The 72089-nt window shown below is 39.8% G+C and overlaps 4 protein-coding genes across 4 annotated transcripts; 1 reads left to right on the top strand and 3 right to left on the bottom strand.

The window, feature by feature from the left end:
• Positions 1-44476: 44476 nt before the first annotated feature.
• On the bottom strand, positions 44477-45378 carry LOC138887486 (uncharacterized). The gene is made up of 2 exons (XM_070169240.1): positions 44979-45378; positions 44477-44604 (listed from the first exon to the last, which is right to left on the bottom strand). The coding sequence occupies exons 1-2, from the start codon at positions 45376-45378 to the stop codon at positions 44477-44479; spliced, it is 528 nt and encodes a 175-aa protein (XP_070025341.1).
• A 184-nt stretch (positions 45379-45562) lies between these two features.
• LOC138887485 (uncharacterized) lies at positions 45563-46695 on the bottom strand. The gene is made up of 2 exons (XM_070169239.1): positions 46499-46695; positions 45563-45782 (listed from the first exon to the last, which is right to left on the bottom strand). Exons 1-2 carry the CDS (start codon positions 46693-46695, stop codon positions 45563-45565), a joined length of 417 nt encoding a protein of 138 aa, XP_070025340.1.
• A 4825-nt stretch (positions 46696-51520) lies between these two features.
• LOC138887484 (uncharacterized) lies at positions 51521-52359 on the top strand. The gene is made up of 2 exons (XM_070169238.1): positions 51521-51826; positions 51979-52359. Exons 1-2 carry the CDS (start codon positions 51521-51523, stop codon positions 52357-52359), a joined length of 687 nt encoding a protein of 228 aa, XP_070025339.1.
• A 15486-nt stretch (positions 52360-67845) lies between these two features.
• Positions 67846-68697, bottom strand: LOC104239391 (uncharacterized). The gene has a single exon (XM_009794019.2). It carries the CDS (start codon positions 68695-68697, stop codon positions 67846-67848), a length of 852 nt encoding a protein of 283 aa, XP_009792321.2.
• Positions 68698-72089: the final 3392 nt, after the last annotated feature.

The following is a 72089-nucleotide window of genomic DNA, read 5'->3' as shown; positions in this document are numbered from 1 at the left end:
TACTTTCCTAAACTCAGGTGCACATTTATGTGACCCAAATCCAAATCTCAACGATGTTCAAATATGTCAAAAACCATGGGTGCATTTATGTGACGTGGTTCGAGACGTGTTTTAATAACGTTGCAATTTTCTTTAAAAAATTAATAAAAGCGGTTATAAAGTTAAAATTGCACATAGGTTTAAAATATTTTAAAATCAGATAATTATGCCAATAGTAATAGTTGAGCGACCTTGCTAGAACCACAGAACTCGGGAATGCCTAACACCTTCTTCCGGGTTAACAGAATTCCTTACCCCGATTTCTATATTCGCGGACTATAGAACAGAGTCAATCTTTTCCTCGATTCGGGATTTGAACCGGTGACTTGGGACACCTTAAATTATCCCAAGTGGTGACTTTGAATCTTTTAATAAATAATCTTATTTCGATTGTCACTTTAAGTTGGAATAAACTCCTTTATATACTCCCTTTACGGGGTGTAGGAAAAAAGGAGGTGTGACAAAGATGATCCGGGAGACATTCTAAAGCAGTTAATCCCAGCGTTTGGGCCTTGGCGGTCTTATCGTCGATATCAATAATACCCGTTTTGGCCTCTTCCAAGGGTTTTCTCCTCATATGGTACATAGAGTGTGTTATTAATGAAGGAATCCCCTTGGTGCTGATGTTTTGTTTTAAGCCTATCAACCTTGGTGAAAAGGCCATCCCGCTCAGATGTTATGGCATTGAGGCTAAGATCAAGATCGTGGATTGTAGTTATGTGAACCTTATTTTGTTACATGACCTTCTTATACCTATCTTCCATCAGGGCCAGATTTTCCTCGGTAGTAGCAACCTCTTCAGCTTTGGAGTTTAAAGCTACCTCCAAATTATTTGCTCGTTCAATCGAGGCAGACTACCGCTCGGTAGCAACAAGAGCAGGACCTTGAGATTTAGCCACCTAGCCTTTGCATCCTGAAGTTGTGCATGTATCTGAATGACTTCTTAACTGTGAGCCATCATCTCTTACTCACTCTATTGCAATCGAGCCACAAGCTCGACCACTTTAGCATCCTTCACCTCTAGCATCAAGAGGCGCACGTCAAGTTGATTCCTCTCGGCCAACAGTTGATCCCGCTCAGACATAAGTCCCTCTTTGTTAAGGATCAATCTCTAAAGACCCTCAGAAGCAAAGAAGTTTCCTGCAAAACAAAGATCAAAGTCAAAAACCCTGTTGTAACAAGACAAATAGAAACAAGTAGTAAAAGAACATGTACGATACCGCTGCTACATTGTGTATGAAGTTATTCAACATATACTCTCCTAAAAGAGAGTGCATTTTCTTCTTATCTTTTTCTGAAGCCAGTGGCTTCAAATAGTTGGCAAGTTTCACCTACTTGGATAGCAGGTGCCACTCTTTTGAGATCGAGAAAGAGACGCTCCTCCTCTCTTGGGGATCTACAAAAGGGGGTGAATAGTTGTGCCCCAAATTCCCATGGTTAGGAGACTAGGGAGGAGGGACATCCTCCTCTTGGTTGTCTGCAACTGGAAGAGCAGATGTAGAAGTTGCTGGTGATGAAGGCACAGCTGGTGTGGAAGGAGATGAAGATGATTGTATTGTAGGTTGAGATGTAGTTGCGGCAGAGGCAATGCTGTTTGTTGGTTTCTCACCAACCAAAGGAAGAAGAGGCCCGATATCTGACCTTATATATAGGACCGGGAGCAAAAACTGGGACCGGAAAGGAAGAATCAACATTCTCCACTAAATCCATTTCTCCCCAAAGCGCTCATACCTCGCCCTCGGTTGGGGTTTTAAGCTCTCCAGATTGAGCATTCTGTTGAGCTGATAAAGATCATTGTCTCCTTTAGAGGGAAGCCTTTTTATCACTAGCTTCCCCATCATCTTCAATAACCACATCGGTTGCGGCTAGCTCGGGTGTGGTTTACTTTACTTTCTTATTTTTACCCCCAGTCGAGAAAGAACGCCACCTTTTTGGTTGCTTGTTCTCTAGCAGCAGACTTCGAGAATAAGCGTCTGCACCGAAAGCAGACCCGATGGCACTAGTCCGAATGAGATCCTCATGCAAAAACCTCACAACCACTGGGGGATCAGCCAAAACATCCTCCTCAGGGTAGGAAAAAAAGCCTTGTGGGAGCCCTAAATCAAACAAAAAGGCAGGGTTAGTAGTTTTTCTTATGTATAAAGGCAGAATGAAGGAAGAGTCAGCTTACCATGGTTTTTGGCCTTCCACCTGTATTTGAGGGCCAATTCCTTCCACCAGTTGGTCTCTGGTAGTGATGTCCAGAATCTTCTGAACCCATCGGTTAAGACCTTCAACCTTGGTGGTGTCCACCGAGTAGCTGAAATAATGAAAGAAGAAGTGTTAGCAATGAGATGAAACAACCTTTTTTTTCAGAGAAAGAGGTAGACTTTGAACTTATGTAAACGATTCCAGGATTTTGTAAAGATGTAGTTGTGGCCAAAATGAAATCCCTGGTAGCAATGACGACAAACGTCTCCATCCATCCACGGTCATTGTCATCATCCATACTAGTAAGCAAAATATGGTGGCCACGCTTGCTGAAGTTTATTACTTCCCCACGGAAGATTTTGGGGGAGTAGAGTTTCGTTATATGTGCTAGGGTGAGGGTCTCCCTTGTTTCCAAGCACAGTCGATGCAGACTAGCCACCGTTCGCCACACAGAGGGGTCTACATGTGCCAAGCAGACTTGATACTGGTGGCAGAATTTCAAGATCACGAGCTCAAGCCTCCCACTCAATGAGAATGGGCCCAAAGTGAAAGGGTACATGTAAACATACGTAAAACGCTTCTTAGTGAAGGTTACCCACTCTACCAGATCAGGAGCAATGATATTTATGGCATAGCAGTCATAGTCCTCCTTCACAGCAAGAATACTAGAAGGGAGAATAAAAGAAGGATATTTATCAATAGCCCAAGTTCGACGGTTTGAAGTGGGGAACTTTTCTTCGAAATCTTTGTTAGTGTTCAGATGTTTAGGTACGATGGTTCTCACCGTGGGAGGATCTGCATCAACATCAACTTCCTTATATTTGCTCCTCTTCGGGCCTCCACCAAAGAGAAACCAGAGTTCTTGGAAGACATAGTAGGGGAATCCACATTAATAAGGAGATGATAGAGCTTTTTGAAGAAGACCAGAGAGAGATGAAAGAAGGAGGAAATTAAGTGCAAAGAGGTTAAGAAAGCTTATGAAGCTGTTAGATGTAAAAGAAGAAGAATGATACGTATAAGTAACGGTAAAGATGGCTAAAATTGTGGTCATGATTACCTCGAGAACCGGCAAAGATATTGCTAAATTATGGGGTAACATGTGTTCGGAGTATTAAATGCGAGGAGACATGCGTCTTATCATGTGTTAGTGTCACGACCGGGATTTCCCCACCTTCGGGAATCGTGATGGTGCATACTCGTGAAAGCTAGGCAAGCATATAGTTACAGTTTACCACCCTTATTATTAATTCAAACAAGAACGGATAATAACAAAAATAAAATAATTATGAAATGCGGAAGTGATATAGAAATCCAACAATTCTAATACATAGCTACCCCAAAGATCTGGTGTCACAATCTACGAACGACTAAGATTTACTACAAATATAAGTGTGAAAGAATTACAACTGCTCTCGAAATAGAAGAGACAAAAGAAACTAAAACGGGAAAGGGGACTTCAGGCTCTGCAAACGCCAGCAGATCTACCTTGGTCTCCCTGGACTGAAGGCAGCAACCTCGAATCTACTCACAAGGTCCGGCACCGAGATCTGCACAAAAGGTGCCGAGTGTAGTATCAGTACAACTGACCCCATGTACTACTAAGTGTCGAGCCTAAACTCAGCGACGTAGTGACGAGGCTAGGACACGTAAACCATATAAACCTGTGCAGTTAAATCATATACAAGCAGAACAATAATAACAAAAAATAACAGATAAAGATGGAAAGGGGAAACATGCTGCGGGGAATATCAAATTCTAACAGTAATTCAACAGAGAAGCATAATGAACACCATATTTGTATCAATAGGGATAATGGAACAGTAACACGTGCACGACATCACCCTTCGTGATTTTACTCTCGTTCTAACCGTAAGAAACAACAGAAACAACACGGCATCACCCTTCATGCATTAAATCTCATAATCATGGCATGGCATCACCCTTCATGCATTAGCTCTCAAATCATGGCATGGCATCACCCTTCGTGCATTAACACTTACAATATCGGCATGGCATCAGCCTTCGTGCATTAACACTCACTCACAATATCATGCACGACATCACCCTTTGTGATTTACACTCTTCCTCACCCAAACATTAGAAACAACACATCCCAGCAAGGGAATCCACAATAGAAATAATAACATCCTGGCAAGGGAATCAACAATATAAACAATAACATCCCTGCAAGGGAATCAGCTATAACAAATCTTGTTTCAACAGTTAACTCCACGAAATAAGTCTCAACTTGAGTCAATACTCAACAATGATCAATTACCAAGAAAATATCATAATTCTTGTTCAACATGGATAATCATCAATTTAAGCATGAATAGTTCATAATAAGAGTCATAACAGTCACAATATAAGACTCACTTGCATGCTCGACACCAATGTATAGATACTCGTCACCACATCTATACATCGTACTCAACACTAACACGTAACAAATAAGACCACAACACCTATTTCCTCAAGCTAAGGTTAGACCAAACACTTACCTCGATTCCACGGCCAAAATCAAGCCTCAAATACCGCTTTACCTCTTGGTCCCACTTCCAATCCGCTTGTATCTAGTCATAATTTACTTAATAACATTAATAAATGCTAAATAAACATATCATATGCATGAATATAGATTCCCCAATGTTTTCCCAAAAAGTCAAAAACTGACCCCGGTCTTGCTTGGTCAAAACTTGAAATTCGAACCAAAACTCGACTACCCATTCACCCACGTACCCAAATATGCAATTGGTTTTGAAATCCGACCTTAATTTGAGGTCCAAATCCCCAAATTTTGAAATTCCTAATTTCTACCTAAGAACACCCAATTTCCCATGAAAACCCTAGATTTTGAGATGAAATCATGTAAAAAGATGAAATAGATTGAAGAAAAAGATTTAAGATTCATTTACCTATGATTTGGGGAGGAACTTGCTCTATAAAAATCACCCTTTGGAGTTTAGGTTTTGAAATTTTGAAGAATGAGGTGAAAATCCCATCCAAATGATGTTTTGTCCAGGTGCAGATGTCGCAATTGCGATCTTTGACCCTCCCTGTTGACTTCGTAATTGCGAAGGGATGTTTGCAAATGTGAAAAAATGCTGGCCTGGGCTTCTTCGCAATTGCGATAAATCCCTTGCAATTGCCAAACCTGTTAGGCTCGCAATTGCCAAGCCTGACCTCGCAATTGCGAGATCAGATCCTACAACAATACCAGATGCATCAACAATTTTTTCTAAGTCCCAAAACACTAGGTGGCCTATCCAAAAACACTAGGTGGCCTATCCAAAAACTCACTCGAGCCTTTGGGGCTCCAAACCAAACATGCACACAAGTCTAAGAACATCATACAGGCTCGCTCGTGAGATAGACTCACCAAAATAACATCTTAAACAACGCATTTGACACCAAAACTCATGAAATTCTCAAAATAGTTCAAAATTTCCATTTTCTCAACCAAGGGTCCGAATTACGTCAAATTACTTCCGTTTCTCACCAAATTTTATAGATAAGGCTTAAATATTATAATGGACCTGTACCGGGCTCCGGAACCAAAATACGGGCTCGATACCATCAAGTCCAAACATTATTAAATTTCTAAAAATCCTTATATTTTCCAGCAAACAATTTTCCTCAAAAATTCATTTCTCGGGTTAGGAACCCCGGAATTCGATTCCGGGCATACGACCAAGTCCATATTTTACTACAGACCCTACGGGACTGTCAAATCACGGGTCTGGGTTTATTTATCAAAAATGTTGACCGAAGTCAACTTTAGTTAATTTTAAAGGCCAAATTCAATAATTTTCTTAAATTTCACATAAAAGCTTTCCGAAAAAGCGCACGGATTGTGCACGCAAATCGACAAGATAGACAATAAGGTTTCCAAGGCCTCGAAACCCGGATATGAGTTTTAAAACAAAAGATGACCATTTGGGTCATCACATTCTCCACCTCTAAAACAATTGTTCGTCATCGAATGGACATAGAAAAGTACTTGAATCGGTGAAAAGATGGGGATATCTTCTCTGCACATCGAAACTCGAACTCCCAGGTCGCTACCTCAATAGGCTGACCTCTCCACTGCACACGAACTGAAGGGAAATTCTTCTGTCTCAATTGACAAACCTGTCGTCTAGAATAGCTACCGGCTCCTCCTCATAGGTCAAGTCCTTGTCCAACTAGACAATGCTGAAGTTTAACACATGGGATGGATCGTCGTGATACTTACGAAGCATGGACACATGAAATACTAGATGCACAACAGATAAACTTGGCGGCAATGCAAGTCTGTAAGCCACCTTTCCCACTCGATCAAGAATCTCAAAAGGTTCGATGAACCTAGGGCTTAGCTTGCCCTTATTCCCAAATCTCATCATGCCCTTCATGGGAGACACCCAAAGCAACACTCGCTCTCCGACCATGAATGCCACATCACGAACCTTATAGTTGGCATAACTTTTTTGCCTAGACTGAGCTGTACGAAGCCAATCCTGAATGATCTTAACCTTATCCAAATCGTCATGTACCAAATATGTACCCAATAACCGAGCCTCCCTCGACTCAAATCACCCAACTGGTGATCGACACCACCTACCATATAATGCCTCATAGGGAGCCATCTGGATGCTCGACTGATAGCTATTGTTGTAGGCAAACTCTGCTAACAGCAAGAACTGATCCCAAGAACCTCCAAAGTCAATAACACAGGCGCGAAGCATGTCCTCCAAATTCTGAATAGTATGCTCGGACTGTCCATCCGTCTGAGGATGAAATGTTGTGCTCAACTCAACCCGTGTACCCAACTCACATTGAACTACCCTCCAAAAATGCGAGGTAAACTGCATACCCCAATCAAAATTGATAGACACGGGCACACCATGAAGATGAACAATCTCTCGGATGTAGATCTTAGCTGACCGCTCGGAAGAATAGGAAACTGCCACAAGAATGAAGTGCACTAACTTGGTCAGCCTATCCACAATAACCCATATTGCGTCAATCTTTCTCTGAGTCTGGAAGTCCAACAATGAATTTTATAGTGATACGCTCCCACTTCCACTCAGGAATCTCAATCTTCTGAAGAAAACCACCAGGTCTCTGATGCTCGTACTTTACCTGCTGACAATTCAAACATTGAGCTACGTACGCAACAAAATCCTTCTTCATCCTCCCCCACCAATAATGTTGCCGCAAGTCCAGATACTTCTTAGCGGCGTCCGGATGAATAGAATACTGGGAACTATGGGCCTCCTCTAGAATCAACTCACGAAGTCCATCCACATTAGGCACACAAACTCGACCCTACATCCTCAAAACTCCATCATCTCCAACTGTAACCTGCTTGGCACCGCCGTGCTGCACTGTGTACCTAAGGATAAGCAAATGAGGGTCATTATACTGCCGATCCCTGATATTCTCAAATAATGAAGATCGATCGACTGTGCAAGCCAGAACACGGTTGGGCTCAGAAACATCCAACCTCATGAACTGATTGGCTAAAGCCTGAACATCCAAAGCAAGCGGTCTCTCACCGACTGGAATATATGCAAGGCTGCCCATACTGGCTGACTTCCTACTCAAAGTATTGGCCACTACATTGGCCTTCCCCGGATGATACAAAATGGTCATATCATAGTCTTTCAATAGCTCTAACCACCTCCTCTGCCTCAAATTTAGTTCCATCTGCTTGAACAAGTATTGTAGACTCTTGTGATCCGTGAACACCTCACATGACACGCCATATAAATAGTGACTCCAAATCTTCAGCGCGTGAACAATGGTTGTTAGCTCCAAATCATGAACTGGATTCTTCTTCTCGTGAATCTTCAACTATTGCAAAGCATAAGCAATAACCTTGCCATCTTTCATTAACACCACACCAAGCCCTATATGAGATGCATCACAATATACTGTATATGGCCTTGAACCTTTAGGCAAAACCAACACTAGCACCGTAGTCAAAGTTGTCTTGAGCTTCTGAAAGCTCGCCTCACACTCGTCCGACCACCTGAACTAGGCACCCTTCTGGGTTAACCTAATCATCGGGGCTGCTAGAGATGAAAACCCCTCCACAAACCGACGGTAATAACCCGCCATACCCAAGAAATTTTGGATCTCTGTAGCTGATGTAGGTCTAGGCCAGTCCTTGACTGCCTCTATCTTCTTCGAATCCACCTGAATACCCTCTGCAGATACAACATGACCTAAGAAGGAAACTGAACTCAACAAAAACTCACACTTCAAAAACTTAGCATACAAATTACTATCTCGCAGGGTCTGAAGAATGACTCGAAGATGTTGCTCATGCTCCTCTCGGCTACGAGAGTAGATCAAAATATCATCAATGAAGACAATCATGAAGGAATCTAGATACGGCCTGAACACTCGGTTCATCAAATCCATTAATGTTGCTGGGGAATTTGTCAACCCAAATGACATCACCAGAAACTCGTAATGCCTGTATCGAGTGCGAAAAGTTGTCTTAGGGACATCGAATACCCTAATCCTCAACTGGTGGTAGCCTGAACTCAAATCAATCTTTGAAAACACTTTGTCACCCTGAAGCTGATCAAACAAATCATCAATCCTTGGCAATGGATAGTTGTTCTTGATGGTGACCTTGTTCAGCTGCCGATAATCTATACACATCCTTATCGACCTATCCTTCTTCTTAACAAACAATACCGGCGCACCCCAAAGAGAGACCCTAGGTCTGATAAAGCCCTTATCAAGCAAGTCTTGCAACTACACCTTCAATTCTTTCAACTCTGGCGGGGCCATATGGTATGGCGGAATAGAAATGGGCTGAGTGCCCGAAGCCAAATCAATGCAAAAGTCGATATCCCTATCGGGTGGCATCCCTGGCAGATTTACAGGAAATACTTCTGGAAACTCCCGAACAACTGGCACAGAATTCATAGAAGGAACCTCAGCACTAGAATCACGAACATATGCCAAGTAATCCAAGCACCCCTTCTCGACCATACGCCGAGCCTTCATATAAGAAATAACCCTACTGACAGAATGACCAGAAGTCCCTCTCCACTCCAATCGAGGCAAACCCGGCAAGGCTAAGGTCACGGTCTTGGCATGACAGTCCAATATAGCGTGGTAAGGTGACAACCAATCCATCCCTAAAATAACATCAAAATCAACCATATCGAGGAGTAGGTGGTCTACACTAGCCTCAAGACTCCCAATAACAACCATGCACGAATGATAGACACGGTCTACAACAATAGAATCATCCACCAGCGTAGATACATATATGGGAGCACTCAAAGAATCACGAGGCCCAACCAAATATGAAGCAAAATAAGAAGACACATAGGAGTATGTAGATCCGGGATCAAACAGAACTTAAACATCTCTACTACAAACCGAAACAGTACCTGTGATAACAACATCTGAGGACTTACCTTTAGGCCTTGCTAGAAAAGCATAACATCGGGGCTAGGCCCCAACACTCTGAACTACATCTATGGGACAGCCTCATGCTGGCTAGCCTCCACCTCTAGCGGCCTGACCTACACCTCTAACACCTCTACCTCCACCTCTAGCTGCCTGACCCCAGCCCCTAGCTGGCTGAGTCGGCGGTGGAACACTCGGTGCCTGAACCATAACACGATAACCCTGATGTTGAGAACTGCTCAAGGCTTGGTGGAAAAATCTAGCAATGTGCCTCGGATTGCCACAAGTATAACAAGTCCTCAACTATTAGGACTGCTGACCCTGGAACTGACCATGGTGGTCCGAATGGCCACCTTGAAAACTCTAGAGCAAAGGTGCATTTGATAGGAGTTGGTGATGTAGGGTAGCTGATCTTAATACTGCATGTGAGGACCACGACCACCTGGAGCACCGATAGAAGCATGTAGTGCTGAATGAAACGGCCTGGGAGGATGGCCCCTACTAAAAGAATCCCTGAATCAAGACAAGGAACTACTGAACCTACCAGAACGACGGGGCCTCTTGTCAGACCCCTGACCACTCCCCTGAGCTAGAACCATCTCAACCCGCCTGGCCACATTGGCTGCATCCTGGAAGGACATCTCGCTCCCTGTCTCCTTAGCCATCTGCAATCGAAAAGGCTGAGCAATGAACCTCTCTCTCTCTCTCTCTCTCTCTCTCTCTCTCTCTCTCTCTCTCTATCTCTCTCTCTCTCTCTCTCTCTCTCTCTCTTGGTGGGGAGTATAAGAAGAGCATGATGAGCCAAATCAGCAAACCTAGTTTTATACTGGGTAAAAGTCATAGAACTCTGTTGGAGGCACTAAAACTGCCTCCGATAATCCTCTCTCTAAGTGATAGGGAGAAACTTCTCCAGAAATAGCTGAGAGAACTGTTCCCAAGTCAAAGCTGGTGATCCAGTTGGTCTAGCCAAACAATAATCCCTTCACCACTTCTTAGCGGAACCTGACAGACGAAAACCAGCAAAGTCGACCCCATTGGTCTCCACTACCCCCATGTTCCGTAGAACCTTGTAACAACTGTCCAAATAATCCTGGGGATCCTCTGAAGATGTACCGCCATAAGTGGTAGTAAAAAGCTTGGTTAACCTGTCCAGCATCCACAAGGTATCAGCAGACATAGCTGACCCATCACCGCTCTGTGCCACAACACCCGATGGAACTATCCCAACTGGCTGAGCTGCTAGAGTCCGAAACTGGGGAGCCATCTTCTCCGGAGTGTGAGTAGCAGGAGTCTAGGCTCCTCCTCCAGCCTGAGAGACGGCTGGTGCTACAGAAAGTATGCCTGCCTAAGTGACACTCTCCATAAGGCCCACTAGACGGACCAGAGCATCCTAGAGTACCGGGGTGGCGATGAACCCCTCTGGGACCTGAGCTAACCCTGTTGGAACTGTCTAGGCCAAAACCGCATCCTCAAACTCTCCCTAAGGCTCCGCCGCTAGTGCTGCTGCTCGAGCTCTAGGCTGAGCCCTGCCTCAGCCTCAGCCTCATGCACTGAGCCCGGCCTCTGCCCCTCGTAGGAGCTGCCACTGGGGGCTCGGGATTATGGTCAACTAATGAAGTGGTACGTGTTCTCACCATCTGCGAAAGAACAGAGTGGAAGTTCAATTAGCATTGAGAAATCAAGTAGCACGACAGAAAGGAATAGATGTGAAATTTTCCTAAACACTGTAGCCTCTGGGGGATAAGCACATACGTCTTTGTACCGATCCCTCAGACTCTACTTATCTTGTTTGTGAATTGTGAGACCTAGGCAAACTAGAGCTCTGATACCAACATGTTACGACCCGGATTTCCCCACCTTCGGAAATCGTGATGGCGCTGATTCGTGAAAGCTAGGCAAGCCGACATTTACAGTTTTACCACCCTTATTATTAATTCAAACAGGAATATATAATAACTAAAATAAAATAATTATGAAATGTGGAAGTGATATTGCAATCCAACAATTCTAATACATAGATACCCCAAAGATCTGGTGTCTCAATCCAGAATGATTAAGATTTACTACAAATATAAGTCTGAAAGAAGTACAACTGTTCTCGAAATAGAGAAGATAAAAGAAACTAAAACGGGAAAGGGGACTTAAGGCTCTGCGAACGCCAGCATATCTACCTTGTTCTCCCTAGATTGAAGGCAGCAACCTCGAATCTACTCACAAGGCCCGGCACCGAGATCTACACAAAAAATGCAGAGTGCATTATCAATACAACCGACCCCATGTACTGGTAAGTGTCGAGTCTAACCTCGGCAAAGTAGTGACGAGGCTAGGACACGACAACCATATAAACCCGTGTAGTTAAATCATATAGGAGCATAACAATAATAACAGAAAATACCAGATAAAGATGGGAAGGGGAAACATGTTGCGGGGAATATCAAATTCTAACACTAATTAAATAGAGAAGCATAATAAATACCATATTTGCATCAACAGGGATAATGGAATAGTAACACGTGCATGACATCACCTTTCGTGCTTTTACTCTTGTTCTCACCATAAGAAACAACAGAAACGAAACGGCATAACCCTTCGTGCATTAACTCTCATAATCGTGGCACGGCATCACCCTTCGTGCATTAATACTCACTCACAATATCATGCATGACATCACCCTTCGTGCTTTACACTTTTCCTCACCCATACATTAGAAACAACACATCCCGGCAAGGGAATAAACAATTGAAATAAAACATCCCGGCAAGGGAATCGACAATAGAAACAATAACATTCCTGCAAGGGAATCAGCTATAACCAATCTCTTTTCTACAGTTAACTCCACGAAATAAGTCTTAACTTAAGTCAGTACTCAAGAATGATCAATTACCAAGAAAATATCATAAGATTTGTTCAACATGGATAATCATTAATTTAAGCATGAATAGTATATAATAAGAGTCATAACAGTCACAATAAAAGACTCACTTGCATGCTCGACACCAACGTATAGATAATTGTCACCATATCTATACGTCGTACTCAACACTAACACGTAGCAAATAAGACCACAACACCTATTCCCTCAATCTAAGGTTAGACCAAACACTTACCTCGATTCCACGGCAAAAATCAAGCCTCAAATACCGCTTTACCTCTTGGTCCCACTTTCAATCCGCTTGTATCTAGTCATAATTTACTTAATAACATCAATAAATGCTAAATAAACATATCCTATGAATGAATATAGATTTTCCAATATTTTTCCCAAAAAGTCAAAAACTGATCCCGGGCCTGCTTGGCCAAAACTCAAAATTCGAACCAAAACTCGACTACCCATTCACCCACGTACCCAAATATGCAATTGGTTTTGAAATCCGACCTCAATTTGAGGTTCAAATCCCCAAATTTTGAAATTCCTAATTTCTACCCAAGAACACCCAATTTCCCATGAAAACCCTAGATTTTGAGATGAAATCATGTAAAAAGATAAAATAGATTGAAGAAAAAGAGTTAAAATTTATTTACCTATGATTTGGGGAGAAAGTTCCTCTAGGAAAATTGCTCTTGGAGTTTAGGTTTTGAAATTTTGAAGATTGAGATGAAAATCCCGTCCAAATGATGTTTTGTCCATGTGCAGATGTCGCAATTGCGACAAGAGCTTCGCAATTGCAAAGCTTGCAAAAGCGAGACAGGCTTCGCAATTGCAAACCTGTTACATGTCTGCTCCTCTCACAATTGCGAGCAATTTATCGCAATTGAAATCTTTGACCCTCCCTGTTGCCTTTGCAATTGCGAAGGGATATTCGCAAATGCGAACAAATGCTGGCTTAGGCTTCTTCGCAATTGCGATAAAGCCCTCGCAATTGCGAAGCCTGACCTTGCAATTGCGAGATCAGATTTTGCAACAATACCATATGCAACAACAATTTTTTCTGAGTCCCAAAACACTATGTGGCCTATCCAAAACTCACCCGAATCCTCGGGGCTCCAAATCAAACAAGCACACAAGTCCAAAAGTATCATACGGACTCGCTCGTGCGATCATCTCGCCAAAATAACATCTTAAACAACGAATTTGACATCAAAACTCATGAAGTTCTCAAAATAGTTCAAAATTTCCATTTTATCCACCAAGGGTCCGAATTACGTCAAATTACTTTCGTTTCTCACCAAATTTTACAGATAAGGCTTAAATATTATAACAGACTTGTACCGGGCTCCAGAGCCAAAATACGGGTTTGATACCATCAAGTCCAAACATTATTAAATTTCTAAAAATTCTTATATTTTCCAGCAAATAATTTTCTTCAAAAATTCATGTCTCGGGCTAGGGACCCCGGAATTCGATTTCGAGTATACGCCCAAGTCCCATATTTTACTACGGACCCTACTGGACCGTCAAATCACGAGTCTTGGTCTGTTTACCAAAAATATTGACCGAAGTCAACTTCAATCAATTTTAAAGGCCAAATTCAATATTTTCTTAAATTTCACATAAAAGCTTTTCGAAAACACGTCCCGACTGCGCACGCAAATCGAGGAAAAAGAAAATGAGGTTTTTAAGGCCTCGAAACCCAGATTCGAGTTTGAAAATAAAAGTGAGCCTTTGGGTCATCACAGTCAGAAACTGTTTGGAAGGGTTCAGAAAATTTTCTGCCAAGAAAGTAATCTTTACCAACTTTCCAATGACACATAGACGTGCCACCGGAAAGCATTAGGACTATCTGTGTAGAGAAAAATTAATTTATATTAAATGCTCGAATAATAGCGTGACACGTGGAACCGGAGGCAGATGGAAGATAAATCGAGTGGAGACCAAGACCAAGGACAACAACTTCGATTGGTACCGGATAGATCCCAAAGGGAACACAGTCAACAGGAGCAAACGAATGTTTGTCACCAGATGACATTTAGTGAAAAATATTCTGCAGTACTCCCTCCGGTCCACAATAAGTGACCATTTTACCATTTTATTGTGGTCCAAAATAAGTGTCCATTTACATAACCACGAAGAAATTAATTTTATTTTTCCAAACTTTGCCCGTATATATATATATTCCAATATGTCAAGGTAATAATTAATTAAGCTTAATTTAATGAATACATTTTTTTCTCTAGGAGTTCGTATTTCCTTAATGGGTGTGCCAAAGGTAAAATAATCATTTATTGTGAACCAGGGGGAGTATTAAATATGCAGCCATTGCAGAGAATTTTTGCATTCATGGCCTACCGTTACATATTCATCAATGCTCCCCCTATTGCCATTTAAGATGGGTTTGATCCTAGTATCTTGTTCCCTAGGTATAACTATAAATAGTGGCTTTAATAACCATTGTAACACACGAAATCTCTGACAAAACTTATGCTACATTTTATTCTCAAGCTACATAATACAACTTTACTTTTTGTCTTGTATTGTTCTTATCGCTGTATTCGGAAGCATTGCTCCAGAACCAGGCTTGCTATTTCTTTCGATATCAATGCTAAGTCTTATTTTTCATTTAATTTATTTATCATTTTGGGATTAAATTAGTTCGTTTGTTTATAAACCACGTAAAAAATCCAGTGTACCATTTTAAGAGTAAACAAGGTTAAATACAAAATTAGCTGGTTGGCTGAAACTTACTGGATTCGCTAGCCCAAAAGTGAATAAAGTTTATATATGTGCGCGCGCACACACTTATGTGTATAAATATTCATTTTATCTGCTATTAACTTTATAGTGACAAAAAATATTATTTCTCTATTATTAGGGTAAATACTCAACATTAATAGGTTGGTGGAAATTAATTGCATACGCTAACACTTTAAGTCGTGCTAGTCATGTTTTAGTTAAATTTGTCATGTCACAGATATGTTTCATTGTTTGTGGAGTGTATTTTTAAAAACTGCAAATCATATATGTTGAGAAAGTTGTATCTGGATTTTATATCAATATACAATATTTGTTTGCATACAATATTATTGCTTAACTATGATTAGTTAGTGTATATTTCTCCTCATTTTATCGCATAATCATGATAAGTTAATATGATAGTACATATACGGAGTGCAAGAAAATATTTTCCTAGTTCCCGACATTAAATATTTTATTTTTTAAGGAAAGAAAGAATAAGCTTGAACATTATATTTCAAAATAGTCACTCTCCCAAAAATATCATGAAATCAAGAGAATTTGTATTAAAATACTGATCATCTTTTCTTGATTAATTAGTTGATGTTAATATATATATCTATATATTAGAAGTTGTTAACATGTTGTCAAACTAGGTTGAGTTTTTCGTTAACCATTTTATGTAATCTAATAAAACCATTCAAATCAACATTGAATATATCAAAGTAAGAGGAAGGCTCTATAGCATTTAAGCCAAGCTTTGGAATTTATATAGCTTATACACTAAAACTTAGCCCAATCTGTCATTAAAACTTGGAAGTTGAGAGTAGTCCTTTGGATATACTCATTTCAAATATTGAATAAGAATCTACAACATGGAAAAGAATACAAGAATCAACAAAAGAAGGAGAAAAAAACCTTCATCTTCTGGCTTCACCCTTTTTGTTTCATTTTTCCTTTTTTCTTGTTTTTAGATTACTAAGTAATTGGTTCCCATGTAATGACCAATTCTGCTTGACCACGTCTACCAGATTTAGTCCAACTAGCAGATAAAGCACGTACGACTTCTCCATTAATTGGCATACTAGCCTCCTAGCACGACATAGAGTACCTCTATTCGTACTATGCTAGGAAAGTGTAAAGCTCAAGATTTTTTTTTTTTGGTAATACGCTATGCAAGTGCCTAGGGCTTGTTTTTTATTAATAAAAAAGAAAAAAAATACAATAATTAGGAAAAGTACAAATAAGGGGGACAATAATACCGGTATTATTGCCCATATTTCTTGGCTATATAATCACTCCTCTGCGCCTCCCACTGCCTTATGATGACAGCCTCATGTAGAGGATTCATGGTGTAGCTGTCGGCAACGTCTCACGAGGGCATATAATCTCATAGCCGTGTGGATATTTTTTCCAAAGGCATAGGTCTAAGGCAACACAAACCGGGCTAAACCTTACCTTACTAATCTCATTGAGGCAAAGAAAAGGCCTCACCTACTAGCAAGCATGTAAAAAGAAAGAACTGGAAAGGACCAAATATTCAATGATCATCATAGAGTTTATAACATACTCTGTGATGATATTACAAATGAGAATACTAACAAAATGGTAGAATAAAATGATAAAGGAATTAAAATGTTGTCCCTTCTTGTATGAACTTGTAATTTCTTCAATTTGTAACTCTTTTTTATCACAAGCCCAGTTCTTCAAGATGTATTCAAAATTCATGATTTCTTTTTTGAAAGATTGGACTTTGTAGATGTAGTTGGGGCGGCCTTCTTTTGTTTGGCAACTCTCATTGGAAGTCGCCTAATATTTAAAAAATCACTAACCTTGTCGTCCCAACTATTTTTCCTTGTATGAGTCTTCTTGCCTTTGCCGCTATGCATAGGTGATAAATCTCTTTTTCTTACGGCCTCTGCTCTGCATTGTTGTATCATTGCATCTTCCTCTCCTTCTTCAAAAATTTCTCTCCCCACATTCACAGATTGTGGAGCATTTTGGACGATGTCTATTGTCACCAATGCAGATTGCCCCTTTGTATTTGTCACCATTGCCTTGCTTTGATGTTGTTCAGTTTTTTGCAGCTTATTCCTGCTCTTACTCACAGGACCAGTGCTATAGCAGTTGGATTTACAGGAGTTAACGAAGTAGAACTCACCATTGCATCCAAAAGCTTTCTCTGCTCCTCTGAAATAACTGGGACAGTTGTAACGATTTGATTCTGTCCAGATTGCACTGCTGTGACTTCTCGATCACCTTTAGTACTAGCTGTTGGACTAACCTTCGTTGTAGGTGTTGTTGCATGTGTACTGGTTATCACATCTTGGAGTTGCCCAGTTTTTTGTGGAACTGTTGTATTTCGATCATCTGTAGGATTATTATTTGAGGAGTTGGGATCACTTTGTTGCTGCTGCACAGTAACTGTAGGTGCTCCTGTTGCTGCATTTTGCATACCAGAATTTGAGTAACTTCTGGGAACAAAAGCAGGAGCGTTGAGGTTCAGATTACTCTTGGCACTTGCTGCTCGTACTTGTCCAAGTTTTTTCATAGCCATTATATCAATCTCTTCCCCTGCACTATCACGATCAACCTCCTTATCAGCCTCTTCTGAAGAATAACCAACGAAACCATCGCCCCAATCCTCTTCATCGTCATCCTCATGCTGCTCTTGCCAAAGCTTGGATTTGATAGCCATCAACCTCAGATTTGACTGTATCACCTCGTTATTATTCCCCGTTGACAACATGAGCTGCCCAGATTCACCTTCAAACTCCCCAGAAGATTCCACTGATTGCGAGGGGATTTCAAAAACTGAGGTGTTTAGAGTGACAAATGGTTGTTTAATAATATTGGGGTTCATCATCATTGCATTTTGTTTAACAATATGATAATAGGCGAAATCTAGGTGATTTAGCTATTGTTTATGCTTCCGCTTGATTATATTCCAATGACATATTATGGTTAATTGATGAAAAATAGCCTTTAATTGTGATATGTATACATTGCAGGACGAGGAGCCTGTATGATGCTTTCAAGAGGATATTGGAATGATTTATGAGCAAGAACAACCTCTCGGAGTTGAGTGCGCGCAAGGACGAGATGAGAAAATGGATGAAATCAAGCTCCTGGTGCGCGAAGAAACGCACAAAGGCGCGCAGGAGTTCGCGCGTAAGAAAGGCCGAGGCGGAATCATGCACGAAGAAACGCGCGAAGTTATACGTGAGTTCGCGCGTGTCCGGTCTGAAAAGACGTTATTTAGGAGTAAAATTGGAAATCTGCAGAGAAACCCACTTAACCTATATAAAGTCAAGCTCGCCCATGGTTAAATCATCAAGGGTTTTCATAGTTTAGTGCGAGAAATAGAGAGGCAAGAGGCAAGGAAGAGTTTTGACCATCAAGTTCTTATTTTCTTCTCTTGTTTTTGCTATTTTGTGATGAAACTGAACTTATTTGGGATGAACACTAGTATGAGTGGCTAAGACCCATTGTTCTGGGGTCATGGGTAAAACATGAATGTTGTTGTTTGGAGTTTAATTTGACAAAGTGGGTTTATCATATTGGGTTGTTTATTTAATTCAGCGTTCAATTATTTTGCTGAGTAGCTAACAGTGAAATACTATCTACGAATCTTTAGTTGAACTCGAAAGTGGGAACTTTAGATTGATTATAGAATTAAATAGAGCAAGTTCTTGAACCCGGGTCTCGGGGAACAGATTCGCAATTGGGATAGACATATACCCAATTGCCTTGCTTGGTTGAAATACAGGAATTGTAAATGCGTTCTTGTTAATCTTAATTCCATAGACATATAGGCATTGAGTTGACTTGAATAGGCGAGTAAGAACTCGATAGAATCTTATGAGTAATATCAACCCTGTCAATCAATAACCCAGATAAATTGATTAGTCATTCTAAGCCAAGAACACAACACGATTGTTAACTATGCCCGTGACCCTGGAATATCCTCTCCTACTGTTTGTTACTCGAAATTGCTATTTGTTTGGTTACTTGCTTTAGTTAGATTAATTCTTTATAGTTTAAGTAGTAAAACAATTACATATCTCTTTTGTGAACAATCTCTTGGGTAGATACAGAAATTGAGTTTGAATAAGTCAACAGTTAATCATAAGTCTTCGTGGGAACGATACTCTACTCACTACTCTATTACTTGACGATCACGTGCACTTGCGTGAGTGTTTTTGGTCGCGACAAAGTACACATGCAAGCAACATAAAATTCTATATTTCTTTACAATTAACTAGTTCTTGAACTCATGTATATAAAATTTTCTATTGTCAATTATAATACAGTACTAGTAGGTAAGAATTGGATAGTTAATTTTCTTCTTTATTTGTATCAACAGTAAGTTGAATGTTTAGGTGTGAAACTTTGAAATTAATTAGAATATACTGCTTGTTCTAGAATCGATTATTTGATGGTTCTAAATTGGACTGGAGCCTATGTATTGACTCGAGGAGTTTTGAGGTGAGTTGATATAACCCTTTACTAAAGTAGTTTAACTCACAAAAGCACACATATAAGGTGTTTGATGAATTACTTAAAAGAGTTAATATGTACTTGATTGGAGCAAGTGAGTACCTATTAAATTAGAATTGTTCTAGCTAAAGTTTAAAAAATTTATTCTGATATATGTGCATAAATTTTCAGATTTTTATGTTATTCTTATATGTCGTTTTCATGAAAAAAATTCTTTAGAAATACTTTTGAATGTTTATATCATTCTTATGTCGTGCTTTGCATTTAAAGATACCAATATGAGTATGTATAAGTTGTTCCAGAAAAGATTTAGACTTGAATGGTCAAGAAAGTTGAGAAGCTGATTTAGACTCTAGCGAGGTCACACAGAAAATTTTACAAAAGTATTTTTGGGAGTATCCTCTATTATGAGAAGGGGTCATCGTCCACACCGAGGGTCCTGACCAAGTCGTTGACTTCCTGAAACAACTTGTGCCAAAGTAGGGAGCACACGAGCCAAGGGTCTCGTCGCTGAGAATTAGCCTAGCCAGGGTAAGGTATGTTACATGAGTATTGAGAACCATGAAGTGAGAGGCACATCGTGGATTGAGCCTATTTGATCAGGTTGGGATCGAACCCGTACTGATTATACGGTGACTAAGATAGAAATAAGCCAGGATAGTTGGAACTCCCGAAGCATAAAGTGAAGTATTTAATAGATAAGAAAGAAAAAGGAAAGAATTGCTTTTAGAATATTCATAAATTGTTGTTATGCAATTATTTTAGAATTGTTCTTAGAAGCTTTATGTTTATCATGCATTTAGAATTTTTGCTTGTAAGTATATTTATTAAAGTTTTGCTCCCTGCTTTAGTTGTGTGGGGGGGGGGTCGTTGAGACGTGCTGAGTATAATAGATGGTACTGACGTTCTCTTTTGGGAACTTGCGTTGGTTTGTGGTACAATGTAGGAACCAGTTTTGAAGGCGAGCAAGCTACATGTTAGGACTTTCCTCACTTCAACTGCTATTGGTGAGCTCCGCTTTATTCGTAGAATATTGCTTTGAGTCATAATTACTTAGCTATTTCTTTATTTACTTGGAGAACTAGCCAGGATTTTATTTCCGGAACAGTGCATCAATTTATCAGTAGAGGCTTCATAGACACAGTCGGTGGGTTAAGTTTCAGATGTTTTTGATAATAACTTTGTAGTATTTCAATCTATGAATAAAATTTTGAAGTTGATTTATTTTAGATATTTAAATTAATTAAAAGTATTTGATTAAAGTATTTCTTTGTTGCATATAAAGTTTGAAGTTATAATAGTTTTGATAAGCGCATACGGTTGGCTCGGTCAAATTTAGCGATCGTCGGTCACGACTTGTTCAGAAAATGGGTCATGACAAACTTGGTATCAGAACATCAGGTTTATGGCGTCCTAAGGGTCGATGAAGCCGTATCAGTAGAGTCTTGTTTATGGGTATGAAGTGTGTCATACTTATAAATAGGAGGCTACAAGCATTTAGAAAAAGTCTCGTTTTTTCATACTTTAGATCGTATAGTAGAGTCTACCTCTAAGAAATTATCTAATGTATTCATCTTTCCAAAAATCACAGAAATGGCTAGTACTCGCAACTCTGACACCGACACTCATGATGCTACTTAAGAAACTATTGCTACTATTGTGGCTCAAAGTAGAACTAAGAGGCTTCAACTCAGAAAAAGAACGGTAAATCCACAAAGGGGGTTGAAGTACCTCGCGTTGAACATGAAGAAGGGGTAGATCATGATGAGCAAGTACCTCTGGATCTAGCGCCATGTCACGCCCCACCCTCGGGGAGTGCGAGCGACGCTCAATCGAGTGGACCCGATTGAGCAAGCCTGTTACACACTTCCTACCCAACTCGCTTATGATCAAGAGAAGGTGTTTTACCATTAGTTAAACAGTGTAAAGATCATATATATAAACATTGCTAATTCATCTCATTTCATTTTGCTACATCATAGTTGAGTTCCGAAAATATATACACCTTATGATTTAGTGAAACAAGAGTCCAAAACACAACAAAATCTGTCTGACCTTTCTAGAACCCATACACAACCCATATAATGTCTACAGAATCTCTAAATATACAAAAGATAGTTATGATAATGCCGGCGACAAGGCCCCGGCTGTACCTCAAAAAGGGGTAACAATATGAACAAAAGATACAACATATGACTTCGGGATGAAATGGGGCTCACCAAGACTGCTGAGAAGAGGATGCACCACTAGCTACAATTAACACTGTCTGCTATGGAACCACCTACACCCATTTGAAGATGTAGCACCCCTGGCAAAAAGGACATTAGTACTGTCGAGTAGTACTAGTATGTAAAGCTACAACACCATCTTAATAGAATGAACAATGAAACAAAGTGGAAACAATCATGATGTACAATAAGAGCTTCAAATAATACTAAAATATCAAGGATCACATATGTTCTCAAATCAATTTCCATCTTATTTGGTGGGTTAATCTTTAGTGACATGTGCCACAATTCACAATACCACGATGTTCTTACACAGAGTTCAATCTCAACCCGATTGGCTAGGTCATCTCATTTGAGACATCTACCACATTCACAAGTTCAATCATAATTTCTAGCACAATTACAACTATGTGTGTGGCATGGCGTCCGATCACGGCCCGATCGACTAGGCCATCTCACTTGAGACACCATCCTTTCAATCAATCATCTCACTTTACATTTCTTTCCCATCTTTCAATACATTGGCACGAGTGGCCTCATTTATTAAGTCGTTCTTGGCACTTGGCCATATTTTAAAATTCAAGTTTTCCTTTTTTTTTACACATTCAATAACATTATCAGTAATAATAAGGCCTATCATGTAAGGCATTTGTACACATAAGGACAAAACTTGGAAAATCCTAAGCACATAGAGGCCTTTCATACAAATTGGCATAACAACCTTTATTCGATTTTCGACATGAAGTTGTAACCTTTCTTAACACATATTCCACATTGTAAACACATCCACGAAGGGTAAGATGACATGATAAGCATTTAGTACAAATATTGAGCATATGTCATTCAACACAACACACTTGGCACAGTCAATTCTAGTATGATCAATTTAGTGACTTACACCAATTACAAGAACACTAGGGGTTTCGATTCTAAGAAGAAGGGGGTTTAGCCATACATACCTCAATTGAGACTCTTAAAACTTTAATATGTTTTAGAATTAGCAACTTCAATCTATTTTAGAAATACCCAAAATTAGGAAAACGATCGTAATTTTATCTCACTTGAGCATTCTATAAACCACTTTGTATGTATTAAGGTTTCATAGCCCCTTTTTATGAAATACTACACCAACCAACACCCCATTCTTTTTCATCTTTTACTCACAACCTTCCTACATACCTTAAGAATACATGCATGCAAGGTAAGCATTCTCATCCCTATGAATTACCTTTATTAATAGTCCATTCTAGTTACATCTTGAAATTAAGAGTTTGAGTAATAGAATCTTACCTCTTAGGAAGAAGACCTAGGTGCCTCTCTTGATAATCTTCAAGGTGTTAAGAAAGAATAGAAGAAGAAATTTGATGAAGATCACCTTATCTCTCTACTACTCTCTTTCTCTCTCTCTAAACATATAAGAAAACTAGCTAAAAATGGCACCTTACCTCTATTTTAGCGAAGTTGGGTCGGGTTTTAAAACCCAAAAATGTAGCTCTGGAACAGGTTCTATGGCCGCATATATGCGATCTGCAAAATGGCCGCGAAAAGTGGCCCTAGGAACTGGGCTGGTCTGTCTCATTCTGCGGCCATTATGTGGCTCACAGACCTGTTCTGCGGTCGCATAATGCGCAGAACCTCCCTCTGCAAAATTCCAAGGACGATTATGCGACCAAAGTGCGGCCCGCGAAATGGATATGCGGTCGCAAAATTGGATGCGAAACTGACCTCAAAATTGACCGAAAAGAGTGTTTCACTCTGCGGCACCCAAAGTGATTATGCAACCACATAATGCAGGAAAATGCCTACTTCTACAAAAATATTTCCTTCAACTCCCCAAAGTGATTACGCTTAAACATTTTAAGCAAAATTTTACGAGGCCTTACACGCCACCCCCAATAATAGTTCCGGCTCAAACAACTATATCTACAGATGTGGGTCAAATGTTTAATGTTGTCAACAGTGCTATGGAGATGTTTAAAGCCTTCACAGCCAACCAGAACAAGAGAAGAGATGAGAATCCACTCAATCAAATAGACAAATCAATTCTGAGTCTTCAAGAGTGAATGAATTTTTAAAGTTAAGTCCTCCATTGTTCTGTGGTCCTATAGTTGATGAAGATCCAATGTTGTGGCTGGAAGGTGTCAAGAAAGCCCTCCGAGCGATAAAGGCATTTGATGATGAAGCTGTAGAGCTGGCTGCCTACCAACTTAGAGATGTGGCTGTCTTTTGGTTTGAGATGTTGGAAAAGGAAAGATGTGAAGATGATAGTCCGACTACTTAGGAAGAATTCGAAGAGGTCTTCATGGGTAATTTTATACCAGAAAAGGATATAGAAGATAAGGCTATAGAAATTGAGCAACTCAAGCAAGGGAATAAAAGTGTGCAAGAGTACTACATGGAATTCATAAGTTTGGCTAAGCATGCTCATCACATGGTTAAGATGGAAAAAGCAAAGATCTGTAGGTTTGTTGCAGTTTGTCTTACCACATTAAGGATACGACATCAGCTATAGCGATAGGAATGACAGCTTTCTCCTCTGTTCTGGGTTTTGCCAAGTACTTAAAAAAGACAGAAAACAAAGGAGATAAGAGAAAAAGCATAACAAGAAAGCTCAAGAAGAGAAAGAGCATAACAAGAAAGCCCGAATATTGGATAAGTTTAGTGGTACATCTAGTAGAGGAGGAAGGGGTTCCTTCAGCAAGGGGTCATTTGCACCAGCTCAGTCCAGTCATCAGTGAGGTGGTGGGTCTTTTATCAAACGTACTGAGAGTTATGGAAACCAGTCTCACCAGAACTAGAATTTGAGGACACCATCCTCAAATAGCTAGAGTCATGTTGATCAACACTCACAACAACAAGGTCTTTATGGTAAATGTAAGCGATAACATTCAAGTCAGTGCAAGCTCGGGTTTCAAGGTTGTTGGCCCAAGAACAGGTGAAGTTTTGAAAATTGACAAAAGAACTCAGACATGGACCAGGTCCATCTTGTGAAGCACAGTCATTATCAACCTGTACATGTGAGATGCACGTGAAGGAGATAAATCTAACTGATCAAGAAGCAATATCTCCTGATCTGATAGAAAAGGTTGCATATTGGATAAGGAGAGAAAGACTCCTTACATGAAGAGAACACAGTTTAGGATGAAGATAGTGTTAGAGTTTGAGATCATCATGAACTCTTCCACGATAGAAGAGTAGCAATTGAATCCCAGTCAAACTCTGATTACTAACCTATTAAATGTCAATGTTGTTCTCTTTTACAGGTAATGCACATAAGCAAAAGTTAAACTTAAATTGAGAGCAAAAGAGCAAGGTGATTTTGCAAGCAATTTATGTGTGATTTGAGTGTGCAATCCTGAAGCTGCTTGAACGAGATAGAAGAATCAGTTCCAAGTGTCTATCTTTTATTCTAGTTCAATTGTAGTAGGAGATTTTACATTATACCTTTCAGTTTTCATAGAAGCAATTGTATTAGGTACCTAGAGTGTTCAAGTTAGAGTTAACTTGAAGTTGTCACAACAGTTGAGGCTGTGTGCTACAACGGGATTAGAGTTAATCCTTAGGTTTACAAAGAGTTTTTGTAAATGCTATTTTGGCTCAGTGATTTTAGTGGAAGTTTGGAAAATCCTACTGAGTAATAGGTCGTGGTTTTTTCACCTTTTGAGCCAGGTATTTTCCACGTAAAAATCTCTGTGTTCTTTATTTTTTGTATTTATTATTCCGCAAACGGTAGTAGTTGGAACACCTAGAAGAACCAGGTTCTTCTATAGTTCAGTTAAGCGAAAATTGGGTACCACACAAATCAACCCTCCTCGTGTATGGTATTGACGCTTAAAACATCAATTAGTGTCAGTGCGGGTTATCCTTGAAGAGGTTAACACCTTAGGAAAAGATCAAGATGAGTGCACAACCTGGAAACTGGGAAGGGCAATCCACTGCTAGGCCTCAACTCTTTAATGGTCAGTACTATTCTTGGTGGAAGAACATGATGAGAGATCACATCATAGGAGAAGACTATGGACTTTGGGACATAGTCACTGATGGTCCCCTGGCGACTACAAAGAAGAATGATGAAGGAGTGGACGTGCCAAAGACAAGAGCTGACTGCACTGCTGAAGACTTGAAGAAACGGGAGAAGAATGCCAAGGCCAAGAAATGGCTTGTGTGTGGACTGGGTCCAGATGAGTACAACAAGATTCAAAGTTGTACCACTTCCAAAGAGATATGGGACACTTTACAAGTGGCTCATGAAGGAACTCCTCAAGTAAAGAGATCAAGAGGAACACTGTTATATTCTCAATATGAGAATTTCACTATAAAGGAAGGAGAAACTATCCAGGAGATGTACACAAGGTTCACAACACTAACAAATAAACTTAAATCTCTTGGGAGAATTATCCTTGAAGAAGACAAGGTTGAGAAAATTTTGACAAGGGTCTTACTAGTGACTTGGGAAAGCAAAATCACTGCTATTCAGGAATTGTCACACCCCCTTTTTACCCCTCCAAGAGATAAGTGTGCAAAATGTAACGTGCTATGGATTGTGGGTTAAAGAGTTTTTTCATTTGAAGCAACAAATTTGAAATAGGGATTATTTCGTTTACAGAGTCACCACTTGGAATTGATTTTTGCCGGTGTTCCAAGTCACCTTTATTTGAATCCCTATTCAAAGGAAGGTGTGACTCTATTATTATTGGTCTACAAAAATAAGTCCGGGTAAGGAATTCTATTGACCGGGGAGAAGGTGTAAGGCATTCCCTGAGTCCCGTGGTTCTAGCACGATCGCTTTATTGACTACATTTGGCTTGAATTAATTTTGGACAAACTATGATTTATATTATTTTTATGTTTTACCTATGCGCCTTTATCTCTTGATTATTAGAAAAATAAGAGAATATTTTTGAATAAGAAGAGATAAAGGCGGATAGGTAAAACATGAAAATAATATAAATCATAGTTTGTCCAAAATTAATTCATTTACTTTCCCAATGTAGCCAGAGATGTCACACCCCTTTTTTTAACCAAACTTCACTAACCCCTCTTAAATAAATAAAAGGAATTTATAAAGCTTGAAAAGGGTTTTCAATTAGAAAGTGATGAAATTTTGTGCAAAAGAAAATTACTCAGAGTCGCCACTTGACATTGATTTCAGTGTGTCAGTTCATCGTTTTTTTTTTAAATAATTTTTACTTTTAAAATACTTGGACTCGAAAATCAAGTCCGCACCAGAGATTCGGGTAAGGGGGTTCATATGACTCGGGGAGAAGCTGTTAGGCATTCCCCAAGTCCTGTAACTAATACGGTTGTGTACATGATCAAGTTAGCTTTTAGAATGTTTGAATTGAGGTAAAACACACAAAGAAAAATAAACATCCAAAAGGTTCGAGGTCGTCCCTTCCTAATAAAAGAAAAATAAAACAAAATAAAGTAAGTCTTCTTAACTTATACTACGCCTTCATTGATGATGCCACGACTCCATTTACATTTACTTCGTGGCATTCCCCGGGTTAAACTATTTACAATGTCTACGGGGCATTCCCCGAATGAATTTATCTAAGGGACCACCTCTCACCTTACGTTCAAACATTATAAGTTAAACTAAACATCTTGAGGCGTGCCTACCCAAATGATGATGGCCTAAGCATGTTACTAGCAGGGAAGTGAAGAGCTAATAATAACTAAATAGAATTACTAAACTTTAAATGCATTTCCGTTTTCTTTCAATTTTCAATTTTTTCAATTATACGGCCTTTTGATTCAAGCTTAACTAATGAAATAATAATATAATATTTTCTTTTTAAACAATACTCTACCCACACCCATTTATGTAAAACTTGAGCAATTGAATACCAATTTAGTGATCACAAAATTAAATCAAATTATAGTTCCATGCATCCAAACCAACAGATTCTAAACTATAAATACTTAAGCATGGAAGTAAGGCAAAACACAAGTAATGGAAGAAGATTAAATCTAACTAAAAGTAAATGATATAGTAGAACAGAAAGGAACCTGTTAAGAAAGTGTTTTTTAGTACCCGAAAATTGAAACAACTTTGCCAAAGTGTAAATCCAAATGAAGGAGACAACAATGAGACGAATCCGAAACCACGAGCGAAACTCAAACCGACAACCTAAAATGAGCAAACTCTACGAGCAGCAACAAAATCGGCCAGAAACTCAGTTAGAATTGATAGACTCGACTGAAAGACGATGAGCTAACCGGTTTCCGGTGAAGCTCGACTTCGAGCACAACTTCAATGTAAGATTTCAGAGCTGAACAAACAGTGACCTTTTCGTGTGAGTGTCAGCTGGTACGTAGGAGAAAAAAATCGAGGGGTCGATGGTTGTGGGTCGACTGATTTTTAGTTCCGTTTTGAGATGAAAAAAGGATAGTTTTCGAGCTGATTTTTGGGGGATTTTCGGGTTAGTTTCCGCCGGTTCCCGGCGAAGCTTGCCGGCAATGGAACCTGAATGTTTGAGATCTTGAAACAGTTGGGATTGGAGTGCTCTTGTGTGTGTTAGCTTCAAGAAAATGAGGCGAGGGGTCGTTCGTGTCAGCCCGAAGAGAGGGGGGTCAGTTTGCCGGTGTTGAAGGGGTCGCTGACGGCTGGAGCTGGAGGAGTTAGCTGGTCATAGATGTGTGTGGAGTGGTCGCCGGCGGGTGAAGGTTGATGCGGCAGCTGACTGTTCTCTTAGGGTTTTTTGTATATTTTTGTCTTGTGTTCAAGATTAAGATCTCATGGGGTTGTTCTCATGGTTTGTCCTGGAGAACAAGATGAAGGTCTGCTCCTTGTTTTGTGTAATCCGTTGAAGACGATGAAGGTCTTCTCCATGTGAAATACGGCTGAACCCCTCCCTCTAGGTCTAGGTTTTTTTATTTTTCTTGTATATTATCTTAAATGGGTGTCTAGGTTTGGGCTTTTGAGTTAATGAGCTAAGGGATTGGTTTAATTGGGCTACAAGCAAGACTAAATTGGTCCGAAAACTAATTCTATTCTCTCCTTCTTTTTGTATATAAAAATAATATAGCAAACAAGATAACTATTAAAAATACTACTTATTCTTACTTGAGAAAAAATTATTAAAATAATACTAACCGTTTAAGACAAACCTATTTTTTGGTATTTTTTTCAAGATTAAAAATGACTACAAAACCTTAATGAAACTATTTTTTGTAATTTTCATCTATGTGATAAAAAATAATGTAGAAGAGTCAAAATTAGTTGAAATAACTATATTAGGCTTAAACTAAGTATTTAAGTGCTAAAATATGTAAAATCTTGGGGAGGGTCAAAAATCGCATGTCTACAGGAATCAAAGAACATTGCTACTCTCAAGCTGGATGAACTGATTGGAAACCTCATTGCCTATGAACTGAGAAGGCAAACCATGAAAATGGATGCACCCAAGAAGGAAAGAAGTCTGGCTCTCAGAATAACTGAAGGTGCAGATCTGGAGGATGATAAAATGGCCATGATCACAAGGAATTTCAAAAAGTACCTAATGAGAGGAAAGGGTTCTTCAAGAGGTACAACCTTCAACAAACCAAGGCTCTTGAGAAATAGACCAATGAGGGTTGCTACTATTGTGGTAAGACTAATCACATGATCAAAAATTGTCCTCAGTGGGAAATTGAATGGAAGAATGAAAGGGCGGAACGAAGGAACAGGAAGAAGGAACAGGTTCAACCCAAAAGGAACAAAGGATCAATAAAGGCTATGGTTGCTGCTTGGGGAGAAATATCAGATGAGGATTCAGAAGATGAAGCTGGAGATGAACAAACACTTATGGCCATCGGAGAATCCGATGATGAACAAGAGGTAAGTGTCCTTCATCTCAAAGACAAGATAAAAATTTTGTCTAAAGATAGGTTGTTTGAACTATTGCTGGACTTCATCGATGAGTCTGAAATAATTAACAATGAGAAGGAAGAGCTGTCTAGGGAGTGTGTGATCTTAAAATCCAAGTGCAAAAATCTAGAATCTAGGGCTAATGAGAGTGACAGTAAAATGCTGAGTTGAAGAACCAGGTTCTTGAACTTGACACCAGTGTCCAAGAACTTAAGTCTGAAAATTTAAAACTAAAATTAGAAACATGTAAGAAGAAAGCTGATCACACACATCTCACCTTAGAAGAAAACTTAGGAAAAATGAAGGATGAGTTGTACAAGAAAGATGAGCAGATAAGAGTCTTAAAAGAAGACCTAGGGAAGGTAAAGCATGAACTAGACAGAACTTGCAAATGGAATAAGGCTTCTAATGCACTTTCCTGGCTACAAGAACATCACAGTAGAAACAAGAGAGGACTTGGCTATGGGGCTCAAGAACCTAAGTGGGACCCTAAAAACAAGTATCTCACTCTTCCTGAAAACAAAATCTGCACACACTGTGGCAAGACTGGTCATTACAAAAATGAATGTAATGCAAAAGAAAAAGCCAGTCAAAAGAACAAAGCCTTTGTTCAAGAGAAAAATAGGTTGCTTGGGTGGGCTAAAAGGAATTTGATTTACCCCTCTCTGCCTATAGAAAGGGACCCAAACTAGTTTGGGTTCCTAAGACTAACCCCTGATTTGTTTTTGCAGGTCCAAGTGAAGGGAAGTAGCCAAATATGGTACATGAATAGTGGCTTCTCAAAACATATGACTGGAAGCAAGAACCAGTTCATTTCACTTAAGTACTTAAAAGGAGGTAATGTCTCCTTTGGAAATGGGAAGAAAGGTGAGATTATTAGGGTTGGAAAGGTAGGTAAGACAGGCTCACACTCTATTAAGAATGTCTACTTGATAGATGGCTTGAAATATAGACTAATCAGTGTATCATAACTGTGTGACAGAGGTAACCTTGTAGCATTTACCTCCACCAAATGCTTTGTGATTAACCTTACCACTAACAAGATTGTTTTGTAGGGAAAAAGAGTTAACAATATTTACATTGTAGATTTGTCTACTCTCTCAGAAAATGAACTCACTTGCTTGAGTGTGTTGGACAATGATTCCCTCCTATGGCACAAAAGACTTGGTCATGCAAGTCTGAATCAACTCAATAAATTAGTCTCCAAGGACTTGGTGATAGGGTTACCTAACATCAAGTTCAAGGAAGACAAAGTCTGTGAGGCCTATGCAAGGGGGAAACATGTAAGATCATCCTTTAAAAGCAAGAAAATGGTAAGCACAACCAGGATGTTGGAACTGGTTCATATGGATCTCTGTGGTCCAATGAGAACATTGAATAGAGGTGGTAAGAAATATGTGATGTACTTGTTGATGATTATTCTAGGTTTACCTGGGTACTATTCTTAACATCTAAAGATGAAGTATTTGACATGTTTACCGCTTTTGTTAGAAAGACTCAGAAACAACTAGGTAATCAACTTGCATCCATTAGGTCTGATCATGGAACTGAATTTGAAAATGCTAAGTTTACTGAATTTTGTGATGAGCATGGTATAGATCATAACCTCTATGCCCCTAGGACTCCTCAACAAAATAGAGTAGTTGAAAGAAAGAACAGGACTCTTGAAGATATGGCCAGGACTATGCTTCTTTCTAGTAAACTGCCCCACAACTTTTGGGCAGAGGCTATAAACATTGCATGTTATATCATAAATAAATGCATGACTAGACCTCTTGTAGAGAAGACTCCCTATGAGTTACTTAAAGGGAGAAAGCCAAATATATCACATCTTAGGGCATTTGGATGCAAGTGCTTCGTGCACAATAATGGAAAGGACTCCCTGAGTAAGTTTGATCCCAGAATTGATGAGGGAGTATTCTTGGGATATTCTTCACATAGCAAAGCATATAAAGTGTTTAATAAAAGAACTTTGTGTGTAGAAGAAAGTGTACATGTAGTGTTTGATAAAACTAACACTCTTTTTGAGAGACAAGAACATGAAGATGAAGCTATTGGGCTGGTAAAAGATTTGACTGAAGTCTCAGCACAAGCTAAAGTCGCATCAAAAGAAGGAACAGGTGATGGAACAGGTTTTTCCATCCAGGGCAACCTAACGGGGGGAACTGATCAAAGAGGAACTAAAACTAATCCCCTAAAAGAACCTGTTCATGACCTTGTTCCTCAGCAACAGAACATGGGAGAAACATCAAGCAGAAACTAGTTGGTTGTGAAACATCACAAGTATCAAAGTTCACATCCTATTGAGAATATAATTGTTGATCCAACCTCTGGAGTCAAAACTAGATCATAATTAAAGAATTTGTGTGCTTTTGATGCTTTCCTATCTCTTATTGAACCTAAAAATGTTGTTGAGGCTTTGCAGGATGCAAATTGGTTAAATGTAATGCAAACTGAATTCAATAAGTTTGAGAGAATTCAAGTATGGCATCTAGTTCCAAGACCCAAGGACAGATCAGTAATTGGCACAAAATGGATCTTCAGAAACAAACATGATGAAGATGGAATAGTTACAAAAAATAAGGAAAGACTGGTGGTCCAAGGTTACAGCCAAGATGAGGGTATAGATTATGATGAGGCTTTTGCTCCAGTTGCAAGACTAGAGGCAATAAGACTCCTCATAGCCTTTGTAGCACACATGGAATTCACTCTTCATCAGATGGATGTCAAAAGTGCCTTCCTGAATGGCTACCTAAAAGAAGAAGTGTTTGTGAAACAACCTCCAGGGTTTGAGAGCAAGGAATGTCCTGAGCATATGTACAAATTAGACAAAGCTCTCTATGGACTCAAGCAGGCTCCTAGAGAATGGTATGAACGACTGCCCAAATTCCTGCTTGAACATGGCTACAAAAGAGGTAAAATTTATAGTACTCTATTCCTGAGGAAAAAAGGTAAGGATCTTCTTGTGGTACAAATATATGTTGATGACATAATTTTTGGGGCCACCACTGACAAACTGAGTAAGGATTTTGCCAAATTAATGGGGAGTGAATTTGAAATGAGTATGATGGGTGAGCTTAACTTTTCTTAAGCTTACAGATCAAACAAAGCCCAAATGGAACCATGATCCATCAGTAGAAATACGCAAAGGAGTTGATCAAAAAGTTTAAAATGGATGAATCAAAGAAAATAGACACCCCCATTGCAACTGCCACTAAATTAGACATAGATGAACCTGGTTCATCTGTTGATCAGAAGTTGTATTGGGGTATGATTGGTTCACTTTTGTATCTTACTTCCAGCAGACCTGACATAATTTTTAGTGTAGGGCTTTGTGCTCGCTTTTAGGCTAATCCAAAAGAATCTCACTTGACTGCTGTCAAGAGGATACTGAGATATTTGAAGGGCACTACTAATCTGTGTCTTTGGTACCCTAAAGGTAGTAATTTCAATCTAGTAGGGTATGTTGATGCTGATTATGTAGGTTTCCTTGTGGATAGGAAAAACACCTCAGGTATGGCTCATTTTCTTTGTTCATGTCTTGTATCATGGGCCACTAAAAAACAAAATTCAGTGGCCTTATCCACTGATGAGGCTGAATATGTTGTTGCTGCCTCTTGTTGTGCTCAACTGTTATGGATCAAACAGTAGCTGGTAGATTTTGGCATTGAAGTTGTTTGTATTCCTATATTCTATGATAACACTAGTGCTATAAGTATGACAAAGAACCTTGTTCATCATTAGAGGACTAAGCACATAGATGTTAGACACCACTTCTTAAGAGATAACTATGAGAAAGGATTGATCTCCATAGAATTCTGTGCTACTAATAAACAAATTGCTGACATCTTCATTAAAGCTCTGAGTAGAGAAAACTTTGACAGGAACAGGTTGGAATTAGGGATGATTAAGATCACCTAATAGGTCCAGCTCCGAATGCACAGGAAAAAAAATTGAAAAAAATGATTTTTTTTTGCTAGGAACTCTGAACTTGTGTAAATATCTAGATTAATTTTTACTCAGCTTCATACTTTATTTAGTATACTCCTGTGACATGTGTTAATATGACTCACTGATCTCTTACAAAATTTTCTCTATTATGGTAAATTGAGGCATGTTCAAGAGAATTCTAATTGAAGAACCTGGTTCATCAGTATGGGTTCATCTGAAAGCTAAGGTATGTTTTCTATACTCTGCACAATTAGAAATATCAATATTTAAATCATGAGAAGAAGTCCTAAAATTATTCAATTCCTTAGAAAATTCTATCCATTAGCTTTGAACCAGTTTCATCTGCCTAGAACTCTAAACCACAAATATTGCCTAAAATCTAGGGAAGTTAAACCAATCACTCAAACCTGCAATTTCAGGTTGATTAGACCTCTAATTGACCACTACTAAAGCTTCCGTTACACATTAAATGTGTATTTCTCTTTAAATACACATCATTCCTTCTACCATCTCCATAATTTCAAACCGTCAAAAATTCCTCTTCACTTTCACTTGCCATCTTCTCCAAAATTCTAACTCACAAATACTCTCAAGAAACCAACGATCATGACCAACCCACAAAATAATCCTGGAACTCCTCCACAACCCACTCCCTCCAATTTATCTACCCCTCCTCCACCTAGTACATCTCTCAAACCCAGGCTGAGAAGGGTGAAAATGCTTGCTCGGAAAACAGTAGCTTCTGGGGCTCTAAGGAAGAAATTAAATGAGAAATTAAGGCAAGCCAGACCCAAGACTCTGACTCCAGCTCTGATTCTGAGTCATACAAATCCGCTAGTGTGGGGGAAGGACCTAGGTCTTCTGACTCTAAAAAGGATCAAGAATCCCCTTCTAAGGTAAGTTCTTCTTTGTCTGAAAATCTAGAAACTAGTTTGTTCTGGTTGGGCCTGTTAAGGGTATAGAATTACCTGAGTTACGAAGGAGTGGAGGTAAAAAGAAATCTAAAAAAGAAAAAGAGAGAGAGGGTGCATGTGGTGAAGAGAGGGAAATGAGAAAAGAGTGGTTGACCATTCACCCGTTATTGATTTGCATGTGCCTGCTATCTGTGGGGTTGAACAAGAAAAGGTAGAAGAGAGTGGCCAGAAGTCAGGGGGAAGTGGTTCTTGTGAAGCTGTTGAAGGGTTAGTTTAGCTAAGCACACAAAGAGATGAACCTAGTTCATCTACTGAAGAAACCCTAGCAGACCAGCTGAAAAAGGTTGGGGCAAGCTATGATCCAAAGAAACGAAGAACTACCACACCAAAAGCCCCAGTATTCCTAAACCCTCCAAAAAAAGAAAGGCTCCATCCCCAACAACTAGTGAAATTTCATTGCCAAAGGGAAGAGTTACCAGAAGCAGGGTGAAGCAGAGTGAGAGTGATCTTCAAAAGTCTCTAGCTGAGAGTAAAAAAGAAAAAGCTGGCTAAAGGAAAAGGAAAGGTTGCAGAGTCCTCAAAAGATGTGGAGGTTGAGGAGATGGAACAGGTCCATCAAGAGGAAGTTCAAACAGTGGAGGTTCAGACCCCCAAGCCCAAAAAGCCTAAGACTTCTTCCAAGAAGTCTTCCTCTATGTCTGAGGATGTTGAACCTTCATTAGCCAAGAGGACAAGGTCTGCAATGAAAAGTAAACAAGTAAAAATTCCTGAAGATGAGGAATGGAGTGGAGAAGAAGTAGAAGATGATTCTGATGGTGAAAAACACAAGTTTGCCATGTTTGACAAAAGGAAGATTTTGAAGGGTAGACTGATGAAAGACCTGGTGGAGCCAGGAATGATGACACTGGTGGATGCCTTAGCTGCTCAGGGGTGGAAGGATATGGTCTTTTAGATGGATGGTAGGCTAACCATGAATGAGATAATTAAGTTTACGGCAAATGCATAGGTTAAAGATGTCAAGGTTAGTAGCTTGGTGAAAGGAGTTCAAGTGTCCTTTGATGCAGAAAAACTGGGAGAGATCCTTGATATACCCTCTGAAGGGTTTGATGATTATACAAGGCAAAGGTGGCCTTGTCTAGACTCCCTTCCTACTGCCCTTGAAATTACTAGGAGATTTTGTGATGCTGAGGATGTGAATGAAGCCAGGGCTGCTCAGAAAAGTGAAATGAGGCCTCAGCACAAGGTCTTGTTTGAATTTGTCAATAAGTGCCTATTGCCCAGACAGGAGAGAAGGCACATTGCCAATTACATGGATCTAGTTCTTATGGAGTGCCTGAAAAGGGGAAGGCAAATTAATTGGCATGCCTTCATCATCAAGCTGCTGGACAGGGTCATAAATGGCTCCAAGGCTCATGCTACCCCCTATGGCTTTATTTTGACCACGATTCTAGATAGGTTCAATGTGCCTCTGAAGAAATGGGAAATGTCCTCAAGCAAGGATCATTTTGGCATTAACAATCTTGTGACTACTTAGTTAGTGTCATCCCAAATGAACCTGGTTCATCCAAGAAGACTCTTATCAATAGCAAAGTCAGGGCCCTAGTTCAGGAATGTGAAGCCAAGGATACTGAGATAGCTAGGATCAAGGCTCATGTGGCAGAGGTGGAATCTGAGAGGGATGCTCTCAGAACTGAGCTTACCAAAGAAAAGGAGAAAAATGATGGAATTCTTCATTATATGATGAATATTCTCCAAGCCCAAAACCAACCCTCTAGCTCCCCCAAGCCTTAGGAATCCTAGCGTTTGTCTCTTGAACCTGTCCAGTACCTTCAGTGACTCAGATTGGGATTTTTCTATCTTTTTGCTCATGTTTTTTACTTTCTGGTTGTGGATTGTGGTAGCAATATATCTCTATCAATAATATCTACAGTCTTTTGCTCTTGTTCAATGTTAATCTTTACTTGATAGTTTAAATATATTTGCTTGATTACTGATGATTAAACCATGATTGCACTTGCAGTTGCCCTAGTGGCCGTGAGTACTTATTAAAATCTGGGACTCACACTTTGTATGCAACTTTTCGATGATGCCAAAAGGGGTAAAAGATATTGTGCTTTACACATTTTGAATAAGTGATATTTATAACCTAATTAACCTGGTCCTTGATGATAAGTGAATTTTCTAAACTTTGTGTTGATGGTTAAGCTGAGTTCTTACAGGATTCAAATAAGTAAAAAGCACAAAGTTTATCATCATCAAAAAAGGGAAATTTGTTGGCCCAAGAACAGGTGAAGTTTTGAAGATTGACAAAAGAACTCATACATGGACCAGGTCCATCTTGTGAAGCACAATCATGATCAACCTGTACATGTGAGATGCACGTGAAGGAGATAAATCTAACTGATCAAGAAGCAATAGCTCCTGATCTGATTGAAAAGGTTGCATATTGGATAAGGAGAGAAAGACTCCTTACATGAAGAGAACACAGTTTAGGATGAAGATAGTGTTAGAGTTTGAGATCATCATGAACTCTTCTACGATAGAAGAGTATAAATTGAATCCCAGTCAAACTCTGATTATTAACCTATTAAATGTCAGTGTTGTTCTCTTTTACAGGTAATGCACATAAGCAGAAGTTAAACTTAATTGAGAGCAAAAGAGCAAGGAAATTTTGCAAGAAATTTATGTGTTTGAGTGTGCAATCCTAAAGCTACTTGAACGAGATAGAAGAACCAGTTCCAAGTGTCTATCTTTTATTCTAGTTCAAGTGTAGTAGGAGATTTTACATTGTACCTTTCAGCTTTCATAGAAGCAATTGTATTAGGTACCTAGAGTGTTCAAGTTAGATTTAACTTGTAGTTGTCGCAACACTTGAGGCTGTGTGCTACAACGGAATTAGAGTTAATCCTTAGGTTTACGAAGAGTTTTTGTAAATTCTATTTTGGCTTAGTGATTTTAGTGGAAGTTTGGGAAAATCCTACTGAGTAGTAGGTCATGGGTTTTTCACCTTTTGAGCCAGGTATTTTTCACGTAAAAATCTTTGTGTTCTTTATTTCTGTATTTATTATTCCGCAAACAGTAGTAGTTGGAACACCTAGAAGAACCAGGTTCTTCTATAGTTCAGTTAAGCAAAAATTGGGTACCACACAAATCAACCCCCTCTTGTGTGGTATTTACGCTTAAAACATCAAAGGTTTCTATCATTGCATAGACAGTGGTCATGTAAAGGCAAACTGCACCAAGTTGTAACATAATTTTAGTCGGGGATCAACTCGTCATTCTTGTTCTTCAACTACTATAGTTGCACCACCTCAAGCTCGTGGTTCTCATAATTAGACTGGGCACGGGGAAGGCATAGGTGCAGATTGAGTTACTCAAAGAGGGGAACAACCCCATTTGTTATGTACACTTGATCGTCAGAGTGCAGAGGCATCTGCAGAAGTTATCACAGGTCTACTTCTAGTTTTCTCACATAATGCTTATGCATAATTGATCCAGATTCAACATTTTTGTACGTGACTCCATACTTTGAAATTATCCTCGGGCTAGAACCTGAATATCTTCGTGAGCCATTCCTAGTATCTACTCTAGTTGACGAGTCAGTAAAAGCCACAAGATTCTACAGAGGTTGTACAGTTTTAGTCCAAGGTCGTAGCACTGAGGTCGATCTCATAGAGTTAGAAATGGCGGATTTCGATGTGATCATGAGTATGGATTGGTTATCTTCCTGATATGCCATATTAGAATGTCGTACCAAGAGAGTCATGTTCCAATTTTCAAATGAAGAAGTCTTAGAGTGGAAGGGTAGTTCATCATTGCTTGTAGGTGAGTTTATTTCTTAACTTAAGGCATAGAGAATGATCGGTAAGGGGTGTCTCGCCTATTTGGCTCATATCCTTATCCAGAATTAAAACCACCAGCTATTCAATCTATGCCAGTTGTAGAGAATTTCCAGAAGTTTTACCAAATGACCTTCTCCTCCTAAAAGAATTATAGGCTTTGGCATCGATCTCATGCCAGGCACTCAGCCCATATCTAATCCTCATTATAGGATGGCTTCAGCAAAACTTAATGAGTTGAGAGAACAGTTGAAAGGCCTTCTTGACAAGGGCTTCATCAGGCCGAGATTTTCACCGTAGGGTGCCCTGGTCCTGTTTGTCAAGAAGAAAGATGGGTCTCTTAGAATGTGCGTCGACTATCGGTATATAAATTCAAAATATCTCCCTTTAAGGCCAAGGACCTTCACCAAAGAAGAAGAGTTCTACCTTGATCGAACGACGATGGGTTAACGTTTTGACAAGTTCGAAATAATACACTTTAAGGCCAAGGCCTTCGCCAAAGAAGAAGTGTTTGACCTTGATCGAACGATGACGGGTTAATATTTCGACAAGTTCGAAATAATACACTTTAAGGCCAAGGGCCTTCGCCAAAGAAGAAGAGTTCGACCTTGATCGAACGACGACGGGTTAATATTTCGACATGTTAGAAATAACACCCTTTAAGGCCAAGGACCTTCGCCAAAGAAGAAGAGTTCTACCTTGATCGAACGACGACGGGTTAACTTTTCGATCCCACTGCCAATAATTGATGATTTATTTGATCAACTCCAGGGTGTAAAGTACTTTTCAAATATAGAATTGAGGTTGGGGTACCACCAACTGAGAATCAGAGAAGAGGATATATCTAAAATAGCCTTTAGAACTCGCTACGGACACTATGAATTTCTAGTAATGTCCTTTGGGTTGACAAATTCTCCAGTTGCATTCACAGACCTCATGAATAGAGTTTTCAAGTCATTCCTTGATACCTTTATTATCGTGTTTATAGGCAATATTTTGGTATACTCTAAGGGAAAGGAAGAGCATGCAAAACACTTCAGGATAACTTTGCAGACCTTGAGGGAGAATGAGCTTTATGCCAAGTTTTTAAAATGTGAATTTTGGTTGAAGCCAATGGAATTCTTAGGCCACGTGGTATCTAGTGAATGCATAAAAATGGACCCTCAGAAGATAGAAGCAGTCAAGAGCTGGCCAAGGCCGACAACGCCAATCAAAATCCGGAGTTTCTTGGGGTTAGCTATCTACTATAGAAGGTTTGTAGATGGATTTTCGTCACTTGCAGCTCCATTAACTAAGTTGACCCAGAAAGAAGTTAAGTTCCAGTGGTCAGACGCTTGTGAGCAGAGTTTTCAAGAGTTAAAGAAAAGGTTGACCACTACACATGTGTTAACCTTGTCGATGGGTTCAGATGGGTTCACAGTATATTTTGATGCCACTGGAGTTGGTCTTAGTTGTGTTCTTATGCAATATGGAAAATCTATTGCTTATGCTTTCATGAAGTTAGAGAATCATGAGAAAAACTACCCCACATATGACTTGGAACTTGTAGCAGAAGTGTTTGCATTAAAGATATTGCAACACCACCTATATGGCGAGCATTCTGAAGTGTTTACAGATCACAAAAGCCTCTAGTACATTTTCAAGCAGAAAGAGTTAAATTTTAGACAGAGAAGGTGACTCGAGTTATTGAAGGATTATGACATCAATATCCTTTATCACTTGAGCAAAGCTAATATGGTAGCAAATGCACTTAGTAGGAACTCAATGGGTGTCTTGTCCTATCTTGTAGTACAAAGGCGACCTTTGGGTCGAGAAATTCAAAAACTAGCAAATGATGGAATTAGATTGTATGAGACCGAAGAAGGAGGCATAACTGCTTATGCCTTAGTGCAATCCTCTCTTGTTGAGCATGTTAAGGATAATAAAAATGAAGATCCGTACTTAGTAAAGTTAAAATAAGGAGTAAGAAACAAAGAAATCACTACTTTCACTCTAGGAAGTAATGGAGTTTTGAAGTTGAATGATCGGTTAAGTGTGCCTGATGTAGATGGTCTTAGAAAGGCCATAATGGAAAAATCTCATAGCTTGAGGTACTCTATCCACCCAGGTGCTACCAAAATGTAACTGGACTTGAAAGAGTTGTATTGGTGGAAAGGCATGAAGACGCATGTAGCAGATCATGTGGCCAAATATTTCAATTGCCAGCAAGTCAAAGTCGAGCATTAGAGACCTGGTGGGCTAGCTTAGGATACAGATATACCACAATGGAAATGAGAGATGATTAATATGGATTTGTAGTAGGTCTGCCTCGCACATACCGTAAGCAGGATTCAGTTTGGATTATCGTAGACTGACTCACAAAGTCCTCCCATTTTCTACCAGTAAAGACGATAGATTTCGCAGAGCAGTATGCGTAGTTGTACATCAAAGAAATAGTCCGATTGCATGGTACTCCACTTTCAATCATATCTGATAGAGGCCCTCATTTCATGGCACATTTTTGGCAGGATTTTCAGAAAAGATTATGTACCACGGTCAATTTGAGAACCACTTTCCATCCACAGACTGATGGTCGGGCACAAAGGGCCATTCAGACTCCCGAAGATATGTTACGAACATGTGTTAAAGATTTTGGAGGTAATTGGTATGATCACTTGTCACTTATAGAATTTGCTGACACTAACAACTATCAGGCTAGTCTTGGTATGGCTCCTTATGAAGCACTGTATCTGCGAAGATGTAGGTCTCCAGTGAGTTGGTTTGAACCAGCAGAGGTGTTGTTGGTCGGTCCAGAATTTGTTTGTGAGGCCTTAGAGAAAGTTCAACTAATTAGAGAAAGACTGAAAGCTACTCAGATTCGTAAAAGTCATATTCTAACAAGAGGCATCATGAATTAGAGTTCATGGTTGGTGATAAGGTATTTTTGAAAGTTTCACCAATTAAAGGAGTTATGAGGTTCGGTAAGAAAGAAAAACTTAGTCCTGGATTTATTGTGCCTTATGAGATTTTAGAAAAAAAGGGAAAAATGGCCTATGAACTAGTGTTACCCATTGAGTTGTTCTCTGTTCATCCTGTCTTTCATGTGTCTATATTTAGAAAGTATATTCATGATGAGTCGCATATAACACCTGTCGACACCATAGAAATTAAATAAGGCTTGACTTATAAGGAGATACCTATAGAAATTCTCGATAGGCTAGTAAGAAAGTTGAGAGGTAAAAGTTTTGTGGGGTAATAATGATTCAAAAGAGGCTACGTGGGAGGTTGAGGAAAATATGAGGAAGATGTATCCTTATTTGTTTGAGGATCAAGGTATGTGAACCTAGGTTTGGCTTGGCATTTATATTTATTTATTAAACACAAGTTAGCATATGTTTATGTCCTTGCTATATTACACTTAGTTTTTGAAGTAATTCAGTTTCCGTCAGAGTATATTTAGTTATTAAATAATTTAATACCATGCCAAAGTACATTTAATTCATTAAGGTGATTTAATTTTTGCTGAAGTGTTGTGCTGTAGATTTTGGTTGGTTATTGTGGCTCCTCCTTGCCGGAGTGTGAGTAATTAGTTTATGAGCTGTGTATGGTGCCTATGAATGACCTGTTATGGTATATCTGGCTGTTGTTGGTGTAGTTGTGGTATTGGTGACATGAATATTTTTTTTAGATAGTCCAATTTACAGAAGAGACTCTGCCGAAATTTTTGAAAATTTAGGGAGTTAGTCAAAGTTTTGAGTCCTTCGGAAAAGTGAGTAATGCTAAGAAAACTTAAGAAGTTCAAGTACTTAAGGAATGACTGTTGGCTTAAAAAAAAGGCCCTAGCAACACTTGAGAACCAATATTGTTAAGGAGGGAAGATTGTATCATTTCTCAAATCTGTAAAAGTTTCAAGACACTTTTTTAAGAGAATATTCAACTAAGATTAGTGCTTAGTGGTGTTTTTTTTTATTAATAATAACAAAATCCATATACAAATTGTATCGATGTCTAACCAAGTACAAAAGAGTAAAACAAGAGTGTACATAAATCTTATTACCATAACTGAGTAATGAACTCAATTGTGATATTACAAAATGTGCTACTAATTGTTCATCCGCGACCCAACCCACATGACCAACATAGCATCGTACTGTGTCCTGCACTAATTGATCCTTGAGTTTGTGATTTCGCTTGCAATATTCTCGTAGTACCCCTTGCATATATGTGAACAATCCAGTTAGTTATAGCTTCTTGATACCTCATGTAATCTGTATGTGATTGAGATTCCTTTCGTTTTGACCTCCCATAGCCCGTATTTTTGCACCAAGAACACATCTCACAATGTATGGAGTTGGGCACTCTATACTTCAGAGACATAATTGAAGTTCTTTTCTGCTTGCGACTGTTGTCATCTCTAATTAGCAAAAGGAATTGGATGCATTGGACATACCATGTTAATATCCACAGCTTCCCAGTTGCCCTCTTTAAGTTGCTCACATAGATCGTGTGCCACCTATAAGCCTTCATTCTTTTTTGTGTGTTATTGAGCTGAACTATATATTGGTTACACCTATAGGGATTGAGTATCAAAGATACTAATACCACCCTAGTAAGTTTGGCCAATACATAAAGAACATCCCCCTTCTTTGTACCTGCAAAACAGAAGTTATCGTTAGTGAAAAAAGACTTCTTACTCTCCTCCTTCCAGATTTGAGTAGGAGGTTTACGATATTCATGGTGTTCAACTCCATGTCATGTAACACCTTGACGCCTGTCCAGTATCCTTTCCATCCAGACTCCCCACCTCACTCTCAAAAACACCTCATCTTCTTCAGTTAACATCATGAATGATTGGGCTTAAATCTCCTTTCTCTAATATATGTGATCTGCATTTTGTCACTATTCAAGATTTTCTTCCCATGATTGTCCAAATCACCAAATGATTCAGCCTGAATATGAGCATTCAACTCTAAGGTTAAGTTTGCCAGGTGATCAGCTAGCTTATTCCCTTCCCTAAGCACATGAGATACTGCCACTACATACCTAGACATAAGATAAGAATTTCTGCCACTTGTCCCACAATATGCCATGGAGGATCCCATACTTCATACAGCACTATCTTCATCACTAGTGAGTCTGTCTCAATGACACAATGAGGTAACTATGATTGTACTATGTACCTTAGAGCTTCCAGGATTGCTTTTACTTCAGCAACATTGTTGCTGGCATTATGGATTTCCTCTGCCTGCACATACAGTAAGTCACCAATTCCATCTCTAATACAGAAAGCATATGAAGCTCTACCATTTCCTCTGCATGCTTCATCTGTGTTACACTTTATCCAGCCTGTAGGAGGCAAATTCCACCAGACTTTAGTGTACTTAAATTTTGGTGTATGAGCCATCAGTTTATCATGTAAGTCCGGCCAGTTAGCAGTAACCCTTGAAAAAGCAGGTCTTCTAATCTTCACCAACATATGTATGGATATGGGCACTTCATAGATCACCTTATTGATGACTCTTCCATGCATTCATGCATTTCTTCTTTTCCACAAATGCCAAATAATCAATGATGGCATAGCTTTGTAGACCATCTTCAGGCCTGTATTAGCTGGCTTACTCCACCACTCATTTATCACCCGAATCAGTAGCTTCCCTTCAATATTAATACCTGCTACTGAACTAAAATATTTCTAGATGAATCTGGCCACTAGAGATCTAAAGAATACATGTGCAAGAGTTTCTTCTGTAGGACTTCTACAACACCAACACCTTAATGTAACCACATATCCACACCTTCTAAATATGCCATCTAATGGTAATTTAGTCTTCCATAATCTCCACATAAAGAAGATTAAATGGAACCCCCTTCACCCAGATGAATTTGTACAACTTGTTTTCCTACTTTTTCTTCCTTACATATTGCTAGGATGATTTCACAGTAAACTTTCCTTTGGGTTATAGTTGCCACCATGGTTTGTATTGTATATTAGAAAGTGTAGGAGGCTGAATATTTTCTATAATATGCTCAGAAAGCTCATCAGGTAATAAGTCTCTCAGCATATCAACCTTCCATTGTCCATTCTCTATAAGTTCATGAACATTTTTAACAGATTTATCACACCAATGATCCGGTCCTGAGGCATGATATAAAGACCCTACACCTACCAAATTGTCATACCAAAAGTAGGCACTGCCACTCTTTAACTGCCACCATATTTGATGCTCGATGATATATCTCACTTGTAGCATTTTCTTCCGCGCTTGTGATCCATACTTTCAAGGCACAAGTACTTCATGAATCTTCCTGTAGTATTTATATGTTGTCCATAATGACTTCTTAGTTCTGAAATTCTACCATAGTTCCCAAACAGTGTTTTTGAAACATCATTCAAGCCAACACCTCCTTTCTCTTTTGGTAAACATAAAGTATCCCATGATGCTCACTGTCTTTCCTTACCATTTCCAGAGTTACTCCAATAAAATCTTGCAAACATCTTATGTAATTCTGTTATAACATGTTTGAGAGGATTGACCATAGATAAGAGATGCATAGGCATACTTTCGAGTACATGTGCAATCAATATTGCCCTTCCACCGTTGGATAGCAGCTTTCCTTTCCAAGAATGAAGCCTTGCCTGCACTTTAAAAATGATGTCCTTAGAAAAATCCTTCTTTCTTCTACTATAAAAGATTGGACAGCCTAGATAAGTAAATGGAAAGGGATGCCTTTGAAACTCTGTGATTAAATGCACAGTATTGGCTTCATGGTACGTTGCCTTTTCATGCATATAGAATGATGATTTCTCCTTGTTCACCTTTTGTCCAGATGCCTTTTCATACTCCTCCGGAACATTCATATCAATTATATTGCCCTATAGTGTAATGAACTAAATATAATAGTATAATCTGCGTAGGATAGGTAATTGATGTTTGACTCCACTTAGGCATTCCATAACAATAAAATTTGGATTATCATACAAGGCATGTAATGCTCTCCCTACCACTTCAACTATCAGAATAAACAAAGTTGGAGATAAGGGATTACCTTGCTTCACCTCCCTTGGACTTGAAGAAACCAGTGGCATGTCCATTCAACAGAACTAAGTAACAATTATTAGAAACCAACATGTATAGCATGTCAATGATCTTCTCATCAAAGCCTATCTGCCTAAGTACTTTTGTCAAGAATAACCATGATAGCCTGTCATAAGCCTTTGCCATGTAAAGTTTGATCACCACATTGGAAGGCTTACCCCTCTTCCTAATGTCAGAAACAATCTCTTAAGTCAGTAGTATACTTTCCACAATACTCCTCCCTTTCACAAACCCTGCCTGATTTGGTGAGATTAGAGTAGGTAGCAGATCTACTAGCCTTTCATGAAGCACCCTTGAGATGATCTTGTTTGAAAGTTTGCTCAAACTAATAGGCATTTTGTCTGAATAAATGGCCACATTCTTCTTCTTTGATAGCAACACTAAGTTGATATGCGTAATGAATTTTAGTAATTCTGCTCTACAAAAGAATGCTCTAACCATGTCAAGAACATCATCACAAATTATATCCCAGCAAGAGTGATAGAATTGGCTAGTAAATCAATCTGGACAACTATCACTATTACAATTCAAACAAAAAATTGCATGTTGTACCTCTTCCATGGTAGGTTCTGCCCACAGTTTCTCGTTTTGCTCTTCAGAAACCAATTTAGGAACATGGTTCACAATATCAAAGTTTATTGGAATGTTATCTTATGTAAACTGAGCTTGAAAGAACTCCATTGCTTCCCTTGCCATCTCCTCTTGTTATTCCAACCAGTTCCCATTGTTGTCCAAAATTCAAGATACTTGCAACCCCTTCCTCTTTCCCTTAACATGAGTATGGAAAAACTTAGTATTTCTATCACCATCTTTAAACCATTGTAGTCCAGCTTTCTGCCTCCAAAACTCCTCTTCTAGATGTAGTTATCTAGTGAGGTCTACTTGACTCTTAGATGCTTAGCTCTATTTTGATAAGTAGGATTGAGCTCAAACTCCACTTCATGTACCTTGATAACATCTTCTAGCGAAGCAATTTGCTTGAAGTTGTCACCAAAAGTTTCCGTACTCCAGGATGTCAAAGCCTTCTTCACTATCTTGAGTTTTTGCCTTAAGATAATGAAAGGTGTTACATTTCGCATTTATGTACGTTAAAAATTTCGTCTTCAGTTAATCGACGTAAACTCGGGGATGAGATTATCTTGAGGTTAACGTATTTACGCTATTTATAACAAGTGATAAATAAGTGTCATGAAGGATAAAGGGTACACGAATTAAAGAAAATGAGTTTCGTTGAAAGTGGCCAATTCGGGATAAAATACGGGTCGAGCGATAATACCTCTTACTGATAAACTACTACCATGCAAGGTACCATATGACCATGGTAGTATAATGTATAAAGTATATTAAAAATAAGTAGAATTTTAAGTAATTTGAGATAATTTTTAAATTATGCGGGTAATTGGTTAATTACCGGGTAATGAGACATTACCCAGTTAACTAATAAGTGGATAAAAATTAATAAATTACCCCTCCCCCAGAAAACGTAGCACAAAGCCACAGGACTAAGAATGACTCTTAGTCATTTATGCTTAGGTGGCTACCTAAGGTTAGATGAGAATTTAACAAAACAAAACTTATTATAAGTCTTGTTACATTTTCCATTTGGACAAAAAAGAATCAGAACGTTCATAATCCAAGTAAGAATCCTACATACCATTTTCCTAGTTTCAAATTGCTTCAAAAAAAAGCAGAAGCTCAATTCGTTAAAGACTTCAAGAACAGAAGCAAAATTCAATCCGATTTTTGGGGTTCTAAGTTCAATCCACGAAGGTTTCCAACGAAAATTGTTAGAATCGTAGCAACGTAAAGTTTTGCAGTTCCAAAAGAGTATGGTGCAATCTTCAAGAATATTATAAGGAGTTTTTCCTACTCCAGGTATGTTAAGGTCATCCCTTCTTTCTTTTTGGCATGGTCCAAGTTATATAGAAGAAACGAGCAAACACACAATTATCATAAATGACTCTATTCATAGAAATAATAGGGGTCTCTTTGTTCTTGATTACCCATGTGACATATTATTATATATTCTGTTCATGCGTCTCAAAATAATACGTTGTTGATAAAGTTTATCCGAAAGGAATATTGAGATTTTTAACATATTTTCATGCATTTTATTCATTTATGCATATACATTGACCTATGACTAGACAGCGTTATATACGTGTATTTATATGTATATTTATGTATATGTTATATGGGAAAAAGGTTACGGCGTTATATACACACCACCACCTGATCAGTTGGTACATGTTGATAATGTTGCCCATAGTGGTCGAGGCGATATGATGGGATGCCCTCGGAGGCTTGATAATATTATGTATATCCATACCTATGCATACACGACATTTATATCCACGTGCATGACATTATAAATGTTTCAGAATTTACAAATTTATTCAGATTTATTGATGGATTTCTTTATTCTATGTTTCATCTATGCCTATTATGTACTGATTTTCATGCCTTACATACTCAGTAAATTTTTCGTATTGATGCCCTATTTCATGGGTCCTGCATTTCATGCCCGCGGATGCAGGTATGCAAGCTGACGGTCCCCCTTCTTAGGATCCTTGATCAGCGAGAGTTGGCGTGCTTTACTTGATCCGGAGCTGCTTTTGATTTTGGTATGATATGCTTGTATATATATAGGTATGACGTGGCTCAGTCCCGTCTTTGTACAGTTATATTTCTATTAGAGGTATGTAGACAATACGTCTAGTTGGATAGTATGTGGCCTTGTCGGCTTCCAGTTTTGAGGTACATAGTTGTCTATAACAGCCTTGTTGACTCGCCCTACGTATGTTGCACGTATATGTATGTATGCCTTTTTGGGCAGGTTTCCTTCATGTATATTATTATTGTAATTCAGCAGATGTTATTCGGGTTTATATCTTAGACGTATGCTTAGGGGTGTTTGACAAGTAGGACTCGGGCACCCATCGTAGCCTATCGGTTTGGGTCGTGACAAAAGTGGTATCAGAGCAGTTCTGTCCTAGGGTTGTCTCAGACCGTGTCTAGTAGAGTCTTGTTTATGAGTGTGTTGTGCACCACACTTATAGACAGGGGCTACAGGACATATAGGATGTTATCCTCTCTTCTTATCTTAGATCGTTCAATATAAGGATTCTTGTTCCTTTCGATATGTTATATTTTCAGCGATGCCTCCTGATAATAGGCTAGATTTATGTAATTTGGCGATTGTTTATGCCCCAGTTTGATTATGTTTTACTGTGATAATATATTTAAATGATGACAAATTGGCACTAATTGTGAATTTCACACGTTGCAGGAGTGAGTAGCACATATGAGGACTTAAAGCTGTGATTGGAGCTAAATTGAAGCAAGAAGCCCCTAGGAGCTGAGTACGTGGGAAGACGAGAAAAAGAAGAGATGAAATGAAGACCTCGACTAGCGTAGCCACTAGCGCGACCGCGCTAGCCCAGATAGTCGAGGCAGAATGATGGGGCATATGCGCGGTCACTAGCGCGTCCATTAGCGCGACCGCGCTAGCCCAGTTCCGGAAAATTAAATCTCAGGGGTAAACTTGGAAGTTCGGGGGTATATCCACTCAACCTATAGAAGGTCCAGCTCGCCCAAAGATTCACTATCAAGGTTTTCATAGCTTAGTTCAAGGTAAGGAGAGGCAAGAGGCAAGGAGGATAATTCAACATCGAGTTCTTCCTTTTGTTTTTACGATTTGTGATGAATTTGAATATTGTTATCATGAACACTAGTATGAGTAGCTAAATATTTAGTCTAAGGTTTTGATGGAACCTATTGAAGGTTGAACTTCTTGTTATGTTAATATAGTTTGCCCAGTTTAATCTCTATTTGTTCAAGTATGTGCTTGTTGTAGTTAATTGACAGGATCCTCAATTGGATGTGCCTATTTAGTGTGCATAACTTGGGAGAGAGTGCATATTTAGGTAACTATTGAACAACACCACTCCCGAAGTATATGAGGGATCAATAATTGAGGGTTTAAAGGCGGGATTAGGGATAACGATACCTTGGGTGCAATCTAAAGTGAGCTGTAATAAACAAAGCCAGCTAGCGTATCTCGGGAGAGTGTGTCTAGTAAATTATCGTGATTACTCGGGAGAGATTTACGGTAATAAGAGTGCTCATGATTGATAGAGATGATTAGGCAATTCTATGTGAAACATAACCGGAATGGATTCCATCAATAGGGGAAATCATAACCTTAGAACATTCTCTTGATTGTTTACAACTTAATCATAGTTAGTTTTCAATTGCTTATTTACATTCATTCTAGTTAGTAGAAACATCCTCAATTGTTATTCAGAACATTTGGGATGTTGATTCCGTAGAATTTAGTAAGTCTAACGAGAGTAATTGATAGGTTAATTTCTTGTGGATTCGACTCTAGGCTAAATACTCATATTATATTTGCAACGTCCGCGTGTCTTTTTTATAAGGCATAGTTGGGCGTGATCAAATTTTGGCATCATTGCCGGGTCTTAACGGTGTTATCAATTACAATTAATATAAATACAAAAAAATTTAGTGTAGTCAGTTTTCTCTATAACCAATCTTTACATTAAAATTTTAACGTTTGTTGACTTGGCTGTACAGGTGCATGCCTAGAAACCCATCGAGAACTGGTGAAGTATTTGAAGCATTATCAGATTCTGAGAAAGTTTTCAAGGCCTTGAATCGAGCCAACCGGAAAAACAAACAACAACAAACAACTGAACAATTTGAACCAGACATGGGGGATCACATAGTAGACCCAGCTGCGCCGGTAGTGCCAGTAGCGCTAGTGGCACCTCTTGTGCCAGAGGCTGCGCTTTATGACTGGGCACAACCCATAGCAGAGAACTTGGCCACAGCAATTTTAGTCCAGCAGATACAGGGTGAATCATTTCAAATCACGAACAACATGCTGCACTTGTTGCAAAACAAGGGACTATTTTCGGGGTCACAAGTCGAAGATCCTTAACAGCACTTAAAGAATTTCCTGTCAATCTGCAAAACTCAAAGGCAGCCCAACGTAACTCAGGAAGCAATCAAGCTGTTATTGTTTCCATTCTCAGTGACAGGAGCTGCCCAGACCTGGCTAAACTCACTCCCCATTAATTCCATAACAATTTGGGAGGAATTAGTCAAGCAATTCGTGAACAAGTTCCACCCACCCAACAAGACTGCTCAACAAATTGATGAAATTTTGAGTTTCAAACATAGACCAATCGAGACACTGCATGAAACATGGGAATGATTCAAAGGGATGCTGGTTATATATCCGCACCACGGTATTCCAGATCTGATGTTGGGGTAGCGGTTTTATATGGGATTGTCAGATAGTGTGAAGGGTAATGTTGATGCTTCAGCTGGTGGAGCATGTTTGAGCAAAATATGGAGAGAAGGCCAGAGTCTGCTTGACAAAATGGCATAGAATTTGGGGTGGACAACCAAGAATGCACCTATCACTCCAGTGGTGCACTCAGTGCCTGTAGATCCATCCAATACTCTTGCTGAAAACATGGCCATGTTAATGACATAGATGATTATACTCACCAAAAAGGTAGAAGAGTCAGGGCAGAAGCAGTAGGTACACATTGTAGATACTACCAATGGGGGCTTGTGCACATCTTGCATTATTCAGCCAATTGGTAACCAGTGGAATGCAGAACATGATCATCATCACTACCCTGAAGACATGAATTATGTGTCTAGTTATGGAGGCCAAAGACAGGGTGGTCAGAATTGGGGCCAACAAAATCAGCCGTACAGGCCAGTCTAGCCACAGTTCAACAATGGAAACGTGGGAGGTATGAGACCTCACAGGGATATAATAATCAAAATCAGCAGCAGGGGTATCATCCCCCTCAGCAGCAACATGGTGGATGATAGGAAGATGGGTTTTCTAGACTTGAGGCAATAATGCAACAAGTTATTGGGTCTAATGCAAAAATCAGTGAAAGAGTAGATGCACATGATTCAGCTATTAAGAATATTAAAGTGCAGATGGGCCAGATTTCGATGTCTTTGAATAATCGTCCTCATGGGACATTACCTGCAGACACTCAAATAAATCCAAAAGATCAAGGCCCGAAGCAGATGATGGTAGTGAGTCTACGGAATGTCAGAGATTTAGACGTGGAGCAAGAGAGAGCTCGAGAAAGCAGACAGGCTGAGACACTTGTACCAGTTCCCATTGAGCTAGATGATTCAACGAAGCTGACAGAGGTGACAGTACAGCCTGCCTAGGAAGAACCTAACACCCAGAATGAAGCTGAGAGAGAAGCTGAGACAGCTCGGGAGCCGGTAGTTGAGGGGGTGTCTGACAAAGAAAATACCCAGATTATTGGAAAGAAGAGACATCAACACCATTCCTACAGAGGCTGGCCAAGTACCAAAAAGAGAAACAATACAAGAAGTTCTTAGAGATTCTAAAACAAATCCAGGTAAATATTTCCTTGATTGATTCTCTGAAGGAGATGCCTGGTTATGCAAAAATGATGAAGGACTTGATGTCCCGAAAATTCGATTTCCAAGACTTGGCAACAGTTACTCCTACTCAGACATGCAGTGCAGTGGAGACTAGACCAATTTCTGAGAAGCTGTCTGACCCACAGAGTTTTACAATTCCCTGCACCATTGGTAATTTTGATTTTGCCAAGGCACTTTGTGATCTAGGGGCCAGCATAAATCTTATGCCCCTGGCGATTTATAAGAGGCTGGGGATTGGAAGAGCTAGACCCATTTCTATATTGTTGTAGTTGGCTAACATGACCGTAAAAAGACCTTCTGGTATCCTGGATGATGTGTTGATTCAGGTAGGGAAATTTGGGTTCCCTGCAGATTTTGTGATCTTAGACTGCAAGGTGGATGAAAAAATTCCCATAATTTTGGGAAGGTCGTTCTTGGCCACTGGGAGAGCTCTCATTGATTGTGAGACTGGGGAGCTCAAGATGAGATTGAATGGTGAAGAGATAACATTCAATGTGCAAAAATCTATGAGACGACCAAGTGAATTTGCCAATTGCTCTCTTATTGAGGTCGTGGATGTAATTGTAGAAGCTGATGATGAGATGCTGACTATTGAGGACCCTCTTGTTGCATGTCTAATGAATTTAGATGAGGTGAATAGAGAAGAACTGGAAGAATGGGTGTTGGCGTTAGAGGGCAGAAGGTTCTGGGATAGAACTCTTGAATTTGAGCCCTTGCACTTAGAAAATAGAGAAACTCCTCCAGCCAAGACATCCATCGAAGAACTACCAAAGTTGGAATTGAAGCCACTGCCTGGCCATCTAAGGTAGGAGTTCCTTGGACCTGACTCCACATTACCTGTTATTATCTCATCTAGTTTGTTAGATGTGCAGGCACAACAACACTTGCAGGTACTCAAGGAGTGACTGCCATTAAGTGGACCATGGCAGATATTAAGGGGATCAGCCCCGCCTACTGTATGCATAAAATTCTGCTGGAAGAGGGACACAAACCTTCCAAAGAACACCAAAGAAGGCTGAACCCTAACATGAAGGAAGTGGTGAAAAAGAAGTGATAAAGTGGTTAGATGCGGGAATCATTTTCCCAATCTCTGACAGCAGCTAGGTTAGCCCGGTTCAATATGTGCCTAAAAAGGGTGGCATGACGGTAGTCAAAAATGATAACAATTAACTGATCTCTACGAGAACCATCACGGGCTGGAGAATTTGCATGGACTACAGAAAGTTAAACCTGCCCACCCGAAAAAACCACTTCCCACTTCCTTTCATTGATCAGATGTTGGACAGATTGGCAGGGAGGTCACACTTCTATTTTCTAGATGGATACTCAGGGTACAATCAAATCTCTATTACACTGAAAGACCGAGAGAAGACCTCCTTCACTTGCCCATATGGCATTTATGCTTTTCGGAGGATGCTATTTGGCCTATGTAATGCACCCGCCACATTCCAAAGGTGCATGATGTCCATATTCACCGACATGGTAGAAGACATAATGGAGGTATTCATGGATGATTTCCCAGTGGTGAGGAACTCATTTGATGAGTGCCTTATAAATCTGACTCGTGTGATGAAACGGTGTATTGAGACTAACCTGGTTATTAATTGGGAGAAGTGCTATTTCATGGTACAAGAGGGCATAGTCTTGGGGCACCGGGTGTCAAGTAAAGGAATCAAGGTGGATCGCGCTAAAGTTGACGTGATAGCAAAGTTGCCACCTCCAACGTCAGTCAAGGCAATCAGGAGCTTCCTCAGGCATGCCGATTTTTACCGGCAATTTTAAGAGACTTTTCAAAAATTGCCAGTCCTCTCTATAAGTTGTTAGAAAAATATCACCCTTTCTTGTTCTCTGATGATTGCAGGGTAGCATTCGAGGAGCTGAAAAAGAGGTTGTTCACAACACCCATTATTGTTGCCCCTGATAGGGAGAAACCATTCGAACTCATGTGTGATGCCAGTGACTACGCAGTGGGGGCAGTGCTGGGACAGCGGAAACACAAGCTGATGCATCCATTCTACTATGCCAGTAGAACGCTGAGTGGAGCCCAGTTGAACTACACCGTGACTGAGAAGGGGATGTTGGCTTTGGTGTTTGCTTTCGACAAGTTCCAATCATACCTGATTGGCTCTAAGGTAATTGTATACACTGATCATGCAGCTCTCAGGTACTTGATTGAGAATAAGGAGTCTAAGACGCACCTGATTTGTTGGGTGTTGCTACTACAAGAATTTGACCTCGAAAGTCATGACCGTAAGGGCACAGAAAACCAAGTCGTTGACCATCTATCACGACTTGAGGGAGCTGAAAAGTTAGTTGAGGTTGAGGATATTCTAGAAACCTTTCCAGACGAGCAACTGCTCGCTACTAGTCTTGAGGAAGTGCCATGGTATGCAAACTTTGCAAATTACCTGGCCAGTGGTATAGTTCCCTATGACCTTTCCTCTGTACAAAAGAAAAAGTTTTATCGTGACTGTCACATGTATTATTGGGATGAACCTTACCTGTTTTGAATATGTTCTGACAATATGATCTAGAGGTGCGTCCCCGAGATAGAACCATCTTCTATTTTGCAGGCATTTCATGCATCGGCATATGGAGGGCATTTTGGAGGAGTCAGGACAGCTGCGAAAGTGCTAGAGGCCAGTTTCTTTTGGCCAACAGTGTTTAAAGATGTGCACCAATGGGTGAAGGGCTACAATGAATGTCAGCAAATCAGGAACATTTCCCGTCGCCATGAGATGCCCATGAACCGATTCAAGAGGTGGAAGTGTTTGATGTCTGGGGAATTGCCTTCATGGACCCTTTGTCAGCTCCTTTGGCGATACGTACATACTTGTTGCTGTGGATTACGTGTCCAAATGGGTAGAAGCTACAGATTTGCCCACTAATGATGCAAGAGTGGTAGTGGGATTTTTGAATAAGAACATATTCACCCGTTTTGGGACCTCGAGAGTGATTATCAGTGACGGAGGCACCCACTTCTGTAATCGAGCCTTCGAGAAGTTGCTAGCGAAGTATGACGTGCACCATAAGGTGACAACCCCATATCACCCCCAGACTAGTGGACAGGTTGAAGTGTCCAACAGAGAGATAAAGAGTGTGCTAACCAAGACTGTGAACGCCACAAGAATAGATTGGGCAAAAAAGCTAGATGATGCACTATGGGCTTATAGAACTGCTTTTAAAACACCAATTGGTATGTCACCATATAGGTTGGTGTTCGGGAAGGCCTGCCACTTGCTAGTGGAACTTGAACATAAAGCTTGGTGGGTACTGAAACAGCTGAACCTAGACATTAAAGCTGCGGGCACAACGAGAATCACTGAATTGCATGAGCTTGACGAGTTGACATCTTTCTTTTGAGAGCACAAGGTTGTAAAAGGAAAGAATGAAGATGTTGCACGACCAAAACATTGTTGAGCGACATTTCAAACCCGGGGACATGGTATTGCTCTATAACTCAAGATTATGGTTGTTCCCTAGTAAGCTTAAGTCACGATGGTCTGGTCCATTTCGAGTAGTAGAAGTATTCCCTTCAGGGACTGTAGAGATTGCCTCATAGAAAGAATCTCACATATTTAGAGTCAATGGGCAGAGATTAAAGCTATACATAGGCATGAAAGAACCAAAGGAAGTGTCTGAGATCCACCTGACGGAACCTCAAAGGTCGAGCGAGCCTTAAATGCGTTTGTCTGCATCGTGCCGCGATGTTAAATCAGGCGCTGCATGGGAGGTAACCCATTGAATTGTTGTAATCGTCGTGCCACGATATTAACTAAGGCGCTGGTTGGGAGGTAACTCAACGATAGTAGTAGTTGATAATTGTGAGTTTTTAGGAAGCGCTAATCAATGCAGGTGACAATGGGCGGGTGATAAGGCCATCGAAAGTGGTAAGAACAAGTGGAAAATATGAAAACAATTGTGCCTAGGAGCGCACCCGCGCTACAGGCTGCGCTATGGACCGCGCATATGGGCAAGTATTCTGCCTAGGCTCAAAAATATTAGCGCGCACGCGCTATTGAACGCGCTACTGGCCGTGCTACTAGCACGATCGTGCTAGCGGTCGCGCATATGGGTTTGTGTTCTGCCTGGGCTAGCGCGGCCGCACTCGTACCGCGCTACAACCGCGCTAGTCCCACCCATATCTGTGCGTTTTGTGTTGCTTTTTTTATTTTATTTTCTCCTCATGTTAATTTTTTTTTATTTAGTCTAAATTAAACCCCTATCTAATAACCCCCTCTTAAATCCCAAATTCCCACCCCACCGATACAAACATCTCCAACAACCCTTCCCAACCCTATCCCCCCTTCTTCTTCAAAGAACTCTCCTCTTCTCTAACATATTCCCCATCCTCACACTCTCAAGTCTCAAGCCTCATTCACTTCTACTTTTCTTCTCTTCTCCCCACACTTTATCACTACAGGTATGTGTTCCTTGTTCAATTTTTTGCCTTTTTTTATTTTTATTTTTTTAGAATTTCGTGGGTCTCTTGTGTTGCATTTATGTAGTTGGTTTTCTCTGTTTTGATTAGTAGAATTGGTAACATATGTTATAGTGTTTGTGGGTGGTGAGATGGGTGGGGTGTTGCTTCACTTGGTTTGTGATTTTGGAGGATATTGTGGTGGGTTGAGGTTGTAACATGTGTGAAATGGGGTATGAGTGTAGAATGCCCACAAATTGTTTGTGTAAATGCCTCTGTGAACGCAATTGTGTAGTTTTGACTACTTATGCATGTGAAGTCTAAGTAACCGCATTGCGTCACAAGTTTGTGTTAGGATGTGCTAATGTTCTCCCATTTTCTAGGTAATATGGCTCCATCTTGGAAACGCCGTGCCACAGGTGCCTCTTCTAGCCGCCAAGTTGGCTCGTCCAGGGCACGCGGGGCAACCCCTGCCCGCCCCTTTGATAGTAACAAATTTGTCTCTGCCAAGGCTCAGGACCGTTTTGCGGATAAGGCCTCTAAAAAGCCGATTCCGGAGAGGGGAATTGACATAGGATCGATTCAGCTACACTGCCCTCACATGTACACTGAGTTGGTGAGGCGGGGGTTGAAAACTTTCATTGACAAGCCGGGCGAGGGAAATGTAATGGTTGGTAGAGAATTTTACGCCAATGTGAAGGAGCATGTAAATGGAGTGGTCATGGTGCGCCGAAAGGCGGTGAAGCCTCTGTTGAGGCTATACGGACGGCGTACCAGCTTCCCCTCCTATGGATCCTTATGATGACTATTATGAGGGGTATGGCCGAGCACACACACAGTGGGAGAGGTTCTTTGAAACGATCTATGTACTCGGGAAGGAGGTGATCTAGATGAAGTATGGTGAGAAATTTCACTCCTCGGCACTAACCTTTGAAGGGAAGTGTTGGTTGTATATTATCAACAATCGTCTGATCCCATCCCTCAACACTACGGAAGTGAATGGCCCCCGAGCGACCTTGATTTTGTGCTTCATCAATGGTCACAACTTCAACGTGGCCAAAGTGATTCATGAGGATATGGTCACCCACTTCCAATCAAAAGGTATGGATTCTTTTTCCCTTCTTTGGCCACTAAACTTTAAAGGCAAGCTCGGGTGCCGGAAAATCTGGCGGTGGATGGGCTGGTTCCAAAAGACTGCAAGTTCCGGGCTGACAAGATAACCACGGGTAAGGAGCCGGCAGCAGCAAGTGGGGAGGATAGTAGTGGCTCTGATGACTCGGAGGAAGAGGAGGCCGAGAAGGAGGACGTGGGAGCCGAACCACAGGCCCATGAGCAAAGTGCAACAGCTGCAGTACTATCTGGGACTGCAACATCTTCTGGAGCTGCCCGAGTGTCCCGTTTCACCCTTTTGGAGCAGGAGGTGGCTGGGTTGCGTACCTCAGTCACTGATTTGGGTACCTGCGTAGACGTGGTGGCTGACCGGCAGGTGAAGTCGGAGAAGAAATTCTTAGGCTGGCTGAGAGCTCTGGGTCGTGCCTGCAATGTGAACCCAGACACCGTCTCCGATCAGGAGTGATATTTCAGGGAAGTTCCTTTACCTCACTATTCTTTACTTTTTATGCCATGAGGACATGTCTGCATTTTAAGTGTGGGGTGGGGGATACTTCAATGTATATATGTATATGTAGCAATTTGACTGGTTGATGTTTCTTTGTTTCTCTTTAATTGTTTTTGGTGTTTTGAGTAAGAGATTCATTAGGTGAGTTTAAAGTAGGTAAGTGACTTGTCCTAATGACGGATCCTTTAGAAAATTTTCTTGAGGGAAGTACGTCTAGAGAAAAGACCAAAAAGATTTTTTTTATTTTTAGGTAGTGTAGTAACTCCCCTTGGTTTTTCTTTGGGCCACGGTTCTTTTCCAAGGGTTTACTTGAATCTAGTGTAGGTAGTTTCTGTTTAGTTTGTTTGTTTTTTAGTTTTTAGTTAGGATTGATGGGCTATGAGCTAAAATCGAAAGAGAAACCCTTAGCGTTGATACACATGAACACAATAGACACTAGAGTGTAACGCTTAATTTCAGTGGTTGACTCTTGTTAAAGTGTCTTAAATTGTATGTTTGTCACTGACTTGAATACTCAAATGAGAGTGTCTTGATAAGCCAATCTAGAGTGAATCATGTGCCATGTGTGTGTGAGTTGTATAGTATTCTATGCTTTACATTCAATGCCTAGAACTTGCCTCGTGTGTTTGCAAAGCGAAATAGTAGTTCCATTCAGTCTTAGAAGTGATATAGGCATTTCTTTGTTGATCCAGACATATAAAGTAAACCCACCTAACTGTAGTGCATCGTAGTCAACCCCGTTGAGCCTATAAGACTGTTTCTTTGGCAACCACGTTGCGAACCTTACCCAATTGTTTGAATGGACATCTGTTTGAACCCCTTTACCTCTCATAAGCACTTGAATGATATTGAAATTATGCAAAAGCAAAAGTGTGGGGTGGTGGTTTGGTGTTTGAGTGGAACCATTGAAATAGAGAAAAGGAGCACTGTTTGGAAAAGTAAAAGAATAAGCACCACTGAAAAAGAAAAAAAATTGAGTAAATGTAGTAATCGATAAGTGGTGGTTTGTTACAATTGCACCTAATGGATGGGAATATTGTAAATAAAAAGTGGTGGAGTGTTTGGTTGACATAAGTATGGTTTTGAAGGTTAATGTAATTGAATTAAAAGTGCTTAGGGAGGTTAGTCACTATATCCAAATATATCCTACCTGTCCCTTAGCCTACATTACAACCAAGTGAAGTCCTATTGATCTTAGACTGAGTGGGCTCGATTAGTAGAGTAGTACACTACGGGCAAGACTATGGTGCATCTTTGTGGCATGTGAATGTTCTTTTTGAGAGTGAGCGAATTTTGTCTATCTAAGTTCCTAAATGTTCTAAATATCATTATATGTGGAACGACTCTCTTGTATGTTGTGAGGGCATGTGATTCACGAAGAAAAGGCAAGTCTTGACTTCTGTGTAGAGTAATTTGAGTAAGTATGAATAATGTACGGCACGTGAAAGTCGACTTTTGAGGCGAAGATTGTTCACTACTAGGCGTAACTTATGTGATTTGTTCTTGGTGTGATGCGTTAGGGAATAATGCTTAGTGAAGGAACCTATATAGAGTGTGGTGGATTGCTCGAGGACTAGCGATGATTTAAGTGTGGGGTATTGATAATAGGCTAGATTTATGTAATTTGGCAATTGTTTATGCCCTAGTTTGATTATGTTTTACTGTGATAATATAGTTAAATGATGATAATTGGCTCTAATTGTGAATTTCACACGTTGCAGGAGTGAGTAGCACGTATGAGGACTTAAAGCTGTGATTAGAGCTAAATTGAAGCAAGAAAAGCCCTTAGGAGCTAAGTACATGGGAAGACGAGAAAAAGAAGAGATGAAAAGAAGACCTGGACTAGCGCGGTCACTAGCGCGATCGTGCTAGCCCAGATAGTCGAGGCAGAATGATGGGGCATATGCGCGGTCACTAGCGCATCCATTAGCGCAGCCGTGCTAGCCCAGTTCTGGAAAATTAAATTTCAGGGGTAAACTTGGAAGTTCAAGGGTAAATTCACTTAACCTATAGAAGGTCCAGCTCACCCAAAGATTCACTATCAAGGTTTTCATAGCTTAGTTCAAGGCAAGGAGAGGCAAGAGGTAAGGAGGATAATTCAACATCGAGTTCTTCCTTTCTTCCTTTTGTTTTTACGATTTGTGATGAATTTGAATATTGTTATGATTAACACTAGTATGAGTAGCTAAATATTTAGTCTAAGGCTTTGATGGAACCTATTGAAGGTTAAACTTCTTGTTATGTTAATATAGTTTTCCAAGTTAAATCTCTATTTGTTCAAATATGTTCTTGTTGTAATTAATTGACAGGATCCTCAATTAGATGTGCCTATTTAGTGTGCATAACTCGGAAGAGAGTTCATATTTAGGTAATTGTTGAACAAAACCACTCCCAAAGTATATGATGGATCAATAACTGAGGGTTTAAATGCGGGATTAGGGATAACGAAGTCTTGGGTGCAATCTAAAGTGAACTGTAATAAACAAAGCCAGCTAGCGTATCTCGGAAGAGTGCATCTAGTAAATTATCGTGATCACTCGGGAGAGATTTATGGTAATAAGAGTGCTCATGATTGATAGAGATGATTAGTCAATTCTATGTGAAACATAACCGGAATGGATTCCATCAATAGGGGAAATCATTAGCTTAGAACATTCTCTTGATTGTTTACAACTTAATCATAGTTAGTTTTCAGTTGCTTATTTACATTCCTTCTTAGTTAGTAGAAACATCCTCAATTGTTATTCAGAACGTTTGGGAAGTTGATTCCATAGAATTTAGTAAGTCTAACGAGAGTAATTGATAGGTTAATTCCTTGTGGGTTCGACTCTGGGCTAAATACTCAGATTATATTTGCAACGTCCGCGTGTCCTTTTTATAAGGCATAGTTGGGCGTGATCACCTCCAAAGAGTACAGCTACATAGAAGGGAAAGTATGTGGCTAGCGAGACTACTAATCGAGCGCCACGAGTTACCAGGGCTCAGGGAGAGTCTCATAGTGAGATTCCTTCTCAGACTTCACATACCCTGCCCTTTCCAAAGGAGTTCCGAGGGGAACCAGCTCCAGCGCCCGCCCATGTACGTCTAGCTCCTCAGCCAGATGCACTGGGTCAGGAGATGAAAGATGTTATTCAGCTATTAACCCGATTAGTAGCCGCACAGGCTCGGCGTCAGGAAGTACGTATTGGTCATGCAGACAGGTTCGTCAGTGTGAGGGTTCATGACGTCATTAATTTAGACCCTCTGGTATTCACTAAGGCAGATCCAAACGAGGACCCTCAGGTATTTATTGATAGAGTGTAGACAACGTTAAGGGTAATGAAGGCCACTGCGACTGAGTTAGTTGAGCTAGCTTCCTATAGACTACGAGATCTTGCAGTTAATTGGTACGAGTCTTGGGAATTGTCCAGAGGTGAGAATGCCCCTACAGCAGTATGGCAGGAGTTTATAGAAGCTTTTCTTTGTCATTATATGCCACCAGAGCTTAGACGGGCCAGAGTTGATAAGTTCTTGAACTTTCAGCGGGGTAACATGAGTGTTCGGGAGTACATCCTTTAGTTTGATTCGTTGGCTAGGTATGCTCCCACTATTGTATCTAAGATGGAGGATCGGGTGCATAGGTTCGTGATGGGATTAGAACCTCACTTGCTTAACGATTGTATGTCGGTCTCACTTTAGCCAGACATGGATATTTCTCATATTCAAGCATACGCTCAGGGTGTAGAGGAGCATAAGCAGAAACAGAGGGCCGATCGTGAGCATAATAGGGCCCAAAATAAGATAGCGAGGTCTTCGAGTCCTTCTGGTGAGTTTCGAGGTGGTCAGAGGCAACAGTACCCGAGGTATCCAACCCAGCCATCGGCTAGCGTGCCCTTTCAGTTTGGCAGTAAGAGATTTGATCGTTCCACATATTATGGGTCTTGTTAGAATTTCAGGGCCTTAGGTTCTCAGTAAAGGGGTGAGTCAAGTAAGATGAGGCCACCCTTGCCATTATGTGCTCAATGTGGTAAGCAGCATATCAGGCAGTGCCGTATGGGATTAGGTGTTTGTTATACCTGTGGTTATCCGGGCCACGTTATGAAGGATTGTCCGATAAGAGGTAATTAAGCATAGCTCAGAAAGCGGGATCTGTAGTTGGTTCGTCATCATCAGTACGCCCCCCTAGGCAAGGTCCACAAGCACCAATGAGTCGTGGTAGGGGCAGAGGCGGAGCATCTAGCTCGAGCAGTCCTTAGAACCGCATTTATGCAATGGCAGGACGACAGGACCAGGAGTCATCACCTGATGTTGTTACAAGTATATTATCAGTCTCCTCATATGATGTATATGCACTGATTGACCCAGGTTCCACCTTATCATATGTTACTCCGTTGATTGCTAGTAAGTTTGGAATAAAACCTGAATTGGTTAAACCTTTTGAAGTGTCTACACCTATTGGGGACTTAGTAATAGCTAAGCGAGTGTATTGGGGTTGTATAATAGTAGTTTGGTCGATCCGCCGTAGCAGTCCTAATCGAGTTAGATATGGTAGAATTTGATGTTATAATGGGTATGGATTGGTTGGCTTCTTCTCATGCAAATGTTGATTGTGGAGCAAAGATAGTCCGATTTCAATCTCCAGGGGAGCTTCTTTAGTGGAAAGGTAATACGGCGTCACCGAGAGGTAGATTAATTTTCTATCTCAAGGCAAGGAAGATGATCAGGAGCGGCTGTATTTATCACTTAGTTTGGGTTCAGGATATGGAAGTAAAGTTACCAACCATTCAGTTTATCCCTGTGGTTAATGAGTTCTCCGATGTTTTTCCCGATAAGCTTCTGGGTCTTCCGCCAGAGCGAGAAATTGAGTTTGCTATTGACATACTACTAGATACTCATCCAATATCTATTCCTCCCTATAGAATGGCCCTCGTAGAACTGAATGAGTTAAAGGAACAACTAAGGGACTTGCTTGAAAAAGGCTTTATTAGACCTAGTACATCACCGTGGGGGCACCTATGTTATTTGTGAGGAAAACAGACGGCTCCTTACGGATGTGTATTGATTATAGATAGTTGAATAAGGTGACGGTCAAGAATAAGTACCCGCTACCAAGGATTGACAATTTATTTGAATAGTTTCAAGGTGCCAAGTGTTTTTCAAAAATAAACTTGAGGTCTGGGTACAATCAGGTAAGGGTTAAGGAGGAAAATATTCCAAACACAACATTTAGAACCAGATACGGGCACTTTGAGTTTCATGTTATGTCATTCCATTTGACCGATGCCTAAGCAGTATTCATGGATTTGATGAACTGTTTTTTAGGCCCTTTTTGGATCTGTTCGTAATTGTATTTATCGACAATATATTGGTGTATTCTCGTTTAGATGTTGAACATGCAGATCATTTGCGTACTGTGCTCAGAACTCTTCAAAAAAGAAAGTCGTATGCAAAATTCTCTAAATGTGAATTCTGGTTAAACTCTGTAGCTTTCCTTGGGCATATCATTTCGGGTGAAGGCATCCGGGTGGATACACAAAATATTGAGGCAGTAAAGATTTGGCCTAGACCCATAACACTGACGGAGGTTCGTAGCTTCCTCGGTTTGGCAAGCTATTACAGGAGATTTGTAGAGAGATTTTCTTCCCTTTCAGCACCTTTGACAAAGTTGACTCAGAAAGGAGCAAAGTTTCAGCAGACCGATGCTTGCGAGCGGAGTTTCCAGGCATTAAAGGATAGATTAACTTCAGCACCGGTTCTAACGGTCCCAGAAGGGACCAATGGTTATGTTATCTATTGTGATTCTTCAGGTATTGGATTAGGTTGTGTCCTGATGCAACATGGGAAAGTAATTGAGTATGTGTCAAGGCAGTGAAGGAAGCATGAGCGGAATTATCCGACCCACGACCTTGAATTAGCTGCGGTTGTCCATGCACTAAAGATATGGCGACATTATTTATATGGTATTCATGTTGATATATTCACAGATCATAAAAGCCTACAATGTATCTTCAAACAAAAAGAGTTAAATTTATGACAGAGGCAATGGCTTGAGCTATTGAAAGATTACGATGTTAACATTATCTACCATCCAGGAAAAGCTAATGTTATAGCAGACGCATTAAGTCACTGATCTATGGGTAGCTTAGCACATGTAGAGGCCGAAAAAAGGCAATTAACTAGAGATATTCGTCAACTGGATTGTTTGGGGGTTCGGTTAGTAGAATCTAACAATGGTGGAGTTGTACTCCAGAATACTGTAAAATCATCTCTCATAGATGAAGTAAAGGAGAGGCAGTACGATGACCAGGAGTTGGTCAAGTTGAGAGAGAGAGTTCCACAGCAGAAGAAACCGTTGTTAGAGCTCAAAGGAGACGGGGTTCTCCGATATAGGGGCCGTTTATGTGTTCCAGATCTATAAGGGCTACGAGACAAGATTATGTCAGAGGCACATTATTCATGGTACTCTACTCACCCTGGGTCAATTAAGATGTATCATGACATTAAGGAGGTGTACTGATGGAACGATATGAAGAAGAACATTGCCAAGTTTGTCGATTAGTGTCTTAGTTGCCACCAGGTGAAGATAGAGCACTAGAAGCCTAGAGGGATAATGCAGACTATAGAGATCCCGACATGGAAATGGGAGGCGATAAACATGGACTTTTTCACGGGTTTACCTTGTTCTCATCGTAAATTCAATTCCATATGGGTAATAGTCAATAGGCTCACGAAATCAGCTCATTTCCTACCGGTGAGATCTATATATACAATAGAAGATTATGCAAAGTTATATATAAAAGAGATAATGTGACTACACGGAGTACCAGTATCTATTATATTTGACCGTAGGGTCCAGTTTACCGCACATTTTTGGAGTTCATTTCAAAGAGGTCTAGGAACTCAGGTGAATCTCAACACAGCTTTTCATCCACAGACTGATAGATAATTCGAGCACATAATTCAGACGCTCGAGAATATGTTACAAGCATGTGTATTGGATTTTAAGAGAAGTTGGGATGAACATCTACTTCTTATTGAGTTTGCATATAATAACAGTTACCAATCCAGTATCCAGATGGCTCCGTACGAGGCTTTGTATGGGCGCAGGTGCATATCTCCTATAGGGTGGTTTGATGTTGGAGAATCTGGGCTACATGGGCCAGACCTGGTTCAGCAAGCCATAGAAAAAGTAAATTTTATCCAAGATCGACTGGTAACAGCTCAAAGTCGTCAGAAGTCATATTCTGACGTGCGACGACGAGATTTAGAGTTCGGGGTTAATGACTGGGTATTCTTAAAAGTGTCACTTATGAAGGGTGTGATGAGGTTTGGCAAGAAAGGAAAACTTAGCCCACGATATATTGGGCCTTATAGGATCATTCAGAGAGTGGGCCAAGTAGCTTATGAGTTAGAATTGCCCTCAGAATTTGAGTTTGTCCATTCAGTTTTTCATGTATCTATGTTATAGAAGTGCATTGGCGATCCTACCCGAATGGTGCCCACGGATGATGTACAGATTACAGGGGACTTGTCTTATGAGGAAATTTCGATTACCATCCTAGACCGACAAATCCGCAAACTACGGAATAAGGAGGTAGCCTCCGTGAAAGTACTTTGGAGGAACAACAATGTGGAAGAAATGACTTGGGAGGCTAAGGAAGACATGAAGTCTAGATATCCCTACTAATTTCCTCCTTCAGGGAAGGATCGACTGAGACGTCATAACCTCAAGGTATGTGTACGGATTCTTATGTTAGTTATTTTCATGGATCGTGTGAGGTCATTGTCGTTATTGATGATTGTGGTCCTGTGTGGCGTTAGATTATTAAGCTTCTACAGGAAGAGTTGGTAGTAGTGTTGTTACAAGGGAAACCCTACCAAAAGTTATATAGATCCCAGGGAGTTGAACATTCGAGGATGAATATTTCTAAGGGGGGGAAGGATGTTACATCTCGTGTTTTATGTACATTAAAAGTTTCATCTTCAGTTAATCAACGTAGACTCGGGGATGAGATTATCTTGAGGTTACCGTATTTACGCTATTTATAACGAGCGATAAATAAGTATCATGAAGGATAAAGGGTACACGAATTAAAGAAAATGAGTTTCATTGAAAGTGGCCAATTCGGGATAAAATACGGGTCGAGCGATAATACCCGATAATTATAAACTAGTACCATGCAAGGTACCATATGACAATGGTAGTATAATGTATAAAGTATATTAAAAATAAGTAGAATTTTAAATAATTTAAGGAAATTTTTAAATTATGCGGGTAATTGATTAATTACCGGGTAACGGGACATTACCCAGTTAACTAATAAGTGGATAAAATTAATAAATTATCCCCAAAAAATGTGGCACAAAGCCACAAGACTAAGAATGACTCTTAGTCATTTATGCTTAGGTGGATACCTAAGGTTATATGAGAATTTAACAAAACAAGACTTGTTATAAGTCTTGTTACATTTACCATTTGGACAAAAGAGAATCAGAGCGTTCATAATCCAAGTAAGAATCCTACATACCATTTTCCTAGTTTCAAATTGCTTCAAAAAAGCAGAAGCTTAATTCGTTCAAGACTTCAAGAACAGAAGTACAATTCAATCCGATTTTTGGGGTTCTAAGTTCAATCCACGAAGGTTTCCAACGAAAATTGTTAGAATCGTAGCAACGTAAAATTTTGTGGTTCTAAAAGAGTACGGTGCAATCTTCAAGAATATTATAAGGAGTTTTTCCTACTACAGGTATGTTAAGGCCATCCCTTCTTTCTTTTTTGCATGGTCCAAGTTATACAGAAGAAACAAGCAAATACACAATTTTCATAAATGACTCTATTCATAGAAATACTAGGAGTCTCTTTGTTCTTGATTCCCCATTTGACATATTATTATATCTTCTATTCATGGGTCTCAAAATAATACGCAGTTGATAAAGTTTATCCGAAAGGAATATTGAGATTTTTAACATATTTTCATGCATTTTATTTATTTATGCATATACATTGACCCATGACCAGATGGCGTTATATACGCATATTTATATGTATATTAATATATATGGGATATGGAAAAAAGGTTACGGCGTTATATACGCACCACCACCTGATCAGTTGGTACATGTTGATGATGTTGCCCACAGTGGCCGAGACGATATGATGGGATGCCCTCAGAGGCTTGATGAAATTATGTACACCCATACCTATGCATACACGACATTTATATGCACGTGCATGACATTATAAATGTTTCAAAATTTACAAAGTTATTCAGATTTACAGGTGGATTTCTTTATTCCATGTTTCATATATTCATGTTACGTACTGATTTTCATGCCTTACATACTCGGTACATTTTTCGTACTGACGCCCTATTTCACGGGGCCTGCGTTTCATGCCCGTAGGTGCAGGTATGCAAGCTGACGGTCCCCCTTCTTAGGATCCTTGATCAGCGAGAGTTGGCGTGCTCCACTTGATCCGGAGTTGCTTTTGATTTTGGTACGATATGTTTGTATATATATGGGTATGACGTGGCTCAGTCTCGTCTTTGTACAGTTGTATTTCTATTAGAGGTCTGTAGATAGTATGTCTAGTTGGATAGTATATGGCTTCCAGTTTTGAGGTACATAGTTGTCTACAGTAGCCTTGTCGGCTCGCCCTACGTATGTTGTATGTATATGTATGTAGGCCTTTTTGGGCATGTTTCCTTCATGTATATTATTCTCATAATTCAGCAGATGTTATTCGAGTTTATATCTTAGACGCATGCTTAGGGGTGTTTGATAGGTAGGACTCGGGCACCCATCGTCTGTCTTCCAATTGTCTCTTACCACCTCTATGAATGATGTGTTTTCAATCCATAAATTCAAGAATTTAAAGGACTTCTTCACCTTTACTGTGTTAACATTGCAAGAGAACACCAAAGGGGCATGGTCTGAGCCATATTTGATAAGTTGCTCTACTTCTAATGATGGAAACATGTCTTGAAATTGTTGGATAGCTAGATATCTATCTATCCTTTTGAAAATACATGCATCATCTGATCTTCCATTCCACCATGTGTACAAGCTTCCTTTGAAGCCAACATCATACAGTGCACAAGTATCAACACAATATGCAAAGTCTGCTACTTCATTGTTAGATACTGGCAATCCACCATACTTCTCTTCCTCAGATAAAATGACATTAAAATCACCTCCTACTAGCCAAGGAATCATCATGTCTGAAGCTAAATGATACAGTGATTCCCATAGTTCAATTCTTTCTAAAGCAGTACACTTAGCATACACTAGTGTCACAATCAAATGTTTACCTAGTACTCTATGGAATAACTTAAGATTCAGTTGTTGTTCCATGTCATACAACACCTCTACATCAATATCTTCATCTATGAAAGCCCAGATTTTTCCATTCACATTAGCAACCACAGTTTTTATGTCCAGGCTTCTTCTATATATCTCAAGTTGATCTATGTCTTGCCAAGTCTCCAACCCAATCAGATAAAAATTATACTTCCTATGGAGTTTAATTAATCTTTGAAAAGCTTTTTGAGTGTTCACTGACCTCACATTCCAAATTAAGACATTATCCATTGACATTATTTGGAATTGGAGAGAGCACTCCTCTTTGGTTGTACCCTTACAGGCACAGATTTTTATTTGTGTTTTCTAGCCAGCTTACCACCTGATGTCTTCTTGTCTTATGCTCCTGGGCGATAAGTCTCCCTACTTAGCGATCTACTGGAAATTGGCTGCTATAGATTCCTCATTTACATCCTCACCAAGATCCTCCTGTTCAGGTTCCTCATTGATAATCTGAAGAGCCAAAGGCTTTGGTTCATGGTCCTTTGCTACCATTCCCAACTCCTTTTGACCTCTTTGATTAATAAGAATGCCCTTTGCCTTAATTCTTGTATCACTAAAAGTTTTCTCAGCTAGAATACCAGGGTCACCCATTGCAGATTCCACAATTTAAGTTGCCATATTGCCTCCTTTCTCTGGATCATAGGCCTTTGTATTAATTGAAATTTGATTCTGAGTCTGCTCAGTAGCTATCTTCAATATCTTGTGATGCTGCTCCATGGCATCTACTGATCCTTGGATTGCTTTGAATTGAAAGTTATCACAGACCCTATACTAGGTTAACTGTGTCTGCATTCACATGAACTACTATTCCATTGATTTCTGCACCCTTGCCTTAAGCTGTTTGGTTGCTTGATCCAACTGTATCACCTATCACCTCCATAGGAACAATGTCAAAGTGCCCCTCACCCGGAACCTTCCTCGAACGATCTCCAGAATTAGCAGATGACTGAACAGTACCCCTAGGGTTCACTATTCCATTGGATTTCTTCTTAGTTGAACCTTTGATGCCTGATCCACCGTTAAATTCCACGTGTTTGTGGAGCAGTTGTAACATCATACTGCTCTATTCTTTCTTAATAGTTAATCCTAGTGATATGTCCACTATGGTTTGCTATATCATCCAGGGTATCACCTTTGTTCTCCTTTCCTTATCACCTTTGTTCTCCTTTCCTTCTCCTTGATGAATGATTTTCCCATTGTGTTCGAGATTATTCTCTATATTTTCCACCTCTTCACTCCAATGAGACTTATTAGCAAATGTTTCATTGTTATTCACATTGGTTTTTGTAGACTCTTCAATACTTTGAGAGGATACATCTTGACAGGAAGTTTTTCCAATACCATTGAATTCCCTCAATTCATCCTTATTCGTGCCAGATCTCCTGTTAACCCATTCGATTGTGGACTCCTTCCTATTAGCCTCTTCAATCCCTGTACTGTAGGATAGGGGGTGTTTTCTTTCCTCATGCTTTTCTTCCCAGTTTTCTTAGGTGTGGATTTCTCAATTGGCTAAGCATTCGAAACCATATTCTCCTCATTCACAATTGTTTCCACTGCCTCCTTCTTCACATGCACAACTTCTTATATTTCCCCTTCTTCCAATAATGCAAGCTTGTTAGTTGTTTGCACTGAATCTACTGCAATTTGTTCAACCTTGTTACCTCCTTTGATAGTTACTTCCGTATCCTTCTCTTTGTCCTTATCCTCGGTATTCTTTTTTGATCTGTTGTCTCGTACTTCTTGCCATCTACCATTGGGATAGCCAACCACAATACCACTAGTTAACTTTTTAATAGGAGGAGACATGTTTAATTTTGTCTGTTTCTTGTCACCATCTACATTTTGTTCTTGGTCCATAACTGGAATCAATTCTGGGTGCAGTACCCTACAATCAGCTTCACAATGACCTTGTAACTTACATTCCTTGCAATACTTACGCATGTAGTTATATTGTATTTTTATCCACTTTGATCTCACCGTTCCTGTTGCCTCGTTGACCACCTGAATCTGTACTCTCTTGGGCAAATCAGCCAAGAGATCTACTTCCACTTTAACGCGTGCATAACTAGGTCTTGTCTTATTCTTTATGGCCAAATCCACATGTAGAGGTTTCCCTACTGCAGAAGCAAGTGAAAATAGTGATTCTTTCACAAAGAAAGTAGGAGGGAGAGTTGGATAAGAAATCCACGCCATAGCTATTGAAGTATCCTCGTCAGGATTAAACCATACATCATATTTTAACGGCCTCATTTGATATTCATACCATCCCTAGCTTTAATGTAATAGGCACCTCTTGACATCGAATTCACATAATCCTCCAGTAAAGTACATCTAATTAAAGCATGCCTAAAACAAAGCAAATCAATTTGAACTTCACCTTTAACCCCACATTGAGTTGGAATTAGTTTACGAAGCTCTTGAATCTCTAGACATCCATATGAAAATTTTCCAACAACTGAAAAATCAAGATTTTCAACGCTATTCATATGCATGACTTCCGTGTTCGTCCCTTGGATCAGTGGTTCTCCGTGTAGAAAAGAGACATGTTTTATAGGAATCACTGGGACAGTAGGGTTTTAGTTTAACTTAGGCTGCATGGATGTATTTAATAAAGTAGGTTTAAATATGTTGGGGTAATCCAGTGGTGGATTACGGTTAAAAGTGGATTGTATTGGGTGAGGGCTGGATTATTTGGTATTGTGGTGGTTTGAAGAGGCTGACCAGCCATGGAAACAGGTTGGCCACCAGCCAGAGTGGCCATGGCAAGCTTGCGATGGCAGCCGCGTTAGTCTTCTCCTAACCGACACGCTCGATATAGAATTTAATTTTTTTATCTTATCTTGAGTTCATAAAAATTATACTTTCATTACGGACTTAAACCCTTGTGATTGAATTTTAATTTACTTATCTATTTATAAATAATTGGATATACAAATAGGGAAATATTAATAATTTTAATATTATTACTTATTAAAATTGGGTATCATTAAATACTTGTTAAGTAAAAAAAAGCAAGACTTTTACGGAAAACCCCATAGAGTGGTCTCTTCTATTGTAAGGAAAAGCAAAAGGCTTATAGCCTTGGACGAAAAAAGGGTTGGGAAAAGAGCACAAGGAAACAAAAAAAGAGACTTTTACGGAAAAGAAATTGAAGCAAGTCCGAGCGAAGTACTCACGCAGGCAACGAAAAATTTTAGATTTCTTTACAAATCACTAGTTCTTGAACTCACGTATATAAAATTTTCTATTGTCAATTATCATACAGTTATAGTAGGTAAGAATTAGATGGTTAATTCCCTTCTTTCTTTGTATCAACAGTAAGTGTAATGTTTAGGTATGAAACTCTGAAATTAGTTAAAATATATTGGTTGTTGTAAAATCGACTATTTGACGGGTAAAAATTGGACTGGAGCCTATGTATTGGTTCAAGGAGTTTTGAGGTGAGTTGATGTAACACTTTATTAAAGTGGTTTAGCTCACAAAAAACACGCATACAAGGTATTTGATGAATTGGTTAAAAGAGTTAATATGCACTTGATTGGAACGAATGAGTACCTATTAACTTAGAATTGTTCTAGCTAAAGTTTAGATAATTTATTCTGATATATGTGCATAAATTT

Source organism: Nicotiana sylvestris, chromosome 3, assembly GCF_000393655.2.
Source record: "Nicotiana sylvestris chromosome 3, ASM39365v2, whole genome shotgun sequence".
Classification (NCBI taxonomy): domain Eukaryota; kingdom Viridiplantae; phylum Streptophyta; class Magnoliopsida; order Solanales; family Solanaceae; genus Nicotiana; species Nicotiana sylvestris.
This window is presented reverse-complemented; position numbering and strand designations above follow the sequence as displayed.

Coding starts and splice junctions, on each gene's coding strand:
- LOC138887486 (XM_070169240.1), bottom strand. CDS start 45,378: ATGAATGTTCCGGAGGAGTATGAAAAGGCATCTGGACAAAAGGTGAAC. Junction 44,605..44,978: donor TTGGAGTAACTCTGGAAATG/GTAAGGAAAGAC, acceptor ATGAACTTATAG/AGAATGGACAATGGAAGGTT.
- LOC138887485 (XM_070169239.1), bottom strand. CDS start 46,695: ATGCGAAATGTAACACCTTTCATTATCTTAAGGCAAAAACTCAAGATA. Junction 45,783..46,498: donor GCTAAGCATCTAAGAGTCAA/GTAGACCTCACT, acceptor TTCTGACATTAG/GAAGAGGGGTAAGCCTTCCA.
- LOC138887484 (XM_070169238.1), top strand. CDS start 51,521: ATGCAACAAGTTATTGGGTCTAATGCAAAAATCAGTGAAAGAGTAGAT. Junction 51,827..51,978: donor ATTCAACGAAGCTGACAGAG/GTGACAGTACAG, acceptor CCATTCCTACAG/AGGCTGGCCAAGTACCAAAA.
- LOC104239391 (XM_009794019.2), bottom strand. CDS start 68,697: ATGGATAATGTCTTAATTTGGAATGTGAGGTCAGTGAACACTCAAAAA.